This window comes from Grampus griseus, assembly GCF_964374135.1.
Source record: "Grampus griseus genome assembly, chromosome: 3".
NCBI classification, from domain to species: domain Eukaryota; kingdom Metazoa; phylum Chordata; class Mammalia; order Artiodactyla; family Delphinidae; genus Grampus; species Grampus griseus.
In genome coordinates, this window is record NC_139019.1 from 106,263,477 (window position 1) to 106,325,991 (window position 62,515).

Here is a 62,515-nt window from a genome sequence, read left to right on the forward strand (position 1 = left end):
GTTACTAAGTAGTGTGTTGTTTAGCCTCCATGTGTTTGTATTTCTTACAGATTTTTTCCTGTAATTGATATCTAGTCTTGTAACATTGTGGTCGGAAAAGATACTTGATACGATTTCAATTTTCTTAAATTTACCAAGGCTTGTTTTGTGACCCAAGATATGATCTATCCTGGAGAATGTTCCATGAGCACTTGAGAAGAATGTGTATTCTGTTGTTTTTGGATGGTTGTCCTATAAATATCAATTAAGTCCATCTTGTTTAATGTATCATTTAAAGCTTGTGTTTCCTTATTTATTTTCATTTTGGATGATCTGTCCATTGGTGAAAGTGGGGTGTTAAAGTCCCCTACTAGGACTGTGTTACTGTTGATCTCCCCTTTTATGGCTGTTAGTGTTTGCCCTATGTATTGAGGTGCTCCTATGTTGGGTGCATAAATATTTACAATTGTTATATCTTCTTCTTGGATCGATCCCTTGATCATTATGTAGTGTCCTTCTTTGTCTCTTGTAATAGTCTTTATTTTAAAGTCTATTTTGTCTGATATGCAAATTGGTACTCCAGCTTTCTTTTGGTTTCCATTTGCATGGAATATCTTTTTCCATCCCCTCACTTTCAGTCTGTATGTGTCTCTAGGTCTGAAGTGGGTCTCTTGTAGACAGCATATATATGGGTCTTGTTTTTGTATCCATTCAGCCAGTCTACGTCTTTTGCTTGGAGCATTTAATCCATTTACATTTAAGGTAATTATCAATATGTATGTTCCTATTACCATTTCCTATTTGTTTTGGGTTTATTATTATAGGTCTTTTCCTTCTCTTGTGTTTCCTGCCTAGAGAAGTTCCTTTAGCATTTGTTGTAAAGCTGTTTTGGAGGTGCTGAATTCTTTTAGCTTTTGCTTGTCTGTAAAGCTTTTAATTTCTCCATCAAATCTGAATGAGATCCTTGCTGCCTAGATTAATCTTGGTTGTAGGTTTTTCTCCTTCATCACTTTAAATATGTCCTGCCACTCCTTTCTGGTTTGCAGGGTTTCTGCTGAAAGATCAGCTATTAACCTTATGGGGATTCCCTTATGTGTTACTTGCTGTTTTTCCCTTGCTGCTTTTAATATGTTTTCTTTGTATTTAATTTTTGACAGTTTGATTAATATGTATCTTGGGGTATTTCTCCTTGGATTTCTCCTGTATGAGACTCTCTGTGCTTCCAGGACTTGATTAACTATTTCCTTTCCCATATTAAGGAAATTTTCAATTATAATCTCTTCAAATATTTTCTCAGTCCCTTTCTTTTTCTCTTCTTCTTCTGGGACCCCTATAATTCAAATGTTGGTGCATTAATGTTGTCCCAGAGGTCTCTGAGACTGTCCTTAATTCTTTTCATTCTTTTTTCTTTATTCTGCTCTGCAGTAGTTATTTCCACTACTTTATCTTCCAGGTCACTTATCCGTTCCTCTGCCTCAGTTATTCTGCTATTGATGCCTTCTAGAGAAATTTTAATTTCATTTATTGTGTTTTTCATCTCTGTTTGTTTGCTCTTTAGTTCTTCTAGGTCCTTGTTAAACGTTTCTTGTATCTTCTCCCTTCTATTTCCAAGATTTTGGATCATCTTTACTTTCATTATTCTGAATTATTTTTCAGGTAGGCTGCCTATTTCCTTTCCATTTGTTAGGTTTGGTGGGTTTTCACCTTGCCCCTTCATCTGTGGGTGTTTCTCTGTCTTCTCATCTTGCTTAACTTGCTGTGTTTGGGGTTTCCTTTATCGCAGGCTGCAGGTTCGTAGTTCCCGTTATTTTTGGTGTCTGTCCCCAGTGGCTAAGGTTGGTTCAGTGGGCTGTGTAGGCTTCCTGGTGGAGGGGACTAGTGCCTGTGTTCTGGTGGATGAGGCTGGATCTTGTCTTTCTGGTGGGCAGGTCCACGTCTGGTGGTGTGTTTTGGGGTGTCTGTGGACTTATTATGATTTTAGGCAGCCTCTCTGCTAATGGATGGGGTTGTGTTCCTGTCTTGCTAGTTGTTTGGCATAGGGTGTCCTGCACTGTAGCTTGCTGGTCGTTTAGTGGAGCTGGGTCTTGGCGTTGAGATGGAGATTTCTGGGAGATTTTTGCCGTTTGGTATTATGTAGAGCTGGGAGGTGTCTTGTGGACCAGTGTCCTGAACTTGGCTGTCCCACCTCAGTGGCACAGCATGATGCCTGGCTAGAGCACCAAGAACCTCTTCTCCACACTAGCCCCATATATTGTTTTCTTCACTCCTAAAGCTTACAAATCCAGTAGCACAATATCTGGGGGTATCAGAATAGGATTGGAGAGGTTGTTTCTGAAAAGGAAGGTAATAGGAGATAGTCCAACCTTTCAGTAAGCTTAAATTGGGGGAAAGGCACTTTCCTGGTGGTGCAGTGGTTAAGAATCCACCTGCCAATGCAGGGGACACAGGTTGGAGCCCTGGTCCGGGAAGAAGAGCCCACGTGTAACGGAGCAACTAAGCCCGTGCACCACAGCTACCGAGCTGGTGTGCCTAGAACCCGTGCTCTGCAACAAGAGAATCCACCACAATGAGAAGCCCACGCACCACAACGAAGAGTAGCCCCTGCTCACAGCAGCTAGAGAAAACCCACGCGCAGCAACGAAGACCCAATGCAGCTAAAAAATAAATAAATAATTTTTTTTTTTAATTGGGGGAAAATCCTACCTATGAAAGTAGATGCTGGCTTCAAAGCGATATTAATTATAGAAATTCTATTTTTGCCAAGTTTTAGCTCCAGAAAGGAAGTTATGAGAAATCACTTTAACTCTTCATAGCTTGATTTTAAAATTTAAGGAGATGACAGAATCGACAATTTTAAGTGGCCACAGAGCCCACATGTATTACCACAGTGAAGAAAGCACAAGGCCTCCCTGTCTGCTTCAATCACAGTGCTCATGTGTTGAAAACATTGCAGGTTTGCAGGTAGAGTAATGGAGTGGAACCTGGGGCAATTGCCATCTGCCACCATTGCTAAGCAAAGCCAAAGAGGGAAGGCTGAAATTTGGCTAAAGTTGTGATAGTTTATAGCCCTTATTCTTTATTGTCCGCCAGAAGCTATTCCCTCCTTCCTCCTTAGTACCAAAATACCTACTTTTATTTCTACAGGTGGGTATGTGCCCCACTTCTGGCCAATGGCATGCCAGCACAAATTTGCTCAGGGGTTTCTGGAAAAGATTTTTTCCTTCAGTAGTGGCAAGGGAGTGACAGAAAACTGTCTCTGCCTTGAGTTACGCTTGCTTCCAGGCACTGAATATAATTGTGTGATGCTTGGAACTGCAGCACCTACCGTGGGACCAGGAGAGGAAAGGTGAGAGAATTAGATGCCAACCTTAAACTAGACATCACTGCAGCCACAAGCCTCCTCTGGACTTCTAGTTACATGCAAAATGTAAACTCTTTGCCCGGAATTCTATTTCTTGCAAGTAAAATGTATACAATACATATAAATAAATTCAGATTGTCAATAATTTAGGTTCAGAGACCTTGGAGCACACTATGATGTAACTAACTATATTACAACATCTTTGGGGGAGAGAATGGGAAATGACTTTGAATTACTCAACCAGAGAATAGAAAAGAATGTTAAGGAGAATAGAAAAGAGTGTTAAGGAGAAAGACTAATCAATTAAATTTAGTTATTCATTAGTTTGTTCGAGTATTTATTGAATTGTATTTGACTGGTACTGTGCTACTGAGAATAATTTGATGAAAGACGTGAACAAAGTATCTGCCTTTGTGTAGTGTGTACACTTCATAAATAGACTTATGGAAAAGATGAATACTGGATGGCAAGTGCTTAAAAGAAAAACAAAGATAATAATATGATGAGCGAGGGGGTTCCACTGCCGGAATCTCCTCTAGATAGAATTGAAGGATGAGAAGGAGCCCAGCATGGTAAAATCTTGGGAAACAACCTTGCAAGCACAGTAAGTACAAAGCTTTGAAACAGGAAAATTCCTAGAGAATTCAGTGTGGCTGGGGCAGTGTGATATAAGCACAGACATGAGGTGAGCACAGAGAGGCAGTGCCTAAGCCAGACTTTGTGAGCCCTAGCAGACCAAGGTGAGGAAATGGATTTTATCTCACTTTAAATTGGAAGCTAATGAGGGTTTTTAAGGAGAGGAGTAGGATGTTCTCATTTATGTTTTCAACAGTTCACTTTGTCTGGAGCATGGGCTAGGGGGCAAGAGTCGAATCAGGGAAACCACTTGGCAGTAATCCAATAAGAGCTGATGTGCTTCAACTAGGAGTGTTGCAACCTGAGAGTCAATAGTTGGTAGAAGCAATGGACTTTGCTCGTGAAATGAATGTTGTCGTGCTGAAGGGGGATAAGTCAAAAAGGACTCACATGTTTCTAGCTTGATCACTGTGAGGCAGTCTCACTTTCTGAGTTAGTGCCACTTTCTAAGATGGGGAACACTTCGAAAAAAACTATTTACAGAATGAAAATTAAAAGTTCTTCTTTGACCATGGTATGTTTGAGAAGTCCTGGAGACATGGGTGGAGGGGTCAAGCCGGCAGTTTGACACACGCGTCTGAAGGTCAAGGAGGAGTCGGCACTGGAGAAATAAATTTGGTTTTTGTAACATCTGGATGGCATGAAAATGATGGGAATAGATCATAATCATTTGAGGAAAGTGTGCAGAGAAGAAGAGAGGATCCAGGACTGAGGCCTGCTGTGTGCTGACATTTAAAAGTCAGATAATGAAAGAACAACATTAAAAAAAAAAAAAAACCACTGGTGAAAGCAGTCAGCAAGAAGGAAAATTAGGGGAATATAAAGTAATGGCAGCTACAACCTAAAAAGGTTTCAAAAAGCAGAGAGTGATCAGAGATGTGTTGAATATATTTGAAAAGTCTGGTAAGTTCAGGGCACAGATATGGTCCTTAGCCATAGGCATGGTCACAGGATTTGGCAAAAAGATCACTGGTGACCTTGACAAGAGCAGTGGACTGAGGAAGGTAGAAGCCATAGCAGGGTGAGTTAAGGAGTAAATGGAAAGAGAATCGGAATTACCTCTTCCAAGAAGTTTTTCTATGGAGAGCAGAGAAATGGGTTCATATTTATAGGAGAAGAGGAAAAGAGTTAATTCATTATCACCTCACTTCATGTCTAATGAGAGAGATCAGTAGAGAGGGAGAAATTTTTCATGTAGAACAGCAGTGGGGATAATTGAAGAACAGAAATCTCTGACAGATGGAAGATCCAGAGCCCAAGTGGAGCACTTGGTAGGAGCAAGGGTGCTTCCTTCAGCTTCTGAGGAGGGAAGATGTGGATGGTAAACGCTGTGCTGACCTGAAAAGCTCTGCGTACTATGCCGTCTTACATAAGGGACTTCAGCATCCACAGATTTTGGTATCTGAGGTGGGGGGTGTCTTGGAACTATTCCCCCATGGATACCAAGGGACAACTGTACTAACTTTTGTCAAAGAATGGCAAATCACAAAATTGCATTTGCCAAGCATGACACGGCCATCTGCAGCAGAGCAGTGAAGACAAACAACAATGTGATTAAGGATTCCAAACCAGCCATAACCGAACTTGAGGAAATTAAAGCCATGCAAATTGTGATTAAAATTAATTGGGATTAGTGAGATGTTGCTAAATTGTCTTAGGTTGATGATTTCAAGATCTTAAGATACATTTTGGACACAATAGGAGTTCTGGATTTAGGAAAGAGTTTATAATTCTGCTTTTTCCTTTCTACTCTAGGAACCCCTTTATTGAAAAATGAGCCAGACTCAGCAATGCACAGAAACTTCCTGATGAGATTTGTGGACATTCTAAAATACGAAGTAGAATAAATTATAAACACCTTTCTGTCTTCAAAATATGATCATGGTAAGGTGAATGTTTTAAAATAGAAATGTGACTCTGAAAGTATGTTCTTTGAAAAGAAAATAAGGAAAGACAGAGTTAGGAATACCTGACCAGGCCAAAATTATGACTGCCTTTAATATAGTAATATATATCTAAATTATACCAAGAAATAAGGATAATAGACATTTAAGACCTTGTTGTAAATAATACAAAAGAAAATATAATTAAGCAACTCCCTCATTTTCTTATTCCAAAATTATTAACCTGTCTGTATGTTTAACCAAATTTCATTCTCAATAGAACAACTGTCTCTGGTCCTACAAGAAGCCCGAACTCCCTTCAGTCTTATTCACTGATTGAATAAAGTGATGAAAAATTCAAACAATTCAAATTTATATTAATGTGAGTTTGAATAAGATTATGAGTGACACTCACAGCTGGATGCACCAGCAATTAACTGTAAGATCTTTGGTGATGTTGTGATCAAATAATAATAATAAATCCTAGCAATAAGGTTCTGGTAGATGTCTCTACTAAGTGATCTCTAAGGTCTCCTCTGGTCCTAAAATTTATCCGGTAGCTCTTCAAATCATTTGACTGTACCATAATCTATCTATGTATAAAATGACATCTTGATACGCTTCCCATTCCTTTGCAGAAAATTGTCAGAATTCTCCAGAGATGAGAGTATAAAAGCTGTTTTGATATTTGACTTTCTTTGCTTTCCTTACCACAAACTTTCCAGAAAACACAAATGGAGTCAGATAATCTTGTTTGGAGCCTGCTGAGAAATCCAATAATCCAATAATAGTTGTCTCAGGATTCATTTACAATGCAGACAGAGCAGTCACCTAGAAACAAATCCCCTTTGACTAAATATACCTTGGATTTGAAGTATGATAAGCTTGAAGACAAATTCAGTGTAACAACCGTTCACCAAATATTTGTAGAGAGCCTACTGTGTGCTGGGTTGTGATACAGCATGGAACAACACAAGCAAGTCTCTGCTCTCACAATCTATGCAAATGGTGGTAAGTGTTAAGAAAGAGAAGAAAAAATGAAGTAGGAAATGGGTATAGATTGTGATCACAGTAAGTGATCTCTTTTATATAAGATAGCAAGGGTAGATGGCTTTGATATGAGGTCCTTATTTGAACACAGAACTAAATTAAATGAGCGAGCAAAAACTCATATAGACTCATATAAAGCTCAGCGAGTGTGGCTGTCTGGGAGAATAGTTTTCAGGCAGAAAGAGAAGCAAGTACAAAGGTTGAGACCGTCAGGGGGTCAATGGGGCTGGAGAAGAGGATGAGTGACAGAAATTAGAATCAGAGAAATAAGACATTGAACTGTACTTTTTATTTTTATTTTTAATTTTTTTTGCGGTACACGGGCCTCTCACTGTTGCGGCCTCTCCCATTGAGGAGCACAGGCTCCAGACGCGCAGGCTCAGCGGCCATGGCTCACGGGCCCAGCCACTCCACGGCATGTGGGATCTTCCTATACCGGGGCATGAACCCGTGTCCCCTGCATCGGCAGGCGGACTCTCAACCACTGCGCCACCAGGGAAGCCCTGTACTTTTTATTTTAAATTATTTTAAGATAAAAATTCCCATACAGTAAAATGCACAGATCTTAAGTACACAGATAAAATACAGAATATTTCCATTATCCCAGAAAATACTGTCACCCCTTCCAGTCATTCCACTTCTTGCCACAGGGAATCGTTGTTCTGACTTCTATCACCAGAGATTAATTTTATCTCTTTTTGAACTTCATTTGAATGGAATCACACAACACACACTTTTTGGAGTCTGGCTTCCTGGTTTTGTTTTTTGTTTTTGTTTTTAGATTCAACCACATTCTTAGGGTATCAGATATTCATTCTTTTTTATTTCTGTGTAGTATTCCATTGTATAAATATATCACCATCTGTTTCTCAGATCTCATTGATATCTGGGTTATTTCCAGTTTGGGGAAATTGTGAATGGAGCTTCCATGAATGTTGATGTATAAGCCCTTTTGTGGATATATGTTGTCATGTCTCTTGCATAAATAGTGAGGATTGAGATTTTGTGATTAAAGGCCAGGTACATACTTACCTGTGTAAAAAGCTTCCTTATCAATGTTTCCAAAATGGCTGTGCCATTTACATACCCACTACAGTGTATAAAAATTTTAGCTCTATATTGTTGTCATTGTCTTTTTAATTTTGGCTATTTTAGTGGGGTGAAGTAGTATTTTTTGTTGTTGTTGATTTAATGTTTACTTGCCTCACAACTTGTGACATTAAGCACTTTTTCATGTACTTTTTGGACATTTATCTTTTTTTATGAAGGCTCTGTTCCAGTCTTTTTCTCCCATTTTAATTGGGCTGTCTTTTTATCATTGATTAATAGGAATCCTTTATATATTCTGGTTGTCTACCTGGTGGGATAGTATCTCTCTTCTAGAGGCTCCTCTTAGTGAGCATTACCATACAATATGAAAATTGTCACACTTGGTGCTTATTCCCATATGAACACATTCATGTGTCTATCCCAGATCTCTTTGTTCCTGATTTTCCAATCTTTCTTCTTCCAGGTTCCTGACTAGCTTGCCAAGCCATTTGCACTGCCCATGATTCTCTGTTTTTTCTAAGCTCAGCTCAGGCAACTTCTCTTTCCATGAGAAGTAGATGACAAGCTTGCTGCTCAAAGTTTTGCCCACTGGGAGGATTTCCCCTCATTCCTGACTTCCAAGGCTTATACCAACATACTAAGCCAATCCATTTGTGAACGAAGCTCAAACTTTTTATACCCCATCAGCTAGTGATAGTGAATTCCCTTTCTGACCTGAGGGACAGGCACTGGTGAAACACTGGTGGATGACGTGGGTGTTTAGACTAGCTGCATGTAGTTCAGTTCTGTCCATTCTTGCTTATTATTGATCCTATAAAAATCACTTCCAGCTTTCTATGGGTTTCCTCTTGGCTTTCTTAACCTTAGGTTTTGGTGGATCTGACAGAAATCAACTCAGGATGGGCAGTTCCATCTGCATGGTTACTTTATGTCCTGTCAGATGGGCAGTTCCATCTGCATGGTTACTTTATGTCCTGCTGCAGGTGGCATGGCTTTGTTCCAAAACTTATGGTGTCTGCATTGTGATTCTTGCACTGGGGTTTACCATAAATCTAACAGCATCCTTTTGTACCATTAGTATGTCCAGTAACATAGGATTTGTCAGGTTGTATGGTCTGAGAGGCAGGGCTGCTTGTACCACTGCTGGGACCTACTGCAAAGCCATTTCTACTACTCTCGGCCCCACTCAAAGCTGGCAGCATTTCATGTTGTGCAGCATGAGTCTTGGCTTATGCTCAGTTGTGGAATATGCTGTCTCTATGATATACTAAAGAGGTCTCCTAGGCTGTGTGCTTCCCTCTTCACGGTGGGAATAGCAAGTGCAAGAAGCAGTAATTTGTCCTGGACTTTGACGGGGGTGTCTTAGAATGCCCTAGATACTGGACCCTAAAATTTTACGAATGTGATTGGTCCTTGAAACTTCTGAGAGTTTCTCTCTCCCCTCTGGAGCTCTTTGGTCTCACCAAACCCTGCCATGAATAATTACTTCTTCCTTATCTTCTCCAATTAGCGTGATGTTATCAATATAGTAGATGAGTGTGATGTTCTGCAGGATGTCCAGGCACTTTATATCTCTTCAGAGGGAAAGACAGCTACCATAGTTTTGGACTGAGAAATGTAAATGTGTGGTCCATGGAGGAGCTGCCCTAGAAGCACTGGGTCTGGTCTATCTCCCAAAAGCTTTACGAGGGTGTTAAGTTCTGTATGCTGGAAGTTTCTTGATTGATAAACTTATGCTCCACCTCCTTGATCATGCACCCTCATACTCCAGTGCCATGCCTGGTCTCAGCTCCTGCTGGTTAGATTCTACAATTCCTTTGAGATATCATTCCTTTCCTTCCTTATCAGGCCCAGTACATCTATGGTCTGGTTTTGCTGTTGCTTAAGCCTATGTATGGGCCTAGGTACCAGGAGGGAGGGAAGGTGGAGGGAAAATCCTGGGAGAGTTCATGTCTTGCTGAGGAAAAGCCTCTGCACTGTCTTCAAAATATTGGGGAATGCCAGTCATTAAGGAATCTGAGGACTCATGATTTTTGGTGTTATCAGTCCCATCCCGTGTGTCATGGTTCCATTTCCCAACCAGGGCCCTGACCTTGGCATAGAAAATATGTATTGTTAAAGAGTTTAATGTTTTTTGGAGCTCTGCTACTCTTGATATTAAGTCCTAGTCCTTGCCCTCAGCATTCTCTATCTGCTCACTGTAGGAACAGAGAGCCTCTTTCAATGCTACCAAAAAAGGCATTCTGGATTTCACACTTATCTTTTAATTGGCAATTATCTTTCTATCATCTTTTTCTAGAGCATCAATAAAGACTTGTAACTGTCACAAGTTTTCTTTATCTCTATAATTATTATTCCTATATCTCTATAATTATTATTTCCCCCATATTTTTCGAATGGTTGATAAAGCTAAGGCACTTCTTTCCACTGGAATATGATCCAAGTTCACTCTTGGTGAGGTTTTAACAGTTGCCAGGAACTATCTGTGTTCCACTCTCTGGAAATGGTAAGGTATTCATTACTAGCTTGACAGCTTTCAAATCCCATTCACAGTGACTTTCTTGAATCATTCCTCACACCAAATGTCACATGTGCGTTTCCTTGATACCAAACTGTGAGATAAATGTTAGCATGCTGAGGACTTAATAAGAAGTGCTATTTTGGGCCAGTATTTCATCAGATATTCTTTCTGTCCCACTATGTCTTGATTCTCCTTCTTGGACTCCAATTACACATACATTAGACCACTTGATAGTGTCCTACAGATCTCTAAGGCTATCTTCATATTTTTAAAATCTCCTTGTGTTCTTCACCTTGGATAAACTCTATAAATCTTTTTTGCAATTTCATTCATCGTTTCTTCTGTAACTTATAATCTGATGTTTAGACTGTCCAGTGAATTTTTTCCCAAATATTGTACTTTTTAGTGTTAAAACATTCATTTGTTTATTTTTTGTCATTTTCATTTCTCTGCTGATATGCAGCAATATCTGCTGATATTCTCTGTTCATTCTTATAAATATCCTTCACATTCTTAAATATAGTTATATAATAACTACCTTAAAGCTCTTTTCTCTTAATTCCAACATCTGGATTTTCTTGAGGTCTGTTTCTATGTACTGGAGAATTTTGAACAGATGAGTGATGTACTGTGAAATCACGATTTTAAAGTACTACTCTGATTGCAATGTGGTAAGTGGCCTTTCGGGGTACAAAAATCAACAAATAGGCACAGTCCAAGAGGATAGTGTTTTAGTCAGATGAGGGATGATGGTGGTTTGGCCTTGGGTGATAGCACTGGTATGGATGAGAAGTTTTGGATTTTGATGATCAGGTCTTGTTGATAGATTGGAGGGAGAGAGAAAGAGGAATAAAGGATAAGCTCATGGTTATTGTACTTAGTGACTAAAATGAGGTTGACATTTGCTTACATGCTAACACAGGCAGGAGAATGTTTGGAGAGGGTGCAAAACCAAATTAAATGTGAGAAATCTGTTAGAGATCCAAGTGGGGATATCGAATAGGCACTTGTATATGAGTCTGGCATTCAGGAGTGAGGTCTTGCATGACATAAATTTGGCAGTCAAAAGTCTGTGGGTGATATTTAAAGCCATGGGTCTTAAAGAAGGGGTGTGAGGACTAAGCCCTGGTGTACTCAAATGTTTAGAGGTCTGGGAAATGAGGAGAACGTGGGAAAAGAACTTAAAAATGAAGTAGAAATAAAAGAGAGTGGTATCTAGGAGATGAAGTAAAGAATATGATTCAAAATGGAAGGAGTAATCAGCTTGTCAAATGTTACTGCTGGGCTTCCCTGGTGGCGCAGTGGTTGAGAGTCCGCCTGCCGATGCAGGGGACACAGGTTCGTGCCCCGGTCCGGGAGGATCCCACATGCCACGGAGTGGCTAGGCCTGTGAGCCATGGCCACTGAGCCTGAGCGTCCGGAGCCTGTGCTCCGCAACGGGAGAGGCCACAACAGTGAGAGGTCTGCGTACCGCAAAAAAAAAAAAAAAAAAAAATGTTACTGCTAATTAGGGGGAGTAAGAAATAAGCCTTTGTTGTATTAAACCACTGAGATTTTGAAGTTTGTTTCTGCAGTGCATTAGCATATTAATCAATACTGTATAAACTAACTTCTTGAATTGCTTTGAATTTAAATTCTGAAAGTAAGTGCTTAAATTCAACTAATAAATGTCCTTAGAGTCCTATATGAGATCATTTTGGGCATTTTACCTGTAATGATTTGTCAATTAGCATAGTTATTTTCTTCTTGTCATTAGAATATCTGCTTATGGATTCTTATTCATTGACTCTTTCCAACAACATTTATAAAACTTAATACTCTAATAATTAGCTTCCTGAGAACAGTAAATTATCAGTGAAAGGTGCACTCATGGCGCTTTTCTAGCATAGTGATGCACTGCTTGACACAATTGGTACTCAATAAATGTGAATATGTCCACCAATTCCTGTTTTATTAATGTTATTTGATGTGTTATTACCACAGAGACTGCACTATTAAATGGCCAAAGGCCAATCTCAGGTAGTACAATGGATATGGAAATTACGTTTCTGACTTTCAGTAAAGAAACCATTTACAAAATCTGAGAGTGGAATAAGTATGTTGACTCGGGGCCATCAGAAGAGACTGTGCAGATGCAGAGGTGCTTGTTGAGGGGGACTGAGGTCCAGACCAATTTCCAATCTCCAATCTGCTCTGTCCCAGAAGGCATTAGTGAGTAGAAGGAACACTTTTATAATTAGTCACCCTAGAATAGGTACCTTTTTGTAATTAGTTAGTCTAGAGAAAGTAACTTTCTCTTAGCACAGATTTGCACATCTGCCTACAAAAGACTTTCAGTGGAATGATATCTGCAAAAATATCATTTTGGTTTGATGGGTTCAGACAACAGTTTTAAATGGAATCTTCAAGTTTGATGAGAGAGACTATTTTCAGTAGGTTGGATACAAGTGAGCAGTAAAGGCCAAAGGATGGTATTGGCATTATTTTAAAGCAATGGTTCTCAAATGGCAGCAAATTTGCCCCCTGGGGGATATTTGGCAATGTCTGGAAACATTTTTGATTGTCAAAATTAGGGAGGTGCATGGTGATACTGGCATCTAGTGGGTAGAGGCAGGGATGCTGCTAAACATCCTACAGATACACAAGATAGCCACCCCCGTCACTTAGAATGAAATAGTATCCATTCTAAATGTCAGCAATGCCAATTGAGAAACCCTGACATTTCTTTCTTTATAAAAGAAGAAACCCCTAATATCTAAAATCTAATTGTACGTTTAGAGTCATAAGCCTATCTTCCCAGGACCTTCTGTTTAAGGAAACTTTGTTCATAATGTATACTTTTCTAATTCCAGCTAATTATAGTGCCTTACAGTGTTCATAAGTCAAAAGTTATTTGAGGGTGATTGCTTTTACTCGCTCAAAAACAGAATCCTCAGTTTGAATATAAAGTCCTGATTTTTACTCTTTTTACCCTTTATATTTTTTGCAATTCCCCATCCAAGTTCTCCTGGAAATTGGGTTGAGATAAAGGGAGGGTAAGACCTCAAATCCACGACTAGAGAGAGAACTGTGTTTCATGGGGTGGAAAAACATGAAATTCTGAGTCTCGGATGGCCCTCCTAAGGAAGCATCGACTCCCACCACTCTTCTTAGCATCGATCAGCCTGCCCGATTGGTTTTAAGATTACTGCCGCCGTCCTCAAGTACTGCCTGCCTCTGAACAAGAGCGACAGGTAACGCCTCCCAGCAGTTTTAGCCGGGCAGCCCCGTGTCCCCAAGCACAGGCCCAAACTTCCGGAGCACACCGCTCGACGGTGGGCGGAGCGGGGAGGAAGGCGGGCCACACATCTCTGAGGACTAGAGCACCGGGCAGCCCAGGCAGGTCGAGGGTCTGTGAGGCGACCGGGCCCCTCGCGGCCCACCGGAGGGACCGCGCGCCGCCGGAAGTTGGAGGGGGCGCTCGCCCGAGCGCCGGCCCCACAGCCAGGCCCTCCGCAGGGTCCGCCCTCCGCCGGGCATGGAGGAGGGCGCGGGAGCCGCGGCCGCCAGGACCCGCCCCCTCGCCTTCCAGAGCAAGCGACAGGCGGCGCGAGGAGGCGGGGCCGCGGCTGCTGGCGGTGTCTGCGCCTCGCGGTTTCGGAGCTAGCAGACGCTCGGGGAACATGGCGGCGGCGGAGCCCGCGGTCCCGGCGCTCCCCAGCGGCGGTGGCTTGGGGGCGCCGTCGGGCACGGTCCCCGTGCTTTTCTGCTTCTCGGTCTTCGCGCGGCCCTCAGCCGTGCCGCACGGCGCGGGCTACGAGCTGCTTATCCAGAAGTTCCTCAGTCTGTACGGCGACCAGATAGACATGCACCGCAAATTCGTGGTGCAGCTCTTCGCGGAGGAGTGGGGCCAGTACGTGGACCTGCCCAAGGGCTTCACGGTGAGCGAGCGCTGCAAGGTGCGCCTCGTGCCGCTGCAGATCCAGGTGGGTCTCGCGGGAGGGCCGCGCGCCGAGCCGCAGCTCCCGGTCCCCGTGCGTCCCCGTCCCCGCGGCGCTCCTCAGGTGCCCCGCGGCGGCGGGCCCTGCGCACCGCGCCCGCTGGGAAGGGCCGTGCCGCTGTCGCAAGCCTCCGGGATGGCCCAGCGAAAGCGCTTGTCCGAAGGTGACGGTCACCGGCTGTCCTCGGCCGAGGACGGGGCGTGGGCCTCCCGGCTACTGGCGGCGCGCGCGAACGCCCCCACGTGTGTGGTCCTCAGCCGCCCGCATCCGCTTTGTGTGCCGGGAGCGAGTCCTAGCCTCCTGCGTAACCGAAGGGCTGTGCAGAGTAAGCTGTGTTTTTATTTGGGTTGATGCAGAACCGGGGAAAGGAGATTGTGGGGGAGTATCGGCCTCAGGGTTTGTTCCCGGAGTTGTGTTTACCACTTGCGGAAACACAAACTTCAGGAGTCCTATCCTTTCACCCATCCTCTTCCCCAGTTTTCTGCTCCTTTGATCTTAAGTCTTTCCTAACCTTAAGTGAAATAACCTTGTTTAGCCTCTTCCAAGTAACTGTCAACTGAATCTGTTGATTACATATATACGTTGCCTACCTTGAAAAAGTCGTTTGACTCAGCACTTGCAGCACCTTCTTAAATACCCAACTTTAGCTAGACCATTCTTTCCTGGTCGTGCTGGCAGAAAAAGTTGTCATACTTGAGGATTATTTTATGCCTTTTTAATATTTTTAAAAAGCTGTGCTCTAATACTGCGCAGATCTGCCTCCTGTGTTCTTTTTATGCTCAGCTCAGAGGATTCACCGGAAGATTTATCCTGTTGAAAAGCAAGAACAAAAGGTGTATTTTAGGTACTACACCACCACCATTTTTTTTGGTTGAGAAACCGGTAAGCCATTTCTTTGGAAGACCCAACTGAAATGTGGGATTCAGGATTAGAAGGCATTTTAATATTCAGGTGTCATTTTCTGAGTTCTGTTCTGTAGTTTTTGGTGGTTTTTTTGTTTGTTTGTTTTTCACTTGTAGTTGTCTGTGGAATTGGTCTTGTTTGCTATTACTCCAGCAAGTGATAGCAGAGGAAGGCCAGAAGCTTCCAAAGCAGATACTTTAACCAGAGGGCAAAGGCTGTGAGATTCTGTGGTCAACCCTTGGAGAGCCAAAAGGGAGACAGTTGGCGTCTGATACCCTAGAATTTGCCCTGCTCTTGGGAGAGTTGTGGTTGGTACGTGTTTACTACCACCCATTTTTATGCCTTCAAGAGTTTTCATGGCTGACACCTCTCTGCAGCCTTCCTTGTCAGTCTGTTTAGATTATTACTGCCAAAATATGGAAGAAGCTGGATGCACCTTTGACAAATCCATTAATAAAGGGGAGAATCCAAATACTAGCTGAAGAGATCTGGAGCTTTACTGAGGATGCAGACTTCTTTGTGATGCATTTCCTGTAGTGGTTGGGAGGGAGAGTGGGCTGTTACCTAAGAAGATGTTATGCCAAACTAGCACCCTCCCCAAGTCTTTAAGACTTCCCCCTCCCCCAACAATGGGATTTCTTATTTTGAAAAATTTAAAGCCTGGATCTGAGAACTCTTTTTAACTTATCAGTTTAGAAGTTAATGAAATATTTGTATATACCTGAAATGTCTTGTACATTCTCAAAAGGCATTATATAATTCAGGTCACATGTGGCTTTTGAAGTCTTTTGCTTGGTATTGGAGATAAAATATAGTTATTTTTTTGTGGTGATGTTTAAAATAATAATGATAATATCATTACTCTGTTCCATTCTTTTAAAAATGTTATTTTTTCCCCACTAAATAGTCCAATAATTCTTAAGCATCTGTTATAGGATACTTTATATATTTTAAAGTATTTAAAAATATTTTTATATTCTTTCATTTTAGTAATCACAATAGCTTGACTTCTTCAGCCAGGTGCCTCCCCCAGCTTAAAAATAGGTAATGTGGAGGAATATACACACATACCATATATATCCATATACTTATTCTGATACCTATTTATATGAAGAGAGATATATATGTGTGTGTGTGTATGTGTATGGATATTCTCAGAAGAAAAAGGGAAGATACTTCTTTTCATGACCGTTTTACTGTATTTTTTTGGAACCTGGCTGTGTAATCCTAGAGACATGGACATTTTCTGGCTGGATGAGAATGTAGAGTTCACTCCACATTTGAGTGGCAGCTGTAAGTGCCTGGCCCAGTGAATGTAAACATGGGTAAGACCCAATTCTTGTTCCGTACCTAGTAATCTAACTCCTTCGTTTTACCAAAGAGCAGAACATGTAGGAAATTGCCTGAGGTTCCATGGTAAAGCGTGTGAAGGTCCTACAGCTGGCCATAGCATTTATGTTCTCTTTTCATGCTTAATGAAAATAGCAAGCAGAATGGAAAACAAGCCTCAAACTTGAGCTTGTAACAGCATTTGTTTTGATGCTATTCGTTGTTTCTGTGGAACAGATGCCTGTCACTCAGCAAGACTCAAGGTGGCCTGTCAGTGAGGCCATGCTCTGGGTATAGGCCCCTTCTCCCAGAGGCAGGGATGAAGAGCATGTTTGGCCACATGTAATCCACAGCTTAAATAATGCCATTTATTATTTCTCCAAGAATAGGCCTCATAGCCTCTGTGGCCCTGGCTAACATACAAAATATTCTAGAATGTATTCTTAATTTACACAGGGGTCCGAGTTTGCTTTCACGCTTGTTCTGACTGACGTTGCTAGTGACCTTGTAAAACACAGTGGCTGCTTGTGCCACACTGTCTGCGCTGGTGGTTGGTTAGTGGTTCTGTGGGGATTGATCTTTAAGACCCCCATTGCCAGTATTAGGCTCTGGTAACTTTTTAGTGTCTTCTTTTCTGAAATATTCTGTCCAAGTGACCGAGTGTCTGCCGACAGCTCAGGTAGCTGAAGACAGCTCATGTTTCAAGCACGGTTATGAGTCTTCAGCCTTGTCAAAATGCTTGAAGTCTAAGGAATTTTGAGACGCAGGGGAAGAAATGTAAATGAGAGGATTATACAGTGGGAATTTAGGTCATTTTCATGACTTATAAGTGTTAATTTTTCACAAGGTATTTCCCAAGTTTTAACTAACGGAGAATTCAACCCTGGACACTTGGGCAGGGCCTAAGTAGAAGAGAGGAAGAAAAGGACATAGTAAGAATGACAGCAGCGAGAGGATTTTACTTCGGTATGTAGGAGGGAAGCCTCTGGCAGCTTCGTCTGGGCAGAAGATAAGGGCTTCCCTGGGAAGGTTATTTCGACTTTTTCCTGAGGTAGTTAATTTGGAAGGGATTCTGCTCCAGGTTTTACTTCTTGGAAGTTTATTAGTACTATGATTATTTTAAACAGAGGTGTAGATGTTTTATAGCTAGAAGAGACCCCAGAGTACATGGTGGGAAGGGAGAGAAGGCAGGGTTTGGAAAGAAAGGGGAAAGGACTTGGGTCTCCCTTGGGCTTGCTAGTTGGAAGGTGGTGATTTTTTTTTTTTTTTCTTTTGCGGTACGCGGGCCTACTCACCGTTGCGGCCTCTCCCGTTACGGAGCACAGGCTCCGGACGCACAGGCTTAGCGGCCATGGCTCACGGGCCCAGCCGCTCCGCGGCATGTGGGATCCTCCCAGACCGGGGCACGAACCCATGTCCCCTGCATCGGCAGGCGGACTCCCAACCACTGCGCCAACAGGGAAGCCCGAAGGTGGTGATTTTTGATTTCAGAACCTTTCCTGTGGAGCGTGTAGGAGGAGCAGGTAGATAAGGTAATGCTCGGAACTCTTGAGTTAGAGAAGCAGGCAGGAACTATCTTGGGAGGCGCACAGTGTCAGGGGCACTGGAGAAAACAGCTGGATCCTGAGGGTATGATATTGTCTGCCCGCCCACTTTTTAAGAATTCAACATTGCAGATTACTGCCCAAAGCATTGTACACATTTTGCCTCTTGTGGATACATTAGAGGCTACCTATAAATAAACTGTGTTTGAGTGGGAGCTAAACACAATTTCCAAACTGTGTTTGGAACTTTTTTCTGTCATTTAGTTTGCCAAGGGGAATCCAAAGTAGATTCAGATATCACTGTGTTCCTGGGATCTGGCCAGCTTCACCTTCACTCCAACCTCAGGTACAGTCTAAAGAAATCCATCGTCCTTAACACTGAAATTGATGGAGTTGGCTGGCTTCCCTTAGGCAGTTAGAAAGCTCGCTGGAGTTGTAACCTCAGTGCAAGTGACATTAGTGCTTACAGCAGGTGAGTAGGTTGTAAAATAAGAGTGAAATAAATATTCTTTTGTAGTCTAAATTAAAAAGCCCCAAACCGTTTTGCCAGGAGCAGATCATGTAATTGTCAGTCTTTTGGTGACATTTAGAAATCCACTTTATGAATCATTTCTTAATTCTGTAGACTAGGTTAACATAAGTTAGGCAATATCAGTATTTCTTTCTATATATTTATTGTTTTCATAAGGGATTTTAGTAGTAAGTGGTATTTTAACCTCATTACAGAAGAACTATTTTTAACATGTGCTGACCTTCAGAGCGTATGTTTCCTATAGGAGGGATACACAATAACCTAATACATTTATTGATTGATTTACATGAAGCTGATTTAATCCTTGAAATAGCCCTGTGAGGTAGACACTATTTTTATTACTTTGTTACAGATTAAGAAGCAGCTGTTTGGAGATGTTAATGATTTGCTGCATTTCATGTAATTGAAATTAGTGAAATTGACATTTGGACTCAGATTCTAATGTGCCTGGGCTGTCCTGTGTAGGCACTCTTGTAACCTGGGAGAGTCATGTCACAGACCTCTGTTTTGAGTCAGTATTGGAACAAAGCCTTACTATGCCTGTGGTAATCGGGTTTCCTTGGAAACACTTCTCAGTGAAATAATGATACCTCATATCCCCTTCTAGACCCCTCTCCCAAGCACATCATGCCTATATTGTGACTATAACAGACTACTAAGATTTTGAAAACATCACATTTACAATTCCAAACTTTAATCATTCCTAAAGATGTACAGTTTACTCACTGTAGTCGTTCGCTAGGTTGCTGCTGTAACAAAGTATAATACTACAGACTGAGTGGCTTATACAACAGAAATTTATTTTCTCATAATTCTGGAGGGTTTAGATCAGGTTTGGTTCCTTCTGAGCGCTGTGAAGAAGAAGCCGTTCCATGCCTCCCTCCTGGCTTTTGGTGGTTTGTTGGGAGTCTTTGGCATTGTGTGGCTTGTAGACATGTCACCTTGATCTCTCCCTTCATGTTCACATGGCCTTCTCTGTGCCCAGATTTCCCCTTTTGATAAGGATGCCACTCATGTTGGATTAGGCACCCACTCTACTCCAGTATGACGTCATCTTAACTAATTATGTTTTCAGTGACTATTTCCAAATAAGGCCACTTTCTGAGGTACAGTACTGGTGGTTAGGAATTCAACATATAAATTTTAGAGCACACCATTCAACATACAACACTCACCATGCATTACGTTTATGGAGAGAACAGAAGTGGGGCACCATGTATCACTAAGCAAGGCCAGCCACTGTGTATGTGCCTGTCCTGAGTAACCGAGCAAGGGAGGAGCAGATTCCTTGCAGATGTAGCAGCCATTGTTAGAAAATGGTCAGAGCACATGTGGAAGTGAAGGAGGGTAAATACTATTATGATTGTGGTAATAATGAGACTTGGGGATGAAGAGTCTTTTGAATATGAAATCTAAGGTTGAATGCCAGCTAAGACAGTTCTTAAGAAAGTGGACAAAAAATTTATACTTGACATTTCTCTCTTAAACTGTTGCTTGAGGAAGCCATTGGTTGTGATCAGCTTTTTGTGTTGAAATATGTATATTGAAATACGTATTTTTTATGTATATATGTATGTGTAGGGATTTATGTGTATAAATATATGAAGGTGTGTGTGTATACACGTATTTACTTTTATATGTGATTTCTTCATACTTCTTGAATATGTGTTGATCTGTAATTGCTTCGCTTTTACTTGTGATGGCACTTGGTCAAGGTCACTTTTAATTTTCTATCTTGCAGTTGCAGCATGTTTGACAATGAGCAGCACTTTAGTTATGTACAAGGTTTTGGTTTAAGAGGAATTTCTGAGTCAGGTTACGAAGTCCCTGAATTATAGAGTCAGTGTGTAATTTAACAATTACTGAAATTCATGTGGATTTGGGGTGGATGGGGGGTTTGGTTAGAGTTTCTCAGTAGTTTTTTATTTGTTTGTTTTTTGTTTTGGTAGCCTCAAATCCTCCTTTTTCTGTCTTGTAAGATATGGAGTTTATTCATAAAGTAGCATCTTTCCCCCCTACTACTATGGCATAGGGAGACCTTTTTTCTTTTTTCATAAACTTTTAATTTTAGAATAGTGTTGATTTACAACAAAGTTGCAAAGGATAGTACAGAGAGCTAGCTCCTTTATACCTGACCTAGTTTCCCTTCTTGCTAACATCTTACTTTACTGTGGCATATTTGACACAGCTAAGGAACCAACATTGGTACATTACTATAAGCTGAGCGCCACACTTTAGTCAGATTTCACTAGCTTTTCCCTAATGTCCTTTTTCTGTCCCAGGATCCAATTCAGGATACCGATTATGTTTAGTTGTCATGTCTCCTTGGACTCCTGTGGGTTATGGCAGTTTCTCAGAGTTTCATTGTTTTTAATGACCTTGACAGTTTTAAGGAGTACTGATTAGATATTTTTTATTCCTTTTTTTTTTTTTCCGATACGCGGGCCTCTCTCCGCTGCGGCTTCTCCTGCTGCGGAGCACAGGCTCCGGATGCGCAGACTCAGCGGCCACAGCCCACGGGCCCAGCCGCTCCACGGCATGTGGGATCCTCTCAGACCGGGGCACGAACCCGTGTCCTCTGCATCGGCAGGCGGACTCTCAACCACTGCGCCACCAGGGAAGTCCTGATTAGATATTTTTGTAGAATGACCTCATTTTGGGTTTATCTGATGTTTTCCTCATGCTTCAACCAGGGTTGTGAGATTTTGAGAGGAAGATCATGAAGGTCATTCTCATCATATATCAAAGCTGAATACTGTCACCATGGATTACCTCAATCTTGATCACCTGGCTGTGGCCGTGTTCACCATTACCCTCCCTCTATACTCTGAAGAAGCAAATTACTAAGTGCAGGTCATATTCAAGGGGATGTCAACTCCTGGAGAGGAGAATGTCTAAGGCATTTTTGTTTCATGAAATTATAACCAGTCATTTCTGCATAAAAATATGCCTCACCTGCTTATCTCTATGGTTTCTTTCTTTAACTGAAGGTTTATAGATGATGAATTCCTCTACTAGAAAGGATTTGCAGGGTGCTAAGGATTTCAGGGCTGCATTTTCTGACCTCCTCAATCTGTGTCTAATATGACATACGTCTGATGTGGTCCCCTGCCTAGAACAGATACCTCACAGCTGAAATGAGGTATAGGGAAGCACCAGGTAACAGGGACCCCAGGAGATCACAAGTCTGAATATTCTAGGATTTCTGAGTAGGTAAGGTTTTATTCCTTTAAATATCCCAATTTTTTGTATTTTGACCATTTTATATGGTAGTCCTAAAATATTATGTAACTTATTTTCTTAATGAGTGTGATAAAATGATTTTGTCCCAATTTATAACTTATATACAGCTTGCTACTCCTTCATTGGAGTCTAGACTGAGAACTAGTTGAGTTTTGATCTGCTTTTATTGTATTTTTAATCGTTTCTTCCTCAGCTGTCATTTCTTGTTGCTATCTGTTTGCCTGTCTTCGGCAGTTCCCTTTCAGATTTGCTGTTTCCAATTCTGTGTTAATTTATAATCCAGACAACCGAACTTGTTAGGAATGTATACAGAGTTAGTCAGTACAGTCTGAGATAAGATCTGAAAGCTGGAGATCGAAGCAAGTGTCGGTTGTGTGTTAGTGCGTGGCCATCCAGCATACTTGGGCAACTGCCTGGGAGTTTTATTTTGCCTGCTTGCTGGTATTCCCATGTGGTAGAATGGCAAGATGGCTAAGGTGCCTTACAGTTACTTGAAACAAGACAGTTACAGCTAAACTGCTTTTCATAGTGTCCCCTCAACACATGGTGGATGACTAGGGACCCCTGGTTCAAATTTCTAAAAGAATATATATATATGGATTTTAAGCCTTTTGAGCCAAGATTTAATGTTTACTGAAATTTAAGATACATGGTCATAGTGACTGGTTTTCAACCAAGTACCCTAAGTACTTACCTATACATCAGACTCATTGCTTTTGATAATGACCAAAATGGAAGCATGGTACTTGCATTAAAAATTTAAGTAAGGAAGCAGCCTGAATATTTATTTTAAACATACTTTATTGGCAGAGTAGGAAAACCCTCCACATAGTGTTAGAATTAAAGATGGCACTCGCATTCTGACATGAACTTGGTGTTGGACTGCGCATGGTTAATCAGTGCACACCTATAGAGTTAATACCAGAGGGAGATTAAGGTGCTGGAGTCCTTCAGACCAGGACACAGATAAATAAAAGTGCAACCTGACTAGAACAGTCATACTGTTAAGGATAAAAGATTCCTTTTGATGATTCATTTATTTCTTGTAGTAATTGTTTCTTGGGAGTATGCCATGTGCACAGATACTAAGACAGAGTCTAGGGCCAGGCTGGTGGTGAAGCCACCACCATGTAATCAGGACTCAGGTTCCTCTATAAAATTATGAGTAATTATTGTCTGTGGGTGGTTTAGGTTAATTAGAGGGGAGACTTACAGGGTGCCTAGTAAGAGTAGTGGCATGGGTTCATTCATGATCAGACTGCATCCTTTCCAGAGCTTTCTCTCATTTGAGAAGGTAGAAAGAAAAGTACCATGGACTTTTAAGAATTAAATTCTTGTATTCAACAGTGATTTTTCCCTTTTTGGTAGATCCATATTGGGCCCAAGTTGTTATAATAGACCAACTACAGCAATTAATGTAAAGCATGGTAATCTAATACCCAGTTTTCATCTTAATTCATTGACTTTCCTGATTGTGATAAATATGTGTAAGAATTCAGATGTCAAATTTATGTCTTTCCATTTGACAGTGGTGATGTGCTTGGCATCATTTCATTGCATTTTATTTGAAGTCTAAGAAGTTATTCTTGAGAATACCAACTTAATATTTCTGTGTTGATGATAGCAGTATATCTAGATTTGTTTCTGTTTTTTTAGTTTTTTGTTCCATAATCTTTGCTACAGATTATTTAAATTTTATTCTTTGTTCTTGTGAGCAATGCCATCAACAGATTTAAGTTTTTTACTGTTTTTTTTATTATAAAAGTAATACATCTTTTTAAATAACATTTAGCAAATGTTTTAAAATAGCATTTGAAAAATAAAAGAAAGGTATTAAGAAAAAATGTTATCAGCATCCCTAACTATATAACCACGTGTTCATATTTTCATATATTTGCTTCTACTTTTTATTCATATTTTTACATTATTGAAATACTATTGAACTGTGCTCTGTTTTTAAAATTAACATTAGATTATGGCATTTCTTCTTAGATGGTGCACATTTTTTGAAAACATATACATACATTATTTTAATAGGCTAAAAAATGTTTGTCATGTGAATGTGTTAAAATTTGTGAAATCATTTTTGTATTGTTGGTTCTTGGTTTATTTCTAATTTTCACTATTAAAAGCAATTCAGTGGACATCTTTGGGCATAATTTTTTTTCCTGTTATTCATATCATTTCTCTTAGACAATAGTTGTAGAAATGGATTTAATGGGTCAAACAGTAGGAATGTTTTTCTCTCTTTACTGACCTCCAGCTGAAAATAAATGTCATTGTATAACAAATGCTAAATCATTCTTTTTTTCTTTTTTCTTCAGCTTACTACCCTGGGAAATCTTACACCTTCAAGCACTGTGTTTTTCTGCTGTGATATGCAGGAAAGGTTCAGACCAGCCATCAAGTATTTTGGAGATATTATTAGTGTGGGACAGAGATTGGTATGCTTGCTTGTTCATTTTTTCCAATTTGCTAAAGCATGATTCATACGCAAACATATGTATATTGCTACTTATCTTTGTGTGTTTTTTTTCCTCCAGTTACAAGGGGCCCGGATTTTAGGAATTCCAGTTATTGTAACAGAACAGTACCCTAAAGGTCTTGGTAGCACTGTTCAAGAAATTGATTTAACGGGTGTAAAACTGGTACTTCCAAAGACCAAGTTTTCAATGGTATTACCAGAAGTAGAAGCAGCATTAGCAGAGATTCCTGGAGTCAGGAGTGTTGTGTTATTTGGAGTAGAAGTGAGTACCTCTTGTTCTGTTTTGGACACGATATCATTTGTAGAAAACTTGTTATTTCCAGAATGTAATTTTGTATATAGAATACCATGTAGGTATCTGATAGAAAATAGCTACCAGTTTTTAAGTGTTGACTACTTGCATGGCACTGATCTGAACACTTTATATATATTAATTTGTTGAACTCTCACAGCAATCCTCTGAGCTAAGTACTTTTGGTCTCATATTGTAGGTGAGAAAACTCAAACACAGCTGCTATGTGTCTTGCCCAAGGTCATAGAGTTAGTTAAAGTTAGATGAAGCTGCATTTGAATCTAGGTTGATAGATTCTTGGGCCTTTACTTTGAACCCCAACTTTTGGAACACATTTTCACCAAAGACAGTATGTTTATTTATGTGTTATAGGAGCTCACCTTGGTCATGTTTTTGTTTAAGAAAAACCTTAGAAGTCATGTAGTTCATTGTCCTTCACATTTGAATCATGTATACCTATTTTTTTAAAGGAAAAAAAATACTCATGGATTCCTAATGCTGATTAAAATGATTTTTTGTTTGGTTTGTTTTTTTGACATGTAGAAACAGAATATAAGTATTTATTCATAGCTTTTAAACACCTCTTGAACTAAAATTTTAAAATTATGAAAACCATAAAAACAGTGAAATCCAAATAATATTAAAGACATCCATGATGTTTTGATAGTAGGTTTCAGAGTAGTAGGTTTTAATAGCCTCAGGTTTAGATATAAAATATTTCTGTATTTTGACTTAAATAATGATAAAATAAAGGAAGCCTATTTGTATAAATATGTCACACCAAATGCTGACTTTTGCACTTTTCTTGCTTGTTCATCATTAGACCTCATGTCTAATCAAAATCATCTTTGAGCAGTCCTCCAGTGCTAATTTTAATGAGTTGTCAGTTGATAATTCTCCACAGCCCTCTTGTCATATGAAGATAAGGTTGGTTGGCATTATTAAAATCTGCTTTCATTGGTTATATAATCCACTTATTGTTGGAGCATGTTTTTACTCTTTATTCTCTGCTGATGAATTGTTACAAGTTCTTACTTACAAAGATGGAATCTGTATAATTCATTTTCTGGTGATGTATACTGGGTATTTTTTGCCTGTGCTACAAGTTATTTTTAACTTGGCTTACCTTTATACTACTGGGTGCCTTACCACAACTCAGTTTTCCCACCATTATCTCAATTGGCAGTACTGCAAACGCGTTCTTTGTGTTAGGCACTTGGTGTGAATACAAAAATAAACCCAACTGCGAGTGGCATCAAAACTGAGTGGTAGTAGTCAGCCATATGAAGGTCGTCCAGATGACATAGATGAAAATCTTTAAAAAAAGTGCTCACAGAGCTCTAAGAATATGTTCAAGTTTCCCAGTACAAAGAACATTGATGTAATGCAGTCCCTGACTTAACAAAGAGGCAGCCAAAGCCAGAAATGCTGTTTATGCTCAAGATCACTAGTGAGTTGGAGGCAAAACTAGATGTGGACAAGGCCATTAGACCTGTAGTGCTCTTTCTGCTCTACCGTGTTGCTGCACATTTGTAAAATACTGGTAGTTTACCACGTTATTACATATGGTTTTTACTTTCCTACTAGACCCATGTGTGCATCCAACAGACAGCTCTGGAGCTCGTTGGCAGAGGTATTGAGGTTCATATTGTTGCTGATGCCACGTCGTCGAGAAGCATGATGGACAGGATGTTTGCTCTTGAGGTAATTGTTCTGCTTTAAAATAAACCATTAGCCAAGGCTTCCAAGTAAATTTGGAGAGTATCAAATATGTAACAGCAGTGAAAGATTTACCTCTTAGATTTGAGCTTGGTCTGACAACAATCAGGCTGATTTCCGGGGTTTCTACTACGCACGACAAACCTCTGAGGTCTCACCATCATATCCTGTTTTACATCTTCTGTCTTTATTTCTAGATGTCTAGTGATGCCAAATGCTCCTTTACATCTTCTTTCGTAACTTTGCTAGTTTTGCACATCAACTAAGAGGTATTCCAGTAAGCTTACTCTGAACTACTGAAAGATTTGCAAATTAACAACAGTTCACCTAGGCTTAACTCGTCCAGGGTCTAGCCAACACCTAGGGTATGGTGGGCCGAAGCCTGGTTCAGCCACTTGTTAGATTTCCTCAGACTTGAATTTCTGGGGATAGGAGGTGTGTCTCTGACTGTGGGCACCACTCACACACAGTGTTTAATGGCTCTCTGCGTGGAGTGTCAAGATATACTTCAGAGTCAGGGAGTTGATGACTTTCATCAGTGTTGCATAACAGTAGCCTTACGTAAGCATTGCCTATTCCGAGACTGTTGAAAAACAAACTCCCACAATTAATCCTTTGAACCTTCACTCCGCATTGTGCATCTCTCTCTTTCATGTTTAATTCTAATTCTATAATAGCTTTAAAGTAATGTCAATCTGGATTGAATTGCTGAATTTTTAACTGATTATTTTTATTGAGAATGGGAAATGTAGATTTTTTTTTGAGACCCTCCAGTGTTCCATGCATAAGCTGACCTGTGAACCACTTTCTCTGTGGGATTGCTCAATCACCTCTCTAGCCTAAAATGTTCCCTAGGGTGGTGAGTTGGGCAAACAAGAAAGAGAGGAAAGAAAGGAGACTCAAGTCAGTGGGGAGGGCTGATGTAGAAGCAGGCGGGTAGCTGTCAGCAGCAGTGGTTTTAAGGCCCTGGTTGGCCATCCCTTCTCTTATTCCTGAGCAGTGAGTCCTATTTTGCGATTATAGGTGGAAATGGTTTTATTTATTTTATTCAACTATTTTCAAGTCCACTTGGACTACTGGGTTCTCTGGTTGGTTAGATACTAAGTGTTGCTTCTTCCCCTCTCAGCAGAGATCTTTAAGCTGTTCTTATAGTCATAGTTAGCTTCCACTTTTCAAATTTCCTTAGTAATCTGAGTTTAAACACTTCCACTGTCAGATCCGTACTACCTCGACAGGCAGCTCTTTTCTTCTTTGAATACCTTTATGGTAATGCTGAGGTCCAGAACTTGAAGTGTTTCCAAGGAAGCGAAAAACTAAGAACATACAAAACCAAAAATTTTCCTTGCTTGTAAAGCGATTTCAAGAACTTTTGTCCTACATTCGTTTTTTAGATGTCTTATTATGCCATTTATTACAGAAAATTTTGATTGTTGGCAGTTCTGTGTTCTACCAAGACTGAGAATAAAAACAGCCATTTTACCATCTGAGCCTCATTCTTTTGGAGGTAGTCTGTAATCTTACTGATTAGGAGGGGTCTAAACAGTGGAGGGGTAATATGGGTTTGAATTCAGGTTCCGGCATTTTGTAAATTAGTGTCCTTGGACAAATTACCTAATACCTTTGCCTCAGATTTCTCATTGGTGATGTGAAATAAAATTCATATTTTTATGGCAAGACAAGAAAAATTTAAACATGAAAAAATTTTCTTTGCCCTTTGGCCTCCTCTCTCCTCCCTACTGTGCATTGTGTATCTAAAGTATGCATCGACCAAACCTCCCATCAGCAGAAATGCCTGCTCAACCATAAAGAGCAGACAACCCCTTAAAAGAACATTCCTTCTTGATCTTCTAAAGGGTCACATGACCCACGACAGTGGCACTTAGATCTGGATTATGTAAACTGTCAATAATAGGTCATTTAATGTACAGCCCTCTGTCTCAATTTATGTAACTGTGCTTTGACTTCTAACGGGTGGACCAGTTCTCAGAGCTTTCTGAGGGGCTGTTCCCAGGTTATAATCCTCACTTTGGCTTGAATAAAATTTTCCATTTCTTCCTTTTTTTTTATTGGAGTATAATTGCTTTACAATGTTGTGTTAATTTCTGCTGTACAATGAAGTGAGTCAGCTATATGTATACCTATGTCCCCTCCCTCTTGGACCTCCCTCCCACCCACCTAGGTCGTCACAAAGCACCGAGCTGAGCGTCCTGTGCTTTATAGCATGTTCCTGCTAGCTATCTATTTTATGCATGGTAGTGTATATATATCAATCCTAATCTCCCAATTCATCCCACCCTCACCTTCCACCCCTGTGTCCACATGTCCGTTCTCTAAGTCTGTGTCTCTATTCCTGCCTTGCAAGTAGGTTCATCTGTTTCTTTCTTAGATTGATGGATTAATTTTTTGTCGACTGTGAAATAGAAATAATAGTCATTACGTGGGAGGATTTTTGTGAAGAATCAATGAAATAATGTATCGATAGCACTTAGTACAGTGTCTGATGTGGTAAACACTCAAATGTTAGCTGTTGCTTTTATTTTTACTGTAGCTATTGTTTGTTTTTATTGTCTTCATGAGGTTCATCTGATCAGAAAAGTATAAGCATATATCAGCTTCCAAGAGCCAGAATGGACTAGTCCTGAGAAGTTCTGAGGAGGGAAGGAAGGAATATGGTCTGGGGTGGGTTTGGAAGAGCCTGGAGCAGCCAGCATTGCCTTGGCTGAGGTTGAAAGGGAGAGAAGAAGCAGGTCAGGTGGTGATGGGGGAAGATGTGTGCCACATTTCAGATTTTTCCTCTTAGTCTTAATTTGCTATGGAGGTGCTCTAGTCCCTCAGTCCTTGGGAGAAATGTTAAGTCTCCTTTTTTCTTCTGTGACTATGAAAGTGAAATAGAGATCTGGTCTGCTCCCCTTCTTTTTTTCCTTGAGAACGCAACTACTTAAGGTCATTCCTGAGACTCCCCATATTGCCTGTTAAGACCATTGTACTAATAAGATTTATAGTTACCGTTATTAAAACTTCTCTGCCAGGATCTGTGGTGTGTGCTTTATTCCACAAAATTTTTTGAGCACCTACCATCTGTCAGGCATTTTTCTTTCAACTTACAATTGTAGAGTAAATGTGAGATAAAATAGACTAAAACCGTCTCATGAGCTTGATGTCCTTGTACTTCTGGGGGTTGTTAGTGTTACTTGGGAATTTAATGGGTTTAGTCTTTTTTTTCCCCACCCTCTCTGAGACCATCTTGGCTTTGTGTTCTTGCATTTTTAGGTTTGTGGGTCAGAGTAACCTTTCCTTTGGCCTAGTTGGACTGGTTTTGCAAGTGTAAGGGAAGAACTCAGGAAGCCTATTAAGCCATGTACCCATTTGCATTAAACAGCTGGAGTTTTAATTGCCCCTTCTAAAGCCAGGAGATAAAGTGAGTGTGGGACCAGTATTGTAGGTGTCCTCATAGCTCAAGGTGGTGGGCAGGAACCTGCCGGTGTCTGGAAAAAGTGCTGCTGTTCTCTTTCTGCTCAGGTACCCTTCTGGGTTTGGGCTGGGAAGGCACCGTGGGAAGGTCTGTTAGTCTGATCTAAAGACTTTGCAATCTTAGCAAAGGCGTGAGCCACGCCTTCCCCTAACACAGGTTCTTGGCTTGATTACTTTCCAATGCAATCAATATTGGGCATATCTCCGTCTTGAAGTTAAATAATTTTATGTTTCTGTTTACTAAAGTTTTTTTGTGTGCCTCTAGTGTGCCAGCTTGCCCCTGCCACAGTGTACGGACTCACAGCATCCCTGAGGGTTGCTGGCTTCGGGTGGATCCGGTGCTGCTCTAGTCTGGTCAGGAGAGCACTATGGAAAAAAGCTGCCTTCTTCCTGGGTCATCACATTTCTTCCTCAGACCTGGAAACAGTTTTCTGTCCTTCCTGCCTCATGAAGGAACTAGAAAGATTACTGAGAACTGACCTTTGTTTGCACTTTGGAATATAGAAGGCACTTTCACAGACATTGAAAGTATGACTCAGATTCAGACTGACTGATTGAAAGTCCGTTGATTCAACAGGGAGCAGTAAGGAAGGCAGGCAGCCAGGGAGAGAGCTGCATTTGGATGGCTGGACATTCACGGCACCGAGCTGCAGCTAGTCTTATTCCCCGCCCTGCTGTCTGAAGCAAGCACACAGTCCTTTGAGATTTCTGAGGGTTTGATACGATAGTCAGGAGTTGACTGAAAAGCAAGGAGGAGGAAATTAATCTCCAGACGTCTTTAAAGAACTCAGTGATGACTCATCCTCTGGGATTTGTCCCAACATAAAGGACACTAGCAGCCTCACTTATTTCTTCCTCTTTCCTATGTAACCCTCTGCTGTTTTTTCATTTCTCCAGAGCTGTGGTCAGCCTGCTCTGCACACTCCTGTGCTGGTGTTTGAGGTCCAAGCTTGCTATCTGATAAGTAGGCTATGGCTTACACTCCCTTCTGCATCCTTGGGGATAAAAAGGAAGAGTCTGCCAGTGGGAAGGTTGGGTCTCTGGATCTGCAGCCATTTGAAGGGTTTACTTTGGCTCCATTGGGATGTCCTGTTTATTCAGGTGACTCCCTTTATGACGAGACACTGATCCACGTCTTTTCCTCTAACTTGCATAGGAATCGTGTCTAACCACCTCATCTTCTAAGGCTCTTACAGTGAATGTTGCTTGGGGTAACAAACAGTTGGTCTGTTTTTTTCCCTGAGGTTTCTGATAAATACATCCAGAAAATGGATCTCTGCTCTAGAATTCTCCTCCCATTCCCCTCTCCCACCCTTTTCTCCACTTTCTCTTCTTTGCCCTCCTCCTTCCCTTTCCCTCCTCCCCTTCCTTGAGATTTCTGTCCTTAGCTCTTTATTATGATTCCACTGGAACAATTTGGCAAGGATGTTCTTTCACCTGTCAATGAAACTCTATACAACCTTAAATTTTATACTCCTGTTATGATTCGAAAAAGCTTACAATGGTGGCAATGGTAGTGGTTCTGTTGTCGACCAGGGGCACATTCTTAAACCTCACATGAGGCTCCTCTACCACCAGCATTTCTTACTTACGGGAAGGGCATGCAGTTTAATGTCAGATATTTGGAGAGAGGAAAAAAAGAACTTAAGAATCATTGTTTTACAGTCCTTAGCCTTGATTTCCCTCTGTCCCTGGTGCATATAAGTGAGAATATTGGCAAGTGAGAATATTGGCTGCCTGTTCTCTTTTACTTGTTTCTAGTCCTTATTACTAATATTGAGAACCATCATAAAGGGTTTGTGGTGTGGCTAGTTTGAAATCTCTCCTCACCTCTGAATTTGATGGTATGGCTAAGGGCCATGGTTTTGATAGAGGACACTAATCATTGTGTCCTGGCATGCTTTTTGCTGTTTTAATACAGTGTTCATTCTCATGCTTAATTTCTTGATTTGTCTTTTTTTTGTTTTTTTTTAAAGCGTCTTGCTCGAACTGGGATCATAGTGACTACAAGTGAAGCTGTTCTGCTACAGCTGGTGGCTGATAAAGACCATCCAAAATTCAAGGAAATTCAGAATCTCATTAAGGCGAGTGCTCCAGAGTCGGGTCTGCTTTCCAAAGTATAAGACATGTGAAGAACGGGTGTGCTACTCACCATCAGGTGACAGGACTGTAAGCCCGGACAAGCTCATGTCTCTAGCAGAATTAAAACGTTAAGTCAAAAATTGGCTCTTTTTTGCGCCTCTTAGTAAAACTTAACCAATTAGACCGTTTGGGTACCAGCATTTAGTTACAGATGTCAAAGGTTTTAGGTGCTGCTTACCTTCTTCTTATGTTAATGTGCTTTTATTTATTAAAAAAATTATAATGGAGGTGCCTGTTTTCTCTATACCATATACACTGATCATACTTTCAAAAGTGCACACTCTTGTGAAATTTTCTTAAATTGTGCACAGTTAAAGACAAAGATCTCCCAGTAATAGTTTGACTTTTGTCTTATTGTAAGATGTATGTTACAATGTTAATGTGGATTCAGTGCTTTTACTTTACAGGTTGATTGAAATAGGATTATTAAACGAGAATTTAAAAACAGGACTCTGGATCGTGTTACCCCTTTCGCTCACGATGCAGTCAAGTTATTTATTATGTTGCACTGGTTTAACCAGACAAACTTATGTTGAATAATTACATACCTTTCTTAATTATGCTAATTTTCTTATTCTGCTCACCATCACTAATTCTCTGTTAATGTTCTCTTTTTTAACTGAATCTTTTACCCAGAAAGACTCATTCGCTCATTGCTTGTTTTAATTTTGTAAACAGATGGGAGGATTTGCAACACCATATCATTAATGGAGGGCTGTTCTAACATCTTTGAAGTATTACTTTAGCTGAATAGCTTTATAACCATCTTGAATACATCTAATAAGCACAAGATTTAGCAAAAAGGTAAAGGCTGGATAAAATGTAGTTTTAAAACATCCATATTCTTGTTTGAAATTTTTTCCACCTACCTTCCAATTACTGTTAATGCAAAAGGCCTCAGTAATCATTTGGTAGTATTGCTTTTGCAGTCATTACTACCATTCAATACATTTATTTTCATTAAATACTTATTATAGGGTTTTAAAACTTTTTAAAAAATATTATGTGAAATATGAAACATTGGTGTCTTTTATATTAAAGTAATTAAAGAAAACGTATTATGTGAATGAAGTTCTTTTGTCTGCCACAGCATGGCTCTTTGAGTACTCTTCCAGGGATTCTAATATTTATTTAAAGGTGTAAAATTTTTGACATTTGTAATCTTTCAACTCATGGAAATTTTCGAAGAATGAAAATGTTTTGTCCATGGGGGTAAATGGATTTTATTGAAGGGCCTTCTTATTTAAGAGCAGTAGAAATTTTTTTTTTTTTTTTTTTCTGGTCAGTGTAACAAACAGCAATCTAGCATTCTTCTTAGGGTTACGTTTAAATTTTTTTCCCAGCAAACTTGTGTGTCAAAAAAGAAGAATCAAAGATTTCTACACATTTTAAAATAGTTTTTGATAAATTTAACCTAGTGCTTCTCAAACTCTAATATGAATACACATCACCTGGGGGATCTTGTTAAAATGCTGACTCTGGTTCAATAGGTCTGGCTTCTGTGCTCAGAAGAGACCAACCATACTTTATGAGTAGCAAGGATTTAACTAACATCACCTGTTTTCCTCCACTGAGTCCTGGCCCTTCCTCTCATGAAACACCACCCCAATGAAGCCTTTTCACAGCTGAAACAATTCTGTGAACTTGAGTCAGTTTCCTATGGCTACCATATTAAATTACCACAAACTCTGAGGTTTAAAACAACACAAATTTATTATCTTCCAGTTCAGTAGGTTAGAAATCTGAAATGGGTTTCACTGGGCTAAAATCTGTCTTTTCCACTAGATTCTAAGCTTCTTGAAAGCAGGACCTGTGCATTTATTCTATACTCATTCTGGAAACTCATTTTGAGAACCTACTAAGTTCTAAACATGTGCTGAGGATAGAAAGATGCCCCAAGGAAGCTTAGGGTCTGGTACAAAATCAGTAAAAGTGAATTGAATTATGTCAAAGGTTCAGGAATGTCAGTACAACAAAGTTTAGAGTAATATACTTGTGAATTCTGCGTTCTCCCTTCTTTTTTGCAGATCATGCAAGCAAGGTGATGAGGCCTAATTATAGGAAACCTGAATTGATTTTAATACATTAGTCTTTGAATTGGAAGTGTCTCCAATTTTGTAAGGTAACAAAATTCTTTTAACTGATGTAAATAAAGACCTTGAGAACATAAGCAAAAGAATAGTCCAGTGTCTTGAATTGCAAGGGGGTTAGAAAGATCAAGACACATCGTTTATTGAAATGCTAAAACATATGCAGAAACTTTATCTGAAATTAAAAGTAATAAAAGTTATTCTAACCAGGAAACCAAATACCCTATAACATCCATTTAATTACCACATTTCTCTAATTAGGAAGAATATTTTCTCTTTTTAAAAGTTGATATTTGGGTAAATATGACTTTAGATCTGGGTGGAACTTTAAAGATCATGATCTCAGGTCCATTTCAGCTGTAAAATTCTACAACGGTTTTCTTTCACAAGTGTGGCTAGTGAGACCCAGAGATAGATGTTTCTAGTTGCAGAGGTGAGGAAAGGCTCAGCAAGATGACAACTACATTACTTAACACGTTGCCCTGGGCTTCCTTACATTAGTTGATAACGCTAGAGATTATCAGAAGGAAAGCGGGGAGAACAGTAAAAAGGATCCATTTTAGAATCTATAAAACACTACACTGTTTACATGCGCAAAGCTAAAGGGCTGCTTCCAGCGCCGAGAACTTTCCCTGTGCCCCATCTTCAGTCTAGCCTTACTTCTTTCCAGATGGTTTTGAACTAATTCGGGAGAATGGCTGATAATATGAAAATTACCATTATTTTTATCCTCAGATAACTACAAATCAATATTCTTACATCACTCATGCTTCCTTGATCCTCCATGGAGCATTATTGTCACTATTTAACCCATGATTAAAAAATTTAAAAATCACTAGGCTACCGTAATGAGATACATCGATTACTTTGATATGGTTATGAAATAATTGCAGTTGGCTTTTAGAATTCTTATTACCATGTTGCTTTTCTTTATCTTTTAAGCCTGAATAGCAGACATCTTATTGAAAATTTATTTTTAGAAGAGATTAAAGTCCAAAATGGTGGTCAAGTAAAATAGCCTATTAATTCTGGTTAAAGAGACTGTAATCTTGATTTCCCTGTTGTAGGAAACAGAATTTTGAACTGGGCCCCAAGGTTCCCACTCTGGTGTACACACACTTTGCCCCTGACAGGCAAATACTAATCTCTGTTCAGCTGTAAAGGGTTTGCTCAAGTAATTAAGGCTTCAAATCAGTTCACCTTAAGATAGGGAGACTGCCTTTGTGTTCTTGATTGAATCAGGTGAGCTCTTAAAAGGGACTGGGCTGTTCCTGGCAAAAGAGATTCAGTCTGTGGGAGGGATTTCGTGGAAGGGAGATTCCCTGTTGCTGACTTAGAAGATTCTCTGTTGCTTACTACAAGGCTGAGGATTTGGGAGGCCAGCAAGGAAACAGGCTCCTAAGTTGTACAAGCACAAGGAACTCAATTTAGCAAAGAACCTCAGTGAGTCTGGAAGCAAGTTTTCCCCCAGAGCCCCCAGGTAAGAATGCGGGCGGGACCCCCAATGCCTTGATTTCTGCCTTGTGAGACCCTGAGCCGAGATGGCCCCCATGCTGTGCCGGGACTTCTGACCTCCAGAACTATGAGGTAGTAAACGTCTCTTAAGCTGCTAAATTAGTGATAATTCATTACACAGCAATAGAAAATTAATGTACTTGCTTTTTTTGTTTGTCGTGGTTTTTTTTGATTTGCAATCATGTTTATATGAAGAAAAAGGAAGAAAATAAGTGGGATGCCATCAAGACAATAAATCTAGCTTCTATTAATTTATTTCCAGAAAAGTGGGATGGGAGGGAAAGTGTATGTTGTATTAATTATGTAGCATTTTTCATTGTAAGGTTAGCTTTTTGTCATTTTTATTGCAGAAAATAGTCAACTTAGAGCATACCTGTCATAGATGAGGCTTCATTTCTTGATATAATTGTTAGTCGCACAGTATATTTCACTAAACTGTAGAAGTCCCTTGGCTTCAGATTTGTTCATTGTTCTCACAGCTGTTTCCTTGCTGAATTGTTCCTCCCACTTGAGACAGTAAATGCAAGAAATGAAAGGTGATGTGTCTCAGAACCTATGGTTAATACACAAATGCTCACTGTTGACGTATTTTGAATACATGCGGCTTTGAATTGGACTTCTGGAAGATGCATATTGTGCTTTCACAAAATAGCCTGTTTGGTAGCCCCAACTAAAAATGTGGAATGCACTGTAAATGTCGGAAATGTGGGGATTTTTCCAAGAAATTAAGACCTAGAAGTAATACGTGAAACATACAGAGAAGGCAGGTGTAAATTGTTAGCCGTTACCCAAATGTTAGCATCTTTTTGGTTGTATTGTTTGTATGCCAATAAGTGCTTTTTTCTTTTGGAGAATTTGGCAAAACTTAAATACTGTGTCCTATGATGTCCATATTGGATTCCAGCAATTCATTCCTGCAGGTAGACAGCACGGTGTAGATGTAACATTGTGTGTGTTTATCTATCACATACCTTCCTTTTCGTATTAAAAAAAAATGGAGTTGTTGGTGGAGGGAATTGGCAGGAAAGAGAAGGATGGGGGATTGCCTTTAAATACTGGAGAAAGAGCCACTGGTTATGTGATGCATTGTGTAATGGAAAGCTTTTAAATGGTAGACGCAGCTTCATTCTTAATAGCTTTAACACTGGGGGCAAATGTCTCATTTGTACAATGAAGAGATTGGACTGAACTGTACCATGTGTAAGGTTCATTGCCGTTCTAAATTGTATACTTCAGATTTTTAAAGTGAATCAAATTTAACATTTGAGCATCTGTCATATTAAGTAACTCGATCCTCATAACAACCATATAATGTAACTGAAGAACTAAGTGAATAAGTAACTTGCCCAAGGTCATCCATCTGGTTAGAAGTGAGAAGGCTGAGATTTTAACCTAGAATTTAGAAACTGCTGTAACTGCCATAACTACTATGCTGTACTCCCTCTGGCCATCACGAGAGCCAGTCATTGTGCGAGGGAAGCCTCTGTGAGCAAGTAATGATGTGTGAGGCATGGGTGGCAAGTGGGGATTCTTTATTTCCAAGTTTTTAAAAAATTTCTATATAGACAACTTTATGCTCTGTTTGCTATAAATAGCTTTTTTTGAAGACTAAACATTTTAAAATATTCTTTAGAGAGCTCATTGAGAAAGGTGAATTCCATTATATGCCAACCGTCTTGCTGTCTTTAGTCTTCCTTTAAATATTAACTAAATTGATTTAGCTGTGCATTCAAAAAAGTAATTAGTCAGAAATTTTGTCAATTTGCCCAACCTCTGTATTCAAATCTTCCAGCGATAAATAGAAGCTTAATTTGTCTATGGCGAATATTGACTTTGACAAATTACTTTCTGCATATTTTAATTACAAAATAACTATACTTAGCTAAAACTAAATCCATCTCTTTTAAATACCTGAATATTTTAGTTAGCTTTGAGTAAAAAGTCTTCAGTGATATGATGAGAACCAAAATTAGCATAAAAGCTTTTTAAAATTAAGAGGAATGGGAACACACTTATATGGTCGCCCTTGTTCTCTTTCCATGTTGACCAATCTCATATGTTCTGAATAAATCTAGTTAAATCATTTGCTATAATAACCTGTAGACATGAATTTTCAAGCTAAAATCAGTGGCAGGCTTGGGATTTGATTGTACACTTCTTATAAGATAATGACCATGCTACTGTTTCATGGATGCTAGCAGAAGACATGACATTCCTGGATCAGAGACAAAGGACTTAATTATGCAAGCAGTGTGAGCAGTAGCGTGTGTGCATTGGTTCCCTTTACACCTAAGTCCCACAGGGGCAATGCAGTATGTACCAGATGGATGCCATGCACTCAGTGGGTTTACACTGAACTTTTATAGCAAAAAGTAAGCAAGCCTGTTCTTTGTCCATAAAAAGCTGTTACCTCATTACTCAAGGTTACCGGCTGCATAAACAAGACTGAGAAGTGGGCTGGGTAGAAGTGTTCAGGGCCTTGAAGACATGGCACACCCAGCAGACCTGGAGGAGTACAAGAGCTCTAAGGAGGACTTAACCTCCCAGCAGACAGGTGTGGTGAACTTTAGTGGAAAGGGTAGTGAGGCAGGGCTCTGGTTCTTGTCCTAGCTCTCTGCAGCAGCCTTCCACAAGCCTTTCTGAGACATCTCTAGGTTCTCTTGTATAGGAAATGGAGTTGGATGAGATGACAAAAAATATCTACTCTTTCATCTAGATATTAGGGTTATACTTTTCTGAAAACCTTCATTTAAAATAAGACTGAACAGGTTGCCTAAGGCTAAAAATTGAGCCTCAGAATTTTTACAAAATCAAGCAACACAAGCACAGAATGGCTGATTCCCCTCAAGTGTTAAATGGATTCTTAGGAGAGAAGATGAATCATTGTATTGGTTCAAACAGGGATGCCCTTTATAATTTTAAGAGACATACCTTAACACAAACACAATTATAAAAGCGTGAACAAGAAATGTTACCTCATTTTCTTCGATAAACAAAAAAATTCCAATGATTATATAAGGCATAAGGGCATTCATTAAAAAAATTATCATCTTTATGGAATGTCTGGACCAGCTTAGAGATTTTAGATTGAATGCATTGTTTGAGATTGTTTTTCAAGAACAAATGAATGAGAGCTCATTACTTAATCTTGTGAAACACATTTTATAGATTTTTTATTTTAGATTTTGGAATAAATTCTGTGAATTCACAAATTTTGCTGAAGATTACTACATTAAGATCAGCTTTGTTGGTCGAAACTTCTCAAAAATAGGTTAAGCATCTGCTTTTCACCCCTTGAAAAATTCTACTCGAAAGAACTACTAAATTTTTAAATGAAAGATACTTGGGAAGAAGATGTTAAATGATTTGAGTCCACATTAACTTGCAAAATAGCAAAAATAGTTCTGGAAAATCCAATCATGCTATCACTGTTAAAATTTAGATTGTACACAAAACTCTGTTTTGGCTACTTAGAATGTGGAAAGATGTTCCGGTACATGGGGTTTATTTATATTAACATCATCCAGCAAACACGTTCTGTCACTGATAGACCAGCAGCACAGGTTTTGAAGTATTTTAACACATAAGAAATAGACTGCAAGCAAACCTTGGCTACCAAGAGTTTTCTGGAGTGAATATATATGGGTTTGTCTGTTCTTTCAGTACTGCTTTATTGAATACCTACCCAGTGAAAGCCTCCCTGCCGGGGAATGTCTCCAGAAGAGAGAGCTGTTCTGAAGTTCAGTCTAATGAGAGACAAAACAGGTCACACAGGGTGGTTAGTACAAAGATGAGGTCCTGGACATAATTGGGGAATGCTAGAAAACAAATTCTCCCCAGATGGGTTACGGCTTTTTAAATCCAGGGCCTGGAGCCTTTTCATTTTAATTCTTTCTGGCAGGGTTTGTTTCTTTGGCTTTTGGCTGGTTAGTTTGGTTTAATAGATAAAATTATCTTGTAATATATAATCTATATTATGGTTTGTTTTAATATTTGTAACATTTCCTGCCTTACCAGGTTAGGACATTTTACTCCTTAAAGGAGCTTACAATCTAGTTGTCTAAAAGGAGCTGCACAACCTGCACTGGCCATGCCCAACACAGGTGAAGGGCTTTGTACAAAATGGGCAGTAATAGGAGCTTGATACCACTTACTCTGAACCAGGTACTTAGATGCTGTGACTTCCCTAATACTCATAACCTTGTCAGGTTGTTTCTGTTATCCTTACACGGAGAGGTTAAGAGCCTTGAGCTAGGAGTTGGTATGAATGAACCCTGTTTTATGGGCTCTCCCACTAACTGCGTAGCCTTGAATATTCTTAAATATCAGCTACGGGGAAGGACAGCTCACGATACATACACCAGGGCAATGTCTAAAAAAATTCTGTTGAGTAGACCAATTATTCGTGGTATGTATCGATTAAAGACAGCTCTGCTGGGGTGTTGCTAGTCGTGCTGTGACCTGGGGTTAATGTGCAGTAGGCATTGCGGAACCCAGAGCGCTCAAACCTGATTGCCCGCGGGGCGAGGCAAGCAATACAAATAAATGAAATGGGACGGGTAGGCCTGATACGTGTGCAGCCAAGTTTGAGAACCAGTGCTCTGAGACTTCGCTACTCAACGAGCCGCTCAAATCATCACCATCATACCTGTGGGAAATAGAGAATCTCAAGCCCCATGCTAGTACTACCAGGACATAATCTGTGGTTTACCAAAATTCCAGGTGATTCTATGCAGGCTAAAGTTAGAGAAGCATTGCCTAATAATCAAGTGACAGGTTGAACCTCACTCTAAAGCCTTAGAACAGTGGTTCTTAAATCACGGCTATGCATAAAAATCAGCAGCGAGTTTCAAAAAGGTACTAATATTCACGTCCGTCATTGGAAATTCTGTTTCAATTGATCTCTGGTTAAAATCCTGGAATCAGTATTTTAAAAAATTGTCCCAAAGTGAATCTAATATGCCAGGGTTAGAAAAAAAAACAACTGTAATTCAGTTTTTTTTTTCCCACTTTGAAATTCTATGAAACTGTCTTCACCCAATACATCTTTCTTGTATGGAGTCATCTGATAATTACTTCATATTGAAAAAGGCACTGGGAGAATTTTTCCTGCTTCCAAAACTGTTAGCTGAATGTTAGCTGTTAGTTGAACTAGGTCTGAATGTTTTCTGATCATTGATATTAAGTAACTCTTCATCTGCCACTCTTGAAGATGGACTTAAGAATTAGTCTGCCTTCATTGGTAAACAGGCAGCCCTTCACTTTGGTTTTCAGTCTGTCTATACAGCAAAAATCATCTGGAGACCTTGCATCCACATTTAATGTACTTTCACAGAGCTCAGGATTCTGACGGGGTGAAGGGCACGCGCTTTTAGTCACCCACACACAGGCCCACAGTAAGCTACTGGAACGGTTCAACCAACCAGGTTGTCTTTTCTGTTAGGACTTAGAGATCACCTGGAATAAATCGAATTTTATCATCACTCCTGTGAACTCCAGATTTTTCAACTGTTAAAAAAGAAGATCTTGTTACTTATGAGAACTTCATGTAATGTTTATAAAGCACTTAACACAGTCTCAACTCTGAATACTTCTGAAAGTCTAATCTGACAGGGCAGGTCTTCTGATGGAAGATATTCACCTCAAGTGGTGTATATCAAAGACCTTGGCTCAAATTTCTTTAACTTCTACCCAAATTAAGGCATGTTTTTCCCCCTTAATGAACTAGTTGCATGCCTTCCAATCACAAAATAGAAAAATAGCTACCTTTTCTTATGCAGATGGCATGGCTTATCATAAAGAGCTAGAGGTACCCCAAGAAGCCAAATGATCTTCTGAGAAAAATTAAGTGCCCGCCCCCGCCCCCCGCCCAAGTAAGCAGTTGAATTGAGCGATTCAGTTTATTCAGCCTTGTGGGGCAGGCTGGCAAGCAAATTCAGGTGGGTGGGCCTGCAATCCCAATCACAGGTACTTTAAGAGCCATATTAGGGTTCTTCTGTCAGTGGCAACAGGTCACACCTGTTAACTCAAGTTTAACTGGCTAATTTATCTGTCGTGCTACAGTGGTTTTCAATCTTTCTATCACAGTGCAAGTAAAAAAGAAAACTAACATTTCTAGAGTACTTTAGGGTAAACTGATAAAGCTGGATCAGGAGAGGCAACATACTGAAACGCTTTGGCTGCTCAGAGGGCTGGAAACATCCATATCTCAGTACAAGCACGCTTGGATCCTAGTCTGGGAACACGTGCACTAGAAGCTCTATGGCGCCCCTTCGGGGCATGATATGGGAATAGGGCTCTCAACACTGCTTCATCCAGAGCAGCTCATCATCTCTCATGTTTTATTATTTATCTTCCATATAAATCTTCATTTACAGAAAAGTGAAGTCCCTGCCTTTGTGGGATGTAACTTATGATGGTATCTCGGCTTTCATTTTATAAAAATGGATCATGTAATCTAAATATCACTTGAAGAAAGTGGTAATAGCTCAGTGAAAGGAGATCCAGTATTTTCAGACATTCCTTTTGGAGTCTGTTTTGATAACAAGTTTCTTAGTATTTCCCCCCAGCTTTCTGTTCTATTCTTGTTTGTGGAAAGGCATGTATCTTGTATGTGATTTGTTATGAACCTAGTTGGTGAAATACACTGAGAAATAGTGAATCCTTAATTAGAAATTAAGAATTTTTCAGTAAATCCAGCCTTAGAAATTAACTCATCGAATTTCCTTTACGGATGAGATACTGAAATGCAAACTCATCTCCTCCGCCAGTGATTTGTTCATTGGGTTTTCATGTCTTCCTAACCAGGCCACATCAAGGCTGTTCACATTTCCTCAGAGCTTTGAGGGGATATTGTTTATTTGCTAACCAAAGCTCAAAGACCTGGTGACTTCACATAAAGAAAAGCTGATCCAAGGTATGAAAAATGAGGACTCACTACTTACTGTTTAGTTAAATACAAATTTATAAATCAGAAAATCATTTTTTAATTGGTGTGCCTACTGTCTTTAGCTATAAGAAGTATACAGTATTTGATACAAATTCCTGAGAGGATTTTGAACTACTTATTTGTGTTCTGTATAAATGCATCCATTTGAATATTTGGATTCAGTGCTTCCTTGTGCACTGTGAAAGCAGTGAGGCCTGAATAAGGCAGTTGTGTAGGGGAGAGGACGTGAGTGACTTGAGTAAAACTCCACAGCTTTGCTGAGAGTTTTGCAGACCTAATTGTTGGTATTTGGTGGTGCTTTCCAATCTGTTTACTTTCCTTTATTATAAATAGTCAAAAATATGACTGAAACAGAGCTGGCAGAGCTAATATTTCTTTCTCCTGGTTGCGTTCTGTCTCCAGCCATCCTTCTCTCTGCAGATTTAATTTTTCAACAGTGATTTGTATGTGTATGTATGTTCTGCATGTCAGATGAACTCTGAGGATACAAAGACATAATATGAAACTGCCCCATCTTAAGGCACTTATCTACTCGTAAGGTAATTTCTAATTCATCAAAGAATTCAAAAGTGAGACTTACCCGTAATTCCTGCTAGTAATCAATTTTTAGGTTTAGGTGTTCAGAAATGTTACTTTTTTAAAAAATGGAGTTAGACACTGTCAACTGTCAGTTTAGGGAATGCTAGGAAACATAATAAATATAATCAGATAAACACTTTTGGCAAAGTCATAATACAACAGTGCATTTTTTCCCAGTGATTTCTAATGATTTCTGTGATCTCAGATTATTAAAAACAAACACTATATGAAATTTAGGAGTAATATTGAGAGAATTATTTAAATTTTATAACAAATCATTAGTTTGTATGCATTATTTCACCTAAATATTAAAACCAAAGTGAATTTTCACTATCCTGAATTGGACCTACTTTCTAGGTCATTTTCAAAGCAACACAGAGAGAATTCTTTTTGTACTTTAAAAATAAAATTTAACTAAATTCATTTGCATTCTCATAGCCGATTTTACTGTCAGTCCTAAAATGAGGACAAAGGTAAGCTGGTAAGTTCAGGGAAATATAAGGTTACACCTATAGCCTCTAAATATACTGTTTGTATTCTCTCAAGGAAACACACTCAGCAGCTAATTGACAGGGTAGCCTGGGCTTACATGGAAAGGTCATCCATAATGTCAGAAAGGAGTCAGAGACCGAGAATATCCATTAACAAGGGAGATCCGAAAAGATGCCCACTAAGGCCAGAGGATCAATGCTCATTTTCTAAGCTTACCTCATTCAATCTTAAGGAAGAGAGAATGATAATAATAAGCTCATTTAAGTACCACATTGTAAAAAGTATTCCAAATATGCATGCTTATAACTTGTATTTCTTGCATCAATTATTAACTCACTACATGACCAACTCTTCACAAATTTCTCATAATTTTGAAGTTGCAGCATACTTTACTCATTTATTCATAGTTTGATACCATAAGTCAGGTCCCATTTCCCAGAATAAAGACAGCTTCACCAAATTGAACTCTAAACTAATGATCCCCCATACATAATGAGCAGATAGGCACATTTTATTACTTTAAGCTTATCTCAGCATTGAAAAAAGTAATAAAATACTAAGAAATGTAACCACAAAATAAGCGAAATCTTATAACTCTGTAATATTAAAAAGCAAACATCAACTTTGGAAAATTCTGCAGCACATAATTAAAAAGAACTTACACTTTTTAACGTAAAGACTTGTTAGCAATTTTTTTTTAAGCTGGCAGCTCTTTTTTTTAGCTCTTTTTTTTATATTAGAAATATGGTCAAATAGGAAATTGCCAGGTGTTTACCAAAAAAGAATGCAGATGACCACAGCATGAAAAATTATCATCAAAAATGTAAGTGGGGCTTCTCTGGTGGTACAGTGGTTGAGAGTCCGCCTGCCGATGCAGGCGACGCAGGTTCGTGCCCTGGTCCGGGAGGATCCCACATGCCGTGGAGCGGCTGGGCCAGTGAGCCGTGGCTGCTGAGCCTGTGCGTCCGGAGCCTGTGCTCCGCAATGGGAGAGGCCACACAGTGAGAGGCCCGCGTACCGCAAAAAAAAAAAAAAAAAAAAAAAAAAAAGTAAGTGAAAATAGGAAATTACTATCCACAGTACTTGGAAAAGGAAGCAAACAAACAGAAAGACAGTCTGGTACAGTTTTGTATGTAATTAATAAAAACTTTCCAGAGGGAAGATGGTAAAGTTAAAAATATATGTATAGACATGTTCTTTAAATTTTAGTAAGTTCTAGGGAGTGAAACATTGAGGGATACATAAATGGATGTTTGCTTATGAGAGAAGAGACATGGATGGATATTTGTCAAAATATCAATAGTTATTTTCTTTTCAACCATATAAAATACTGAATAGTCAGTTTGAGTGCCAGGACCTAGTCAAAGTACTGTATATACAGCAATGCCTGAAACAAAAATTTCTGCTTATAGAACTTACATTCTAGTTGAAGCTGATATTTAATGTATTTTGATTTGTTTTTTATGCTTTTCAGTGTTCTCCAAATTTCTTCAGTGAATGTACTTAATCAGAAATACATGTTACTTAATTCATTCTAGTTAAAAGATGAACATCTGTTCTTTTTAAATATCAGGTTCAAATATTTTGGCTAAACAATTTTCTGCTGTCTTAAGTGTTTTGAGATGTTATGTATTGAACTGGGCCACAGAGGCCTTAGCTGTATACAAGAATGTATGACTGCGTATTAAGTTTATTTACAACCATCATTGTCAAGCTAATATTAGGCTCTCTAAACATCATTTTCCCAAACTTCTTCTGACAATAAAGCATTTTGAGAATTTCAAGAATGGGAAAACTAATGAAGAAGCTACAGAGACATTTCTCTCATCACTGATGCCCCTGGATCATTACATAGTCCTGAGTTGTATCTGACATTGTTGCCATTTTCAGTATATTCTATGTCTTAGCCATAGTGGGGAGGAAGAAATGGGATTATGCAGGGGTAGGTGGTATTTCCTAAGTACCTTTTAAAACTGAGTGGTAGTTCTTAATCTCTTTGTGCATCAGAATAACCTGGGGAGCTTAATATAAATCAGGTTTTCAGGCCCCTGCCCAAGAAATTGTGATTCAGTAGGTCTGGGTCTGGGCCAAGCATCTGTTTTTTTTTTTTATCAAGTGGTTCTGATGGCAGTAGCCACATACTGGAAAACACTGAGAGTAAGTGCCATAGGGCTTGAAGCATGTATCCCAGTAAGTTTTAGGATGTTTAATTATTGTCTCCAAAAAAGCTTTTCCCCTTAGCTTAACTCTCTGATATTCCCATCACTGTAGTGGCTTTCTAAGTCCTCTGCACAATTTTACGCTGAGCATTTCTTTTTTTTTTTTTTTTGGCGGTACACGGGCCTCTCACTGTTGTGGGCTCTCCCGTTGTGGAGCACAGGCTCCAGACGCACAGGCTCAGCGGCCATGGCTCACGGGCCCAGCCGCTTCGCGGCATGTGGGATCCTGCCAGACCGGGGCACGAACCTGTGTCCCCTGCGTCGGCAGGCAGACTCTCAACCACTGTGCCACCAGGGAAGCCCTCTGAGCATTTCTTGAAGGTCTACCTGCAGAGGGTTTGTTTTTTTCCTGAATCTATTTCAGACTGAATAGAAATGGCAAGGTCACCTTCAGCATCAACAGTTGTTCTTTGTAGGTCTCCCTATTTAGTCTTTGTCAAGTCAGACTTGAGCTCTCCATGCTCAAGGGGAAAAATCTTTCAGAGTTAATAGGCTTCCAAATACCTCTGTTTGACAAATACTAACCTGAGGAACTGTTACATTATTCTCTGAAAATGTCTTCCAATTGGAAGTATTATTGCAAAAGAGAATTTTTGGCTTTTCAATAGCACAACAAATTTTCCTTTTATTTAGCATCAAAATGAATACATGAAAATTAAAAAATTCTCAGTGTTGAGGGACTCCTAAATATATATGCAAATGATCGTTCGTTGCCAATTTAAGATACGTGTTTAAAATCTCTTTAAATGATGATACATAAAGCATGGTCATGACCTAACGTTGGATTACATTGTGAAGTAGACTGAGGTGGTCCCTCATCTCTGCTTCCTGATTGTTCTGTTTAGGGAAGTGTATTTCTCCTGTCCTCTGGTACCAGGGCCACCAAAGCTCTGCCATGTGCTCTCAAATTTGCCTTTCTTAGCTGCTGACATTAAGTTCTCAAATAGAAGTAGATGTTCTACTTCTTACTGGGACTTCAGCAAAGAAGTTTTCATCCAGTAAACGCAATTCAGGAAGGATGTTGAATATTAGCAGGAGTTCAGAAAACATTTGTCAGGGCCTAAGGGTTTTGCCCTGAGATGAAAATCCATGATAGTCTTCTTTCCCCCTGTGAAAGCACCTTGACCTTCGATATTCCTTCCTTAGCATTTTGTTAATGTGAGTCATAAAAATACCGTACTAACCATAGACACTAAAATGTGTCTCGTATGAGTACATGTTCTATTTTCCCTTAAGAGTTTCTTAAAGCAAATTAAACACATGAATATGAATTTATATAAATTCATGAGTAGATAATATGTATATATAAGCATTCCCATATTTCCTATAAATTGCTATAAAAATAGAGATTACTTTCAAGTAATGGCTTTTTGCATGGACTATTTAAGTTATTGTGCCAGAATTGTGTTTGTTGTCTTGTGTCATGGAGACATAGGACAGTGGAGACATACATATCATGTTGAAAAAATGTGCTGGGGTAAAAAAGCAAGAAAACAGCTGCATTCGCTAATGAAACACTAGAGACTGGTTATGTAAACTCGTCACATATTGGTGTACTTAAATGTACTGTTTTTTTATCCCTCGAAGAGTTTTGTTTGTTTTATTAAGCTTTATTGATGAAAGAGCAATGGAAGAGAAGGCCACTTTTAACAAGTTTTTAAATATGTTTTTAATTCAGAGCTTAGCATGTTGCTTGGCATGTAATAGGCCCACTGGATTAAGTCCTAACTTTGGCAGGCTATGTAAGACTAAGACACTCATTTCACCCCGCCTCACACACTTATCAAATGACAAACTTACCCAGCTTTCAATTCTTCTGTCATAAAATTTCATAGTTGATAGAGAAATCACATCATCTATTGTAGCTCCCTCTTTTACAGATGAGGAATCTGAGGCCCAGATGGGTCGATGATTTGCCTTAAACAGGATCAAAACTATGTCCCGATTCTCATCCCAGCTCTTAACTGTATGCTATAACTACAGCCCTTGCATTTATATAGAGTGTAACATGAGTCTAATAGTTCTAAGTTCACATTTTATCCTCTCAGTTACTATGCGTGGATGGAATTTAATAATATCCCCACTTGACAGATGTGAGAACTGAGGGTTAGAGAAGTTAAGTGAGTCATTTTAGGATGTAGGTTTTGTAGGAGTAGAAGTACTCTCCCTTTTGCTCTTGATGGTATTGCCTCTTGAGTGGCAGTGTTCTTGGGTCTCTAACCTGAGCTACTGTAAAGGTTGCCTTTCTTGGAAATGTTAGGATTTCTCTTCTAATCCTTTAAAAATAAAGTGAACCTCCATCTCGTTCTGAAACTTGAGAGTTGTTTAATTAAAGCCAGTCAACTAGACAAAAGAGTTTAGGTACAAACACGTATATTTCCACTATTTAACAAGTAGGATTTACTATTCTGGAATTTTTTTTACCTGACGTCTTACATTTTGGAGTATAATCTCAAACTGTCAATCAGTGTGATGTGTGGGTTTTTTTTGACAAAGAGCTGATCAGTTGATGTAATTTTTTAAAGTTAAAATAGATTGCTTGAAAGAATGAAAAGGAAAGTCTTCAAATTACAGGCCAAATTTGATAGCCCAAAGTGTTCAAAGGAAGTCATTTCTTAAGTGAGGCTAATTCTCACCTTAATGTAATATTCTCTCTCTCCAAAAGATATACTGTTGGACTACAGACCTCAGTGGAAAAAAGTCTAGAAGTAGCTAGATGTCTCGGGAAGGGGGAGATCCAGCCACCATGAGGTAGAACGGATACTATGGTAATAAAAGAATTTGTATTCCATCAATAGTAGGACTTAAGCTGATTACATGTACCAAAGAAGACACGTTCCACCCTTCATAATGAAAAAATTCCATGGCATTTATACTAAGAAAGGGAGAGTGTTTAGTCAATACTCGTATTTTACTGTTGAGGAACAAATTTAGGGAGGTGAGGTGCCTTGTTTAAGCTTTCAAATACAGGTGCCAAGCCAGAGCCAAAACCCTGCTTTCCTTGCTCCCTTCCTGGACCTCTGTTACTAAAATAAACTATATTCATTGAAAAGATAGTAAGTAGACAGTAAACACATCTGGAATAATTTCATATGGGATATGTGCACGATGGACAAAGCTGCATTTCTGCCAAAGACCACGGATATACAATCAATCAGGTCACAGAAGCTATTTGTAGTTGTCAGAACAAGATGTGCTCTGATAGAAACCTGGAAAATAAAGATTGCTAACAAGCCAGCTTTAGGAACAGCAGCTGTTTTGGAGGAGGTCATTGAGAGGATGTGACCACCAGTTGAGTTGACCGGAGAGCTGAACCTATGAAATCTTGAACCCACTGTTCCCATAGGCAGAGCTGTCACTAGGAGGTAACCATGAGAGAGTAAGGTGTGGAGACCATCCAGGCTAAACCCAGGTAAGGTCCATATAGAAACTTCTAAGGTCCTGGTGGGTGAGTGCTTGTAGAAGCAAGCCTCGTAAGTAAGTTGCTTATTAGATCTGCCACCTACCAATCTGGAGTGGTCTCTCCTTGCCCTCCATGTAGGGGGGCCAATTCGTGAACCAACGATATGATTATTTTAGGGTGATTTTAGCAGAATGCCTGCAAAAGCACTCTTCCAGATTGTAAACCAAATGGGAGAAATTTGAGGGACACACTTACATACAGGATAGTCTCTGTGGTCTATTTATCCAAGAAAGGAGAACCACTTCTAAACCACTGAAGGACAAAAGGAATTGCTATTCTTCTAACAAGAAGAGGTATTTTGGCAACTTGCTCCACTGTTAGATCACACGAATATTGTGTGTTTTTTGAGAAACTTGGTTATCGATGGGAAGGCAGTAACATATAGATGAAATCATGTTATTATAGAAGTTATAAACTTCTCATCAACCATAATAAAAATTGAATGAGGGCTTCCCTGGTGGCTCAGTGGATAGGAATCTGCCTGCCAATGCAAGGGACACAGGTTCAATCCCTGGTCCTGGAAGATCCCACATGCCACAGAGCAACTGAGCCCATGCACCACAACTACTGAGCCTGCGCTCTAGAGCCCACGAGCCACAACTACTGAAGCCGGCGCGCCTACAGCCCGTGCTCCGCAACAAGAGAAGCCATTGCAATGAGAAGCCTGTGCACCACAACGAAGAGTAGCCCCTCCTCACCGCAACTAGAGAAAGCCCACGCAGCAATGAAGATCCAACACAGACAAAAATAAATATTAAAAAAAAATATATATATATATAAACACATATAAAAATGTGTTTACTGGAATTTTTTAAACAGAAAATACCACATGAAATTTAGGCCTATTTGATGCATAGGTTCAGGGTACATCAGACTCATTCATCCTGCTAATCGTACGCTTTAGTGCCATTCCTAAGTCTCCCTCCATACCTTTTTTTCTATTTTGTAGGAAAATTTTGACTTAGGCTTGGAGTACTCTTTGAATTTAACCCCAAAATTATGTTTCCTTATTGCTTTTAAGAAGACTGATGCTTATCTTCTGCAGAATCGATTAAAGCCAATTGTTTTCATGTAGAAATATAATTTCAGCACCTTGCCTAGGTATAAGATATCAAATAATATACAGCATTTAAATGTTTTAAAATTACAGGTCATTCTAAAAATGTATTGATCACTAGTAGTATTCTAAAGGTACCCATCTCAAATATGTGCTTATAACTCATAACTTACATATAGACAGACTTTTTGTCTAATCAGTTGTTTAACTGAAGGCAAATTTAAAATAAAGCTATTAGAAATTATGTATTCTTTCACTCTATATAAACAAAATTCCAGTCACTGGAATGAATTGCTTAGGTATGTAAGTGCATGTACTCTCTTAATAAGTTGGAATAGGTCTTCCTACTTTATTCAATGTCAGAAAAATGTTTAAATGACAATCCAAGGCTCCTAATTTTTCAGGGTTAATGAGAAATTAAGTTTTTTAAGGAAAACCCTTCTTAAAATAACTTTTAGAACCAGATTGATTTTTCTGTTTCTGTCCTTGTATTGCCAGTTTCTGGTCCTGTCTTTTCATTAATTAGTGAAGAATTTAAACGGTTTTGGTAAAAGTAAACTACCAGGGAAACAAGTGATTTTATAAACTAGTTCAATAGAAAGGAAGTAGGGGCACTGTGAGGAAGCAGTGGTGGTAATCTGTCTTCAGAAATCAACAAGATTCTACCCATAATGGCTCTTAAAAACTCAAAGTGCAGAATGGGAAGCCATTTGTTATAAATAACTGCCACAAAGATAATTTGAAAAAACCAGGCAGGCACATCTCCAGGTGAAGTAGCATAAAAAGGAGGGCCTCTTCAGAATTCATGTCAGATATGGTCTCATTTATTATTTAAGCTTGCAGATGACCAGAGTAAGCCTCTCTGGACATTGAAGTAAACTAAACTCTAAATGCTTATAGGGACAAACATTGCAGGTAAGGTCATGTTAGTGTGTATAGTAACACATTGAGAGGGCAGGGACTCCAAATACAGAGCCATCAAGGGGTTCACGTCCATGGTTCTTAACACGCTGAATCCAACGCAGGACGTTTGTCGTGGAAGTTAGAGACACACATGAAAGGAACAGGGACAAGAATTGTCAGAGCACCTGGTCTGTGCCTTTTACAATGCTTAAGAATTATAAGGAATAATAGGATTCTAGACTTTTTACCTAAAAATATTAACTACTGAAAAAATACAAAGTTTTAGATCGTGTGTTGTGTGTGTGTGTGTGTATGTATACGTTAGTATCCTCATGGGAATTAAGGAAATCAGTATATTTTGGCTCTGACTAATTTTCTGAGACTAATAGCAAAGACAATAACCAATCCCTTCTGCAATAGTCCTTTGGTGTCTCTGCCAGAGACAGAGGCCAGACCCAGATGGAAATGATTCATTTAGTTAATCCAAATCCTGGAAACACATAAGGGGATGTTTAAAGGCTGGACTTCTTTGGTTAGTTGTCTGTAAAAGTTTAGAAAGTTAATATAAGTGTTGATGTTTGTGAAGCAAGTCCTTTGTTTCTCCCTATATATGTATCCTGTGTTTAAAAAAAAATGTATTAAGAAGAAAAAATTTCCCCTTTGAGTCACCTTTCCTCTATGAACGAAATGAAGTGAAAACACATCCTGCCTGTTGAGAGCGCCCAGAGTATACATCCTGCTGTTTCATGGTTATTTAATTATGCAATGATTCATCAAGTTCTCATTTAGTCAGAGAGGTAGAAAAAGAGAAATCATAATGAAATCAACACTGAGGATAAGTTCTACCAAGGGGCAGGATTTAGAAAGTTATATTGCTGTTTTTCTTCCTTACTGGCCCCTAAGCCTAGCGTTCTGGATGCCGTTCAGGAATCACTCACCAGTGAGGATGAAGAATTTTCAAGATGTGTTGATGGAACATTGGAATGTACTCAGTTTACCTTTTCCTGCTGGCATTTTTCTGTGTCTGCTTATGGTTTTTATGACAGAGAAGGTTATTTTAAAATCAGAAGACTGTTTTAGAAATGCTATGGCAGTGAAAATGCATGAAATCATTCTCAGGTTTCTCTGAGAGGTAGACGACAGTAACAATCTTGATTGTGCCCTGGCTCAGGCACACACTGGAAGCAACTCTCCTGAAGTGATGCATCAGATAGTTCCAGAGCCAAGTGTGAAACCAAGAATCTGACCCCGCAACTGCTACCATTAAGAAACCCCTGCATATGAAAACACCGGCCATACGTGGGTCAACAGAAAAAGAACTATGGAAACATGAGGCTAACGAGCTAGCCTGAGATCAGCAGTGGGAAGTTATGATTTCAGAGGGAGCTCCTTGGTGCTCATTCAAAAATGTGCACGTATGCCTGCCTCTCTCCTTCCTGAGACAATAAAGGAACACAAAAATGAATGAAATCTTAAAAGTGAAGAGAATTGTAGCTGATCATGGGGAAATTAGAGAGTAAGGATTTTCTGAAAATCTGAAAGTACATACCTGGAAGTCTGCTAATGACTAAGACCACGAGAAAATTGAAATGGAGGTGAAAGCCAAACTCCCCGACAGAACCCCAGAATGGGCTGAGCTCAGTATGTGCAAGCATAGAGCACAGAAGTGAAAAGAGCAAAATACAGAGCACTTACATGGATGCACATACAAATTGTACCTTCCTCCCTCTTCCCATTATAAGACACATTTTAGCTCTCCTAAAAGTCTGTGAAGAGCTGCCTAGAGAAAGCAATAGTACTGTGTGGGTGTGGATATCCCAGAAGTAGTCTTCATTCTGGCACCAGAGGATTTTTTGAGCTGTGAAAATACTCTGTATGGTATAATAATGATAGATATATGTAATTTAAGATACATGTAATTTACTTAGCAAACCCATAAAAGAGACAACACCAAGAGGGAAACTTAAGGTAAATTACAACTCTGCAATTATGATGTGTTACTGTACATTTGTCCTTGGTTAAAAAAAAGTACCATTCTGATAAATGATGATGATAATGGGGGAGGCTCTGCATGTGTGTGGGCAGGGGGCATATGGTAAGTCTCTGTACCTCACTCTCAATTTTGACTCCTTGAGCTCAAGCTGAGTACACTTTAGTAGAAGAAACAGGAAGAACTAACCATGAAGTACAACAGAAAGACTACAGAGGTACAAATTTCCATAGAAATAGTGAGAGAGGTGCAGTTAAATCCATTTGCAGTGGTACCCAAAGCTACCAGGAGCCTGTATCTGAGCTAAATTTGTGCCCATCTCTTAGCAGACATCTCTAACTTAGGGAAGTAGGAAAGGAGAGTACCATATTTCTTACTGTCTTCACCCAACCAATTACTAGTCTTGTTTCTGTCCTAAGTTTCTTGCCTAGTACAAGTGTAAAGAACTAATTTTGTACATCAGGAATTCCTTACTAAACTGGACATAGGATGTAGAGGATACAGTGGTCTTAAACCTTCTGTACTTCATGCACAAGACAATGAATGTCTGCTGTTCAGCCAAGAGTACATCATATTTTTTTAAAGAAATTCTTGAAATAAACATAAGGATAGTTAAAACTCATTATTTTGGCAAAAAAACCTCATTTTTAACTTGAATTCCTTAAAAAATTAAAAATAGAATTGCCATATGACCTAGCAATCCCACTACTGGGCATATTCCCAGAGGAAACCATAATTCAAAAAGACACATGCACCCCAGTGTTCATTGCAGCACTATTTACAATAGCCAGGTCATGGAAGCAACCTAAATGCCCATCGACAGACGAATGGATAAAGAAGATGTAGTACATATATACAATGGAATATTACTCAGCCACGAAAAGGAACGAAATTGGGTCATTTGTGGAGATGTGGATGGATCAAGAAGCTGTCATACAGAGTGAAATAAGTCAGAAAGAGAAAAATAAATATCATATATTAAGGCATATATGTGGAATCTAGAAAAATGGTACAGATGAACCGGTTTGCAGGGCAGAAATAGAGACACAGATGTAGAGAACAAACGTATGGACACCAAAGGGAGAAAGCAGGGTGGGGGGGCTGTGGTGGTGGTGGGATGAATTGGTAGATTGGGATTGACATATATACACTAATATGTATAAAATAGATAACTAATAACCTGCTGTATAAAAAATAAATTTAACATGAATTGACAAGTTAACCTCATATCCATTTACAGTGAAGTTAAAAGTGATATAAGTGTGGTGAACATGAGTGTGTTACTGTGACTGAGTTCTCAAGAATGATAACATTTTGATCCTCACTCCAAAAGGTAGACCCTAAGTTTGGTAGGTACACAGAACTTTCTGCCCTGTTATAATTCATTGTCCTTTACTTTGATCGCCTATTTGCCGTCATTACTCTCCTGTTTGATTATTACCTAGAGGTATAAAAGAAGGCAAAATTAAAACCAAAAAGCATAAAGACCTGGAGTGGGGTGGAGTTGGAGGTTTGGGTGCAGCAAAGGGGGAGGGGGCCACATTTTCAGCTGGTTATTTTTGGAGATGCCAAGCCTCTAGCTTTAAGTTCTGTGTGTCTTATATAATCATGACCTTTTTTTGTTCTCCCAAATGTTTCTATTATTAAATATTAGAAACATTTTAATTTTATTAAGCTTACTTAGTCTTTATAACTTAGGCTTTGAAACTGAATGCAAGGGACTTCCCTGGTGGCGCAGTTGTTAAGAATCCGCCTGCCAATACAGGGCACATGGGTTTGATCCCTGGTCCGGGAAGATCCCACATGCTATGGAGCAACTAAACCCACGAGCCACAACTGCTCAGCCCCCCACATGTCACAGTTACTGAAGCCTGCGCACCTCAGAGCCTGTGCTCTGCAACAAGAGAAGCCACCGCAATGAGAAGCCTGCACACCGCAACAAAGAGTAGCTCTGGCTCACCACAACTAGAGAAAACCCGTGTGTAGCAATGAAAACCCAACGCAGCCAAAACTAAATAAATAAATAAAAATATTTTTAAATAAAAAATTATAAAAATAAAACTGAATGCAAGAAGATACTTGCAAACGCTATATCTGATAAGGGGTTAATATCCAAAATATACAACAAACTTGTACAGCTCAACATCAAAAAATTTGATTAAAAAATGAGCATTGGACCTAAATAGACATTTTCCCAAAGAAGACATACAAAAAGCCAACAGGAACGTGAAAAGATGTTCAACCTCATTAATTATCAGGGAGAATGCAAATGGCTATTATCAAAAAGACAAGGGTTTACAAGGGTGTAGAGAAAAGGGAACCCTAGTATACTGTTGGTTCGAATGTAAATTGGTGCAACCACTATGGAAAACAGTATGGAATTTCCTCAAAAAATTAAAAATAGAACTACCATATGATCCGTCAGTTTCACTCCTGGGTATTTATCCAAAGAAAATATTTATTCAAAAAGATGGAGCACCTCAGTTTTCATAGCAGCATTATTTACAGTTGCTAAGATATGGAGGCAACCTAAGCATCTATCAATGGATGAATTGATAAAGAAAATATGGTTGCATATATATATATATATATATATATATATGCAATGTTATATTACTCAGCTGTAAAAGAGAATGGAATCTTGCCATTTGCAACAATGTGGATGGACCTAGAGGGTATATGCTAAATAAAATAAGTCAGAGAAAGACAAATACTGTATTATTTCACTAATATGTAGAACGTGAAAAACAAAACAAATGAACAAACATAACTAAACAGAAATTCTCACAGGTATATAGTACAAATAAGTTGTCAGAGGCGAGGAGTTGGGGGAGGAGAGAAATGGGTGAGGGAAATTAAAATGTACAAACTTTTAGTTACAAATTAAGTGAGTCATGGGTATGAAATGTATATTATGTGGAATATAGTCAATAATTATGTAATATATTTGTAGGATGACAGTTGGTAACTAGATTTACTGTGGTGATCATTTTGAAGTGTTTAGAAATATCAAATCGCTCTGTTGTGTACTAGGAACTAACATAGTGTTGTAGCTCAATTATAGTTCAAAAATAAACTCATAGAAAAAGAGGTCAGCTTGTGGTTACCAGAGGCAAGGGGCTGGGGAGGGATAATTGGATGAAGGTAGTCAAGAGGTACAAACCTCCAGTTATAAGACAAATAAGTAATAGGGCTGTAATGTACAACATGATATATATGATACTGCTGTATATCATATATGAAAGTTAAAAGAAATACTAAGAATTCTCATCATAGGGAAAAATTTTCTACTAAATTTTGTGTTTGTATAAGAAAGTGGATGTTCACTAAACTTACTGTAGTCATTTTACGATGTATTTAAGTCAAATCGTTATGCTGTACACCTTAAACTTATATAGTGCTATATGTCAATTACATCTCACCAAAGCAGGAAGAAAAGTTCTAAGTACTGTTAAAATTAAAGTAATAAACTTTTATATCTCTTGACATTCTGAATTTGCAAGAATTAACTAATGTGTCATGAGATAAATCATAATTATCAGAAAAATTATACTCATTAAGTCATTATAAATCATAATCATAAGGTATTATCTAGTGCAAGGTTAATCTTTTTCTTTTAACCTTGCACTGGATAATATCTTATGATTTTTCTCATTTCTTTTTTTTTTTTTCTTTTTTGATGTGGACCATTTTTAAAGTCTTTATTGAATTTGTTACAATATTGCTTCTGTTTTATGATTCGTTTTTTTGGCTGTGAGGCATGTGGGAACTTAGCCCCCCGACCAGGGATTGAACCCACACCCCCTGCATTGGAAGGCGAAGTCTTAACCACTGGACTGCCAGGGAAGTCCTGATGATTTTCTCATTTCTTGAGCAAAGAAATAAATGATGGTAAAATTTTAACTCAACTGTTTCACATGAAAAAAGCTCACAAAACTAAAAATTATAGATGTTCAGTAATTTTTGAATTGAACTGTTTTTGTGACTACTTCACATGATATACAAGGTATGAAGAACTCAATGAAATTTAATTCAATTGGAATTCCAAGGGAATTTGCAATTTAAAGGAATGTTTATTCTGTAACAAATCTTGGGTTAGAGGCCACCTATGGATATTGCATTCTTAACATAGAATCTGTTTTGCACTAAAAATACCTTATTAAAATATTGGCGTGATGGAAAAATACATTTAGTTGATGGGTATGAGGATTTCATACATACAACCCTGTCACTCTTGATATCTCTTACTCTGTTTTTTTTCTTTTTCTCCGAGGCACTTATTAATTTCTATTATATCAGATAGTTTACTAATTTATCATGTTATTCACATCTTTCTCTCCATGCTAGCATATAAACTCCATGCAGTTAGTGATCGTTATCTGTATTTTTCACTGCTGAATCCTAAGCATCTACACCAGTGCCTAGAGCATTGTAGGTGTTCAATCAACAGATATCTGTTGAATGAATACATTAATAACGATAATGCTTTTTGAAGAAAAAAATCCCATCATCATTCTTGACTGTTACTTTTCTTTAAAATTTCTTAGGCATAGACTTAAAACACTATGGTAACTTGACTTATTAAAATACTTACGTAAATTTATACTTTACTATTCTAGTATAAATATTTAAGTATTCTGTAATTTTTTGTGACATAATATTGGCTCCTTTATATTTCATGCTAATAAGAAAAATGGATTTATGATACAGAATTGATAATTCATAGACTTCATTTTTCACTCAACAGTGATATTTTTATTGACCTCAGTCAAATACTTTGTTTCCTACTTTAAAGCCCCCAGAGTGTTTCTATTAAAGATATGAATTGTATTTTTCTGGAAATAAATGCTTACACTTGACAGGATCAAGAGAAATTTCACTAACTGTAAGGTACACTGCTCTAGAGAAAAATAAGAAATTTAATAATATTCACACAAAGGAAACTTCCTAGCCAATATTGATATTTTTAATCTAAAATTCTTGACACAATCTGCTTTGAGGAAGGCTGCTTCAAGTGGTGCTCTTGAAATTACAATGATGGTTAATAATGTACTGTTTTAAACTATAATATGTTCAATCTATAAAGAGATACTATGAATTGTTATGCTCTGGTTACATAAAAAAGGTGAATTTATTTTAGAACTATTGCCTTTTGCTACTATGAACCACATTATGTTTTAGTCAGTTCTGATGACAACTGGCAATATGAAGAAGCTAAGGTTCACCTAACTGGAAACCAAGTGACATTAGGTCTGTGACTGTGTTCATTTTGGCTCCTAAAACAAAAAATACTATAAACAGGGTGATTTATAATAAACATTTTCTCACAGTTCTGGAGGCTGGGAAGTCCAAGGTTATGGCAGCAGCAGGTTTGGTATCTAGTGAGGGCCTGCTTTGCTGTAACCTCACGTGGTGGAAGGGTCAAGGAAGATTTCTGTGACCTCTTTTATAAGGGCACTAATTCCATTCATAAGGGGTCTCCCCTTGTGACCTAATCACCTCCCAAAGGCCTCATCTTCTAATGCCGATCACGTTGGGAATTAAGGTTTCATTATAGAAATTTTGGAGGGACAAAAACACTCAGACTGTAGCAGTGGCATTGCTGATTATGAGATAAGATCATTGGGTATCAATTTCAGGCAGTATAACAGACATGGTTAATATTTCTTATGTGTTAATTTTTCTTCTTTTCGCTTGATTGTGTTTATTTATTAGGGAACATAGTGATCTACATCAGAGGACTCTAAATGAAATAAAAGATTGGAAAGAAAGATGTGGTTAGTCAATAAAGTAACTGCTCTTTCAGACTAATTGTTTAACTTTTCCTTTTTGGAAATGGATACCTACCCAAGTTGGCCTGGTACCATATGTGTATGTTTTTGCTAATTTTCAGTAAAAGTAGAAAAACTAAGAGTTCCTTACAAATAAACTTCATTGAGGAATTCTATTACATGTGTGTAGTTTGTTGAGTCTTGAAAAATATATGTATCCAATGTAACCATCATTCCAATCAAGGCAACATTTTCATTACCTCCAGAAAGTTTCCTCAATCTCCTTTGCAGTTAGTCTTTCTCCCTGCTGCCCCAAGCATCAAGCAATCACTAATATAATACTGTTAGTTTTAGAAATTCATATAACTGGAATCATATAGTACATGTTGTTTTATATCTGGCTTTGTTTGCCTAATATGCTTTTTAAATTTGTATTTTTGCATGATTTATAGTTGAATGTTTTGGTTTTGTTACTGAGTAATACTCATACAAACTTTTCAGTTCATCCATTCACATGCTCATGGGCATATAGATTGTTTTCAGTTTGGAGACAGGAAATATCTATGACTATTTGTGTATATAACTCCTGGTGTGGTCACGTGTTTTTATTTCTTTTAAGTAAATAGCTATCTGAATGGAATTTCTGGGTCATATGGTAAGTGTATGTTTAAAAGAAACCCTCGAATGAATTTCCAAAGTGGTTTTATCATTTTATACTCTGACAAAGTATAAGATTCAGGTTGATTCAAAGAGATTTCAGTTGTTCTACATTCCCTCCAAAACTTGGTATAATCAGTCTTAGGGTTTTTAGCCTTTCTGGTAATATCTTCTGCTGTCTCAATATGGTTTTAATTTGTATTTCCTTGATGACTGTCAATGTTGAACATCTTTCATATGCATATATATTCATGAAGAGTCTGTCTAAGAGTCCGTTACCCATTTTTAAATAGTAGGGTGGTTGTCTTATTTTTGAGTTGTGGAGTATATCTTGTAAACATTTTCTTCTAGTGTATGGTTTTTCTAATGGTGTTTTTTGAAGAGCTGAAGGTTTGGATCTTGATGAAGTCAAATTTTTTATTTTTATTTTATTGCTAATTTTTTTTGTATCTTGTCTAAGAAATCTTTACCACTGTTCACTAATACTTCCTCTAATACATGATTCTAAAAATATTATAGTTTTAATTTTTGTTTGGTCTCTAAGCTATTTCAAATTAAGTTGTATTATGGCATGAGGTAGAAGCCAAGGTGGTTCTTTTTCTTTTTTTTTTTTTAATATAGTTTTTGCAACATGATTTGCTGAAAAAGAATGGCTTTTCCCTTTGGAATTATGTTAGTACAAATGTCAAAAATCAGTTGAGCATAAATGTTTGTGAATCTATTTCTGGACTCTCAATTCTGTTCCATTAGTCTAGAGCTACATTTATTAGGGGTTTGGAGGGGGGACTGTATTAAATCCACAGATAAATTTGAGTAGAATTGATACCTTAACAAAATTTAATCTTCCAATAAAAAATGTGCATTTTCCTAATTCTTAAGATCTTTAATTTCTCTGAATGGTGTTTTGTAGCTTTTTAGTGTACAGTTCTTCCACATCTTTCAATAATTTTATTCCTAAATATTTTATGCTTTTAGATGTTATTTTTGCATTTTAAAAATTATTTCTTAATTTTGTAGCTAATATATATTTATCTTGGATCCCATAACGTTAAATTCACTTTGTAATTTCGTTGGTTTTCTTATAGTTTCATTAGGATTTTCTGTGTGGACAAGCATGTTATTTGAGATCAAGATCAGTTTTACTTCCTATCTTATTTCTTTCATTCACCGATATTTTCTTTACTGTCTTCTAATCTGTTCTTAATTCCATGTATTGTATTTTTTATGTCAAGTATTTTATTTTTCATCTTTAGAAGTTTGATTTTAGTCTCTTCCAGTTCTTGAATCATTATGTTCATGTTTTCCTTTAAATCCTTGATGATTTATAATCTTTATCATAACTTTTTTTAAACATGTTTACTGCTATATCAATCACTTCTGGCACTTAATGTTCTGTGTCTATGGATGTTTTTTCTATAGGTATACGTAATATTTTCCTGCTTTTTTGCTTATCTTGTTATTTTTGAATGGATGCTGGATATTGTTAAAGGTTGAATTGAATTGTATTCCTTTAAAGAATGTTGAAATTAAGTTTTATATGAATTTCAGACTTCTGGGGCTTGCTTTTAAGATTATTTAGTGTAGACTTAGGTCATTGAAGCCCCATTGGATATCCAATGCCTCATTGGCTATTTAAACTCTGACTATTGGGATCATAAATTATACTTAGCCCTGTTTGACCTATTGCTTTTCATACTTTTCTAATCTTGGAATGTTTGTCTCATACATGAGAAAATCAGTATTCAGCCAAATATTTGAGGGAACCCCTCTCTCTGTGCATCTCTGGAGTGTGTGCTCTCTTTCTCTGTAATTTCCCTTTCTCCACTACTCTATCTCACACAGTCTAGTTGTTTTGCCTCCCTGAACTCTCATTTTTTCCCTATACTCAGTGAAAATAAGACTTTGACAGGGTTGCCCCTCTCTGAGGTGTGACACAGAAATGCCTCCAAACAGCAGACTCTGGCAATTATATGCCTAACTTTGTTTCCTTTCTCTAAGGGAATAAGAATCATTTTCTGTCTTTTGTATAATGTTTAAATCATTTGTTCCATGTATCTTGTGGGGTTTTCTGCTATGCAGGAAGTGAAATTCCTGTCATATTTAATCATTCATGGATATAATACTATTTATAATTTTCATTTTTCAGCTCATATATCCTATCTGTTCATATATTGACTGTATTTTCCTTTTGTGTTTTGAACATATTTATTATACCTGTATGCAATTTTTGTCTGCTGAATTCACCAGCTTAGCCGTTTTAGGGTTGGTGTCTATTGACTGCTTTTTTCCTTAACTATGTATAACAATATTTCTGGCTTTGTATGTATAATTTTCATGTGTACTGCACATTATTCATAAAGCATTGTAGAAATTTTGAATATTTTTTTCTTTTAACCTGCAGGTAACTTACTAACTCATCACATTGGACTTGTGTAGGTTTGACTTTATGCATTGTTAGAATCTCTGGAAAGCCCAGGGTGTTTCTTAATCTCCTCTTACTTGTGGCATCAATCTTCAAAATATTTCTTTCTTGCTGATCTTTCAAGACTTGGTTTTAATTTGTTTTAGGGTAGATTTAAAGTAGGCCTTAACTTAGGGCTTGTTCCTTATTTCCAAAGTTGGATTTTGGTCTGTGCTGAATGCACAGGGTATTAATGAGGTGTTAAGAAGGTGTTAATAAGATCTCTCTATTGCTCTCTACTGCTGCCTT

General features: G+C 38.6%; 1 protein-coding gene across 2 annotated transcripts; it reads left to right on the plus strand.

Annotated features, from left to right (window-relative positions):
- The first annotated feature begins 14,056 nt into the window (after positions 1–14,056).
- ISOC1 (isochorismatase domain containing 1) lies at positions 14,057–34,277 on the plus strand. Of its 2 annotated transcripts, XM_082652076.1 has the most exons (6): positions 14,057–14,445; positions 24,336–24,455; positions 24,555–24,758; positions 26,376–26,492; positions 31,955–32,062; positions 34,148–34,277. In XM_082652076.1, exons 1-6 carry the CDS (start codon positions 14,143–14,145, stop codon positions 34,163–34,165), a joined length of 870 nt encoding a protein of 289 aa, XP_082508202.1. In that variant the 5' UTR covers positions 14,057–14,142; the 3' UTR covers positions 34,166–34,277. The 2 variants fall into 2 exon arrangements, with proteins under 2 accessions (XP_082508202.1, XP_082508201.1); XM_082652075.1 differs by lacking the exon at positions 34,148–34,277 and having other exon boundaries at positions 31,955–32,200.
- Positions 34,278–62,515: the final 28,238 nt, after the last annotated feature.

Excerpts from the sequence above, each read along its gene's own strand:
- ISOC1 (XM_082652075.1), top strand. The coding sequence starts at position 14,143 with ATGGCGGCGGCGGAGCCCGCGGTCCCGGCGCTCCCCAGCGGCGGTGGC. Across the intron at positions 24,456-24,554 it reads TTAGTGTGGGACAGAGATTG|TTACAAGGGGCCCGGATTTT; the intron begins GTATGCTTGCTT and ends TTTTTCCTCCAG. Across the intron at positions 24,759-26,375 it reads TTGTGTTATTTGGAGTAGAA|ACCCATGTGTGCATCCAACA; the intron begins GTGAGTACCTCT and ends CTTTCCTACTAG.